We start from the raw sequence: 72,089 nt of genomic DNA, 5'->3' as shown, positions 1-72,089 counted from the left end.
TAAAACTATTGGACAAAAACCGTATATTTGAACAAACCAAAAAAAACGAAAACCAGAGTTCACACTAATTTTAAAGACATTTAGCTGTTTCATTTCTCATTTTACCACAAAAGTTTGTTTTTTTTACAATCTATTACTACACTACTTTAAAATCTCAAGTAAATACATGATTTAGTGGTTATTAAAAACATAGTCGATATGAAAATTTTGTCCTTTCTTCACCTCTTATACTAAAAATAATAAGGATGTTGGATTTTAATAATGTAAAATTTAACCTATCGACCGACGCTACCCAATTTTAAAAATGTATCACAACGTACACTGTAAATTTTCAACATATTCTTCCGATAAGCTTTTTACTAACGAAGTATAATCCCGTTAGTTTTCGCTGACATGATTGTTAAGCTTATGTGCACAAAATAGCAATGTGGACTGCTTGCGTGACAAATACATTAGTATAGATATGTAAACCGCCTCCATCGTCACAACATCATCATTCTCGCTCTCACTAAATATTTCTTTTTATTATTATAAATACATACACATATACATATACATATAACATATCGAACCCTCATAGCCCAATACTATTCTCACCGAGAACACTAGCAACCGCCACCATCACTGATCGTTTTCTCAGCCGTCGTTAGGGATTCAAAACGCTGAGCCTTCCCCACCAATTTCATATCATCGCTACCACCACCATCCAATACTTTAACCCCTTCTCTCCGTTCTTCGCCCAAATTAATTTCATCTTTTTCTCAGTCAATCTGCAATAAAAGGAATCAACCTGGAACAAAGGTTTCAAAGAATTTCAAGGGAAACTAGTGTTAATTTGTTAACAAAAGGAATCAATCTGGAAGAGGTTTAAATTGTGTTATTTTTTTTAGCAAAAAATTTGGAACCAACGGTGATGGAGGCCGGCGGTGGTGGTGTAATGCATATATGGTTGTGTGCGCGCGCGTGTGTGTATACATATATGGGATGGTTATCCTAAAAATAAGTAGTTTCATAGGAAGACTAGGAATAAATCATAGTCATTGGATCATGTTAATAAATGATTGAGATTTAAAACTACCAATAACTGACATAGTTTCCTAGAATTACTCTTTTATCATTATAACCGACATAGTTTCCTAAAACTGTTCTTTCACCATACTTTGTAATGCCACTTATCAAAAATTTGTTGGTTTTTACCATTCTTAGGAAACTTCTTATTCTTATTTAAACCTTTATATATATATATATATATATATATATATATATATATATATATATATATATATATATATATATATTACGGGGGCTGTTTTACATTACTCGTTTTTAATATTTATATACTTTTTTGGGTTTAATTTTATTTATTCTAATGAAATTTATAATATACTTAGAGTTTAATGATAAAAAGGTTCCACAAATAACTAAGATGTTATAACCTGGTTTAAAAATTATATGGGTTTGGTAAGATCCAAGACCCGCTTATTCTTTATATTATAAAATTGTTTCTTAATTATAAATAATATTTAAAAAAAGCATATAATATTTTTTAATATATCTTATTTTATAGGATTTTCACATCAATAATTTGGTGAGAATAATTTTTAATTTAATGAGATGTTATAACCCATTTAGAAAATATCTGGGTTTGGTAAGACCCATACCCGTGAATTCGGGTCAAATGCACAAGAAGCCTCAATTTAAAAATCAAGCAAATCTAATGACTCCAAAAAAGGGGAAGCGACCACATCGCGACAGATTGCATTTTTATGTTTTCGTTTATATATATTATAGATTTATTTTTAATTATAAATATATGTATGTATATATACATATATAAGAAAACATTTCTTTTTTCACATAATCGTTCACGTTAGCAGCCACGCCAACATAAACTAACGGTGTTAGTTTGTTGGAAGAAAATATGTTAAAAGTTAGAACTGCAATGATAAATTAGTTTGAATCATTTAAATACAATATCTCAACATGATATATGGCTATTCACACATATCTATCATTCAATATGTTTTTTATTTAATAAATCTCGTTTGTTAAACTTTTTTTTTAAAATCTATATAGAGAAATCTGCAATTTGCCTCCCTGGTTTATATCGTCGATGGATGGAATAGCCACTGAAAACGAAATTGCGAAGTTTCTGCCACTGTTTTTTTTTGGCGGAGCAGTCTATGCCCTTGTCGTCAGTTGACCGTGAGTTGACTGACCTAAAAAGGTTGAAATGACCATTTTACCCCTGAGCCTATAACTAAATCTAAAACTTATCTTTCAAAATCGTGTAGAGGTCGGGGTTCGAACCCCTGACCTTTGGTTCAACAACAAACAAATATACCGTTTGAACTAAACTAATGTTTTGTTATACCTGTACAATATGAAATATATATTCATCACTTCATTAAAGACTTCCTCATCATCATCTCCCTATCTCCATCACCTCCATACAGCACCAAAAACTCCAATTACTAACACACCAAAAACCAAAAACTCCAATTACAAACACACCAAAAACCCTGACCTTTGATGTTGTTGATAATTATTATGATACCCTAACAAATTATTATATACCCTAACAAATTCGAACCAATTACTGACCAATTATAATGTACCCCAACTGAGATCAAAGCTCCGGCGGGTACGGTACCGGAGGCCGCCATGGCAGACGCCGGAACCGGTGGCGGAAAACACGGCGGCCGCGGCCGTCGCTTTGGTGTGGAGAACAGGAAAAAGAAGAGCATGAAGGTGAGTTTGTTGGGGTTTCCGGCGGCGGTCGTCGAATTTGTGGGTTTTCGGCGGCGGAGGAGAACAGGAAGAAGAAGAAGAAGAGCAGAAGGAGAAGAATGTGTTTGTAGATGCAATTTCAATTTCAATTAGGTCAAAATAAAAAAAAGTCAAATCACAGTTCCAGTTAGATGCAATTTCAATTTCAATTTCAAACATCAATTAACCCTAATCATGTAATACTATCAATTAACTCCACCTAATTCAAATCTAATCTCATAGCCTCACAATCAGATTCAATTCATCAAGCACATGCACATAACAATAACAATTAAACATTAGCATACGATTCTGCACGCGAAGAACCAAACGGCCGTTTGATTTGCGAGTTACTCATCGCATCATCTCGTAATCGCTTCATATCTGCAAAATATCAAACCCTAATTCGTTAAAAACAATCAAATTGGAATGTGATATTAACGAATCGTGATGGAATTAGAAGAATTAGATGAGTAACCTGTGAAGTAAGCCCTAATTGGATTGAATTAGGGCAGATCTGAGCATATAACGAGATATGATAATAATATATTGATATTATTATTAATAATAATAAGTTGAATAATCGCCTTGGCTTCAACAATTAGCAGCAGAGGATATAGGAATTAGGAAGAGGTGAAGACGACATTTATATATTATTATTATTATTATTATATTTATTATTTATTAAAAAGAAGATTACTAAAATGCCCTTAATATGTTGGTATTATTACTAAAATACCAACAGTCGACTGACGGTTAACTGATGGCAGAAGTCAGAAGAACCCGCCGGAGAAACATAGTGGCGCAAAGTTCGTAAATTTGTTTTCAGTGGTTATTCCGTCCAGCGACAACATAAATCAGGGAGGCAAATTGCAGATTTCTCATCTATATAAGCAGTTGTGTTAAAAAATTTTCCAACATTCCGGTATATTTTTTAAACCAAATTGTACTCAAACTAGTGTTTTTTCGGTATTGTAAGTTATATGTGTGTCGGTGCCGTATCGATGTCGTGACGAACCGTACCGATTCTAACCGAACAACATTGGTGCCTGCATTAGTACCATCGAACCGAAACTGGTATTTAGTTTTATGGTATATAAAACTTTGTTTAAGTTCTTTTCTTGAAATTCCGACATAAATTTACAAAAACTGAATTTTATTTAAATAAATAATTCGTTTATATCATAAAATATACGAGTGTTAGCCGCGTATCTGTACCGTCACAAATGGAACCAATTTTGAACTATATCGAAATCACAACATAGTTTAATTATTATTGTTATTATCTTCTAGTTTACATATCTTGAGAATTTCGTTCGGCACCTCCGGCTCTATTTTGGTTGGGTTTCCTTGGGCTGTGTAGGCCATTTGCAATTATTGTGGGCTCTATTTTTGTTGGGTTTTCTTGGGCTCTATTATGGGTTCATCTCGGTTTTTTTGGGCTCTTTGGGTCCACGGCTTTGCTGGAAGATTTCTTTAAAATTTGAGAAGAATTAATTGATTGTCGAAAATATTAATAACTAGTTTGATCATCCCGTGTTACAGAAGTTTATTTAAATTTTTGCTTTTAATATGTATATATATATACACACACTAGTTTTTATATTACGGGGGTTGTTTTATATTATTTGTTATAATATTTATTTATTTTTTGTATTTATATTTTTTTATTGTATAAAAGTTATTAATATACTTATGGTTTGATATAAATTGTTTGACAAATAAATGAGATGTTATAACTCGGTTTAAAAATTATATGGTTTTGATGAGACCCAAGACCCGTTTATTTCTTTTACTATAAAATTGGTTTTTTAATTATAAATATTATTTATGAAAGTTAATAATATACTTATGGTTTGATGAGACCCAATTTAAATAATATATATATATATATATCTTTTTTAAAATAAATAAGATATTAATTTTTAGTATATCCTATTTTATAAGAGTTTTACATAAATAATTTGGTGAGAAAATTTTTTTATTTATGGAGATATTATAACCCGTTTAAGGAATATCTGGGTTTGGTAAGACCCATACCCATGAATTCGGGTCACATGAATGAGAAGCCTCCATTTAAAAATCAAGCAAATCTGGTGACTCCAAAAAAAGGGGGAGCGACCACATAGTGACACGTATGATTTTTATGTCTTCGTTATAAACGTATGTGATCTACATCCATTTTTTATCGTATGTATTTGTTACCTGACTTTCCATTTTTTATCCTATGTGATCTACATCCCAAAAACTAAACAAAGTTACCATATACAAAGAAACTCATGAACTTCAATTTGAGTAATTTGATTTCGATAAAAAATTAAACAATATACCAAAAAACAAAATATTAAAAAAAACGGGAAACTTCATGTTCTTTGACGAACTTCGCCTGTTTAAATTAGTAATAAAAATATTATAAGGTCAACCTGATAGCCCGTTTATGACTCGTTTAACCCGTTTACAAATTGATAATACATTGCCAACCCATTTGACTTATTAGATAAATGGATTACATGTTGGCCCGTTTAACTTATTTAACTACACAAGTCAACCTAGAGACCTGTTTAAATTACAAATAAAAACTTTATTTAGTCAAGCTACCCGCCCAATATGACTTGTTTAACCGTTTACATAGACGAAATTAATGTGAGGATATCATAGAGTAAAGTTTAAAATATAAAAATGAAATTGTGGTATATGTAACTGCAATTCCTCAATCATACTTTTAGTTAATTTTTTCAAGACATAAAAATGAAAGACATCGACTTGAAATCATCTCACCTCACACTAATGGTTGAGCGATCTCTGCAGATAATTAGTTATTGCGTCCCTTTTATTTCAGCAACAATAGTTGAATGGAAATCTAAAATATATTATCTGGTAACACATGTCAAATAACAATTTTTACACATATAAGTTTAAACAAAGAACCAATCATCTCATGTCAAACAACTTGCACATTTTAAATTGATATGAAAGAAAATATCATTTGTTGAATATGAATACAAAAACATTATCTAAAACGAAAATTAAGGTAAAAAAAAACCTTAAATCAAAATCCAGATATCTAAATGAAAACAAATAAAAAATTATAAAATTTTACCTAATATCAAAGATGAAAGTCATCTTCGGCAATTGGTAAGTGATGAATGAAATTGATATCAAGAAAACAACTGATGACGTCGCTGTGAATATTATTCTAGAGAGAGAGTGTGGCAATGCTCCCAACCCTATTGATCTAACTTTTAAGAATATAGAAGGTCAGATGTGTTGAAAGAGAACGACGATGTTGTGCTGCTATCTAGGGTTTGAGAATAAGTTGAGATGAACATTTTATTAGTTGAAGCTTGTAATAACCCATTTACGATATCCGGGTTTGGGGAGATTCGGGACCCGCGAATTTTAAAGCTAAAACGGGTCAAAACCGGGTTAAATCAATGAGAAATCACCATTTATAAATAAAGCAATCTGGTGAGTTTAAAAGGGTGGGTGAGCGATGTGAGAGCGACACATAGGATTTAATGGTAGACAAGTATATAGATAGTTATATGTGTATATATATATATATATATTAGTTTGTTATTATATTTTTTTGCATTTGGGTATTTTCAATTGAGATGTGTAGGTTTTTCATATTTTTAACGAACAAAAATACATGAACACGAACATGTTGATTCTTTTAAATGAACAAACATAAACACAAATATTTGTCTAATGAAAAGGGGACGTTGACGATGGCGGGTAGTATCGGAAGTTAACCAGCGATGGAGATGATAGACCAGCAATGGAGAACATGTAAAGAAGATAAATTAAATTAGGGTTTGAGGATGAAAGTATTTACCAATAAATAAGATCTTATAACCCATTTGAGATCTATTAGGGTTTGGTAAGACCCATAACTCGTGGAAATTATTCTTTGATGATTAAGGGGTTATTTTACAAATAAATGAGATATTATAACCTGTTTAAGGGTTATCCGGGTTTGGTGAGGCCCATGACCCGCGAAAGTTGTTGTTTGATTATGAAAGAGTTTCACAAATAAAGGATATGTTATAACCCATTTAAAGACTTTCTGGGTTTGGTAAGATCCATACCCGCAAGTTAGGGTCAAATGCATGAGAAACCTCCATTTAGAAATCAAGCAATCTGGTGGCTCTAGAGAATGGGGGGACAACCTGTGAGCAACACGTAGGATTTCATGGTAGCCAATTATATAGATAGTTAGATAAGATATTGTTTTGTGGTATTCTACTCAACGGCTGCTTGTGGAGTTGTGACGTCCCGAGTTGTGACGTCCCCAACTAATCCTCGTATCTTGACTATAATCATATTGTTGACACCCAACATGTTTGGTAATAAGGTGATTGGTGGTAGAGGATGATGGTGATTTATCGATGGTTGATTTTAACTATTAATACTGTGTAAATAAACATAGGTATGGCATGTTGATGATGAGAAAATTGAAAATTCCCAGGGCTAGAGGTATAGTAAAATGCTATAAATTATTGTTTTTGAAAAAAAAATAAATGTAATATTTATTTAATTATTAGATGTATATTTTGAAAATATTAATTTATTTTTCTTATTATAAAATGTCTTTACAGTTAACCTAAACCTTTTAAAGTTTTTTATGACATGTATTTGTATTCTTATTTATATAACTAAGTAATAAGTAAATCAAATAAAATTATTAATTAAAAAACAATAATTAGACAATCATAAGCGAAGCCCCTCCACTACGAGCCTTTGGTGGTTTTACAGGTGAAATAAAGTGTGTTTACGTGGCGTCACATTCAACATTTTTTTTCTTAACGAAGCCCTCAACAAAGTCTCATAACACATACCCTTAGTGTTTATGAAATATTTAAAATAATTTTAAATCATATTTATCACATCATAATTTATTTCTTTGGAACAACTAGTATTTACTTCTAAATCCACTCGTCTACTAAAAGTTTTGAGCCCTCTGCTTAAAACTACAAGAAGCACCTCTTTCACAATCTGATATCATTATGGCCAGCCCAGATGCCCATTGATGACACCATAGTTTATAATTGATATATGAACTATGAGCCTTAAATATCCAAATAATATAAAGATAGCTTTTCTATATTTGACAATGGCCTTCGAAGAGCGATTGAGTACATCGTGGTTTGTGGAGGTCCGTTCTTTGGGGATCTCCAATGGAGGTTGGCATCACTTCCGACCCGTTACGGGGGGTTGGGTCTCTGTTCGGCCGAAGATGTATCTACATATGCTTTTGTGGCTTCGAGAGCATAATCGTAGTGTTTGCAAGACCATATTATTCGGTGTTGTGATATTTATGGGTTGGACTCTGATTATGGGTGTACGATGGATCGTTTACGTACTTCACTTCCAGATTTTGATCTTAGCGGGTTCTCAGATAAGGACACCGCCCCCCCCCCCCTAAAGCCCAACATGTTGTGGCGAGTGCCTTATTTAATGGAATCGTCAAGAGTTTAGAAGTGAAGTTTGATCTATCCCCTCGCCAAAAGGCGGTGTTTGAATGCCTTCGGGCTCCTCGGGCTCAGGATTTTCTAACGACCATCCCAATTAAAGGATTAGGCCAATGTATGTCGTGTTTGGAGTACCGGGCTATCCTTAAGTACCGGTTAATGATCCATATGTTCCCGACTGATGAGCCTTGCCCAATTTGTCGCAAGGTCTGTTTGGATTCTTTTGGTGACCATGCGGTGCATTGCAAAGAATTGCCTGGCTTTAAATACAGACATGATTTGGTTAGGGATGTTCTATGTGATGTTCTTAAACGGGTAGGGATTTCTGCTAAAAATGAGACCCCTGTTAACTTTCTCACAGATCCTCTTGAAGGGAGGTCTACTTTACGACCAGCTGATATTTTTGTGTTCGGGTGGGCAGGGGGGAAACACGCATGTGTGGATCTTACAGGAGTGTCTCCTCTTGTTGGGCTCAAGGACCGTGGGTTTGTTGTGGGTCAGGCTGTGTTGAAGGCTGAATCGGGCAAAGTTTTTAAACACGAGAAAAAATGTTTAGATAATCATCTCTTTCTACCATTTGCCTTTGATACATTTGGTTTTCTGGCCCAGAGGCTGTAAAATTTTTTAGTAGGGTTCAGCGTGTCGTACATGGAACTTCTTCAGCTTCTAGGTCCCAAAGCTTCGTTTTTAGCATGATTGGTTTTGCTATTCAAAAGGGGGTTGCGGCGCAGCTTGTTGCCCGTTTGCCTGCCACTTTATTATAATCGTTTTATATTAAATTAAAAAAACGATAGCTTATTTGAAGAGAGGCACTATTTTTATGAAAATATGATAAAATATGTAAACATATTGTATTATATATATTTGTTAAACAACAAATTTCATATTTTAATTGAACCGCAATGATTTAATCCCATAACCTTACATTTATAAAATATGATACCATACGACTAGATTAATAAGCCTTAGATATTGCATTTAAGATGATTAGCATCTTCACAAACATTCTACAAAATATAAGTTTTGTAATTTCTAAAAAAAAATAATTAGATTAAAAGAACTTTTATTGATTAAGAGGCTATTTGATAGCCTCTTAAATCTTAATGAGTAGATAATTAGGCTACTTTTGAATTGGTCAGAAATAAAATGTGTTTATTTCACTTTAAAAAATATCTTTTAATGGTTAATGGATCCTTTTAACGGGTCAAGCCTCTTGATGGCTTAACAAAAACCCACTTTAATAAGACTTTATTTAAATAGACCCGCTAGATGTTTCAGCCATTATAAATGATCATAATAAAGGGCCGTGTGCCCAGACGCAACATAATTCCTAGCAGAGAAACAACCTGCACGATATATATTTAGCAAAATTTATAACTCATTAGAATTCCCTAGAGAAACAATGGGAATTCGATTTTTGTCGGTACTGGTTTAGTTCATTATGGCATAGGTATGGTATTGATCACACTTTGTAAAACAACTAATAAAAAGCGAATGAAATATAGTTGTAATGTCCAAAAGGATATTAACACACATATACATTGATTGAAAGTCATAAAAATAAATAAAGTTATGTTATGCCTAAAATGATATCGACATGTTTTTTATTTTGATTGAAAACAATAAAAACAAATAGCGATACAAATGTCAGTACTGGTTCGTCACAAAATTAATGCCAGAACATTAGCTATAAAACCACACCTCGTATTGTAACATTCATAAATTTTCAAACCCGAAAACCCGACCTTATTTAAAATTCGGTTTTGTTTATATATATATAATATTATTAATTAATCTCAATTTTCGTTTCATGTATTTTATGTTATTATTTCTATGCATTATCCTTTTCACCACCCTTGTAGTATTGCACGCTCATTTAAAATATTCATAATCAAAATAATTTATTCATGAATTTTTCCAATGCAAATCACTAGAATAAATCATGGATTATTATTATTACCATCTTTTTCATATTTGTTTTTTTAACTAATAAAAATAAATCAATGAGTGTTTTAATTAAATAAAATTTATAGAAAAAGTTAAAACACTTTGAAAATATTTTAAACTATCTTTATTTTTGTTTTTAGTTATATTAAATATGATTAATTTTCATAAATACTATAAGACATAACAACTCTATAATTTCACTATAAAATGAGGACTAATCCTTCATTATTTTCGCACCTCAGCACATTCTTTTCTTAAGCTTGAGAACAGTAAGTTTTATAATTCCATGCATTTTATAACGCTTTTGTTTTGATTTTACCTTGAATGTGCTTAATAAGTCGTTCTTCATGATTATGGTATGTAACATCCCGAAATTTCCAAAATGATATTAATTATATTACTTAATAATAGAGGGAAAGTTGACGCGGGTTCGGGAAATAAATAATAGAGTAGGAGTTGGTATGAGTCGGGCTAGTGTTAGATTAATTGAGATGGGTTAAATGAGAATGGGCCTTAGGTCCATGGGCTTTAAGGGATATAAATATCCCCTTAACCACCATAAAACCCTAAACCTCATCTCTTTCCATTCTAATTTCTACACATTCAAAAAACACACACCATAAACGAGCAGGATCCGAGAGAGAGAGTAAACGTTAGTTGGTGCTAGATCGTCGTGACGAACCAAAGCAACAAGACCAGCTCGTGTTCGTAAGTTCGACTCGTTCAAGGTACGTTTATGGTTAGAAATCGTTCGTATAGGTTCGGTTTGATTTGAGAAATGGTAGATCTGAGTTTGTATGGTAAAAACGAATCCAACAAAGCTAAACTTACTGAAAATGGTTATGATTTGATGGGTTAATCGATTGATAAAAAGGACCCGTAACCTATATGCCTAAATCGCACCCTCTAAACATCGATGTTAGGTCGATTTGATAGTTGGGGTTTGTAGGCGCTGGTCAGACGATTCCATGGGTACCTAAATCGAGTTATTTGGTTAAGGAACGAAGGATTTAAGAGCGAACAGAACCTGCAGATGACAACTTCGCCTGCAAGCTAAGTTCGCCTGATGAACTTCGCCTGCAAGCTAAGTTCGCCTGATGAACTTCGCCTAAAGCTAAGTTCGCCTAAAGTTTAACTTCGCCTAAAGCTAAGTTCGCCTAAGGTTTAACTTCGCCTAAAGCTAAGTTCGCCTATGGTTTAACTTCGCCTAAAGCTAAGTTCGCCTATGGTTTAACTTCGCTTAAAGCTAAGTTCGCTTAAGGTTTAACTTCGCCTAAAGTTAAGTTCGCTTAGAAAATAAATTAAAACCTAATGGAAAATGTGTTAAGACAGTTAATGTAAATAAAATTTTTCCAAGCTGACCTGGCAGCTCGACCCCAGCCAGGGGCTCTGCCCCTTGGACCCTGCTAGGGGCTGCCGCCCCTAGACCCTGCTGCCAGGGGCGCTGCCCCCGGACCCCCGTTCGTTGTGGGTAGTAGTTAAGACTGGAAAGATGATATGAGTAGTGATAGTTGTTTGATACGTGTACTTGTTATACAGTCAGCCGTGCACAGCTGAAGAAAGGGATTACGATTAACGATGAACGTAACCGTGTTCAGGTGAGTTTCTAGCCCCATTCCTTGTTATGTTTTCGGGGCTGTGTGCATACTCGATGTGTTGTTAATACATTTATCCTAAGTGATAAGTGTATGTCATATGTGATATGTGTGATAGATATGAATGATTGTTTGTCGGTACGCGAACGATCTTCGGATATTGCGCGTACTGTCAGGTTAAAAATAAAGGTACGAATATTATATATCGAGGATGTATGAATATTTCAAATGAATACTTGTCGGGGCGTGAACGATCTTCGGATATTGCACGTAACGACAAGGGGTATGGTTGTTAAATGAATGAGGTAAAGAATGCCTAGAGTGTTCTTATGTTATAATGTAAGTATGTGTATATAGGTACACGAATGGCATGTGAGTTCTACGTTCGACATAGTAAGTTAGGATGGCAAATCCCTCTAGCTTCTGTCGGACATAGACTCGGCGGGTGATGGCGTAGTTAAGGACTGCGAGCCTTATACGTGAAGTAGATGATATATGTAAACGTAGATAAGGACTGCGAACCTTATACGTAATGTAGATAGGCGTCAGCATAGGAAAGGACTGTGAACCTTATACGTGCTGATTTTGTAGCATAGGGGAGGATTGCGAACCTCGTACGTGCTATGAATTAGGTTGCAACATAGGGAAGGACTGCGAACCTTGTACGTGTTGTGGATGTATTTCAGCATAGGAAAGGACTGTGAACCTTATACGTGCTGATTTTGTAGCATATGGGAGGACTGCGAACCTCGTACGTGCTATGAATTAGGTTGCAACATAGGGAAGGACTGTGAACCTTGTACGTGTTGTGGATGTACTATGGTATAGGGAAGGACCGCGATCCTTGTACGTACCATAAATGGTGAACATAGGTAAGGACTGCAAACCTTGTACGTGTTCACGACCTTGAGTACAGGTATAGACGGTAAACTATAAACGTACTCTCGGTAGACTGAGGTTAGTGATTGTAGATATGTATGTATGTATGGTAGCAAGTATGTATGTAGAACAGAAGGGTAACTAGTGAAGTATGGATATGTATCTACAGATATGTATGTATGTGTATGTATTGTATGGCGTTCGATTAACTAGAACTCACTCAGCGTAGCTGACTTTTAGTATGCACGCAGGTGAGCTGATTATAGAGTTAGCATGAGGATGACACACGGCATGGATTGAATGGCTGGCATCTGAAGAAAGAAGTAAAGATGTTTTAAATATAAAGTTTTGTGTTATGGTATCAAAGAAAAGATTTAATGTTTTGTAACAAATGATTGATGTTTTATATTCCGCGAAAAGTTTTAATAAACTCTGATTTGAAGAACTGTGTTTATGAGTAAATCCGACGCTAAAGTAGGGTCGCCGGGTTCGGGGCCTTACATGGTACTTTTATCGTAAAAATCTTATATTTGGGTTTTAAGAATCATAATGATCATGGATATCCAAGATAAACACTTTTGATTTTCTAAATATTATATCAAATCTAGTTATTTGTAAGAATAAGTATAAATATTATTTAAATGTTATGATCCATTAATCATCATAAACTTATAAAACTTTTCTTTTAAACATGATGATACATACAAAATGGTTTATTTAAAGATTTATTGTAATATAAACTAATATGATTGATTTCTTTAAAATTAATCGAGTAAAATAATTATTGTTTATTTAATTTCAACATAAACTAATATCTATAAATTCTTAAAAATAATTGCAAAACATTATCAATTAGTAAATTAATTAACTATGATACTAGAATAAAAAACGTCTAATCATATATTCTTATTAATCTTTGTAAGGCCCCGTTACCGGTGTCTCACATTTTGACGTTGGATTTACTCATAAACGCAGTTCTAAATATCAGAGTTAATTAAAACATTCACGGAATATTAAAACTTCAACCAGAATATATTACATAGCTTTCAAATCTCATCATAATAAACCTTCAAAGTAGTTTAAACATAAAACATTGTCCTTGAAATAACATAACACTTCCTTGAGATGCCAGTATCTTTAATTCCATGCCATGCGTTCCCCTCAAGCGAGCTGTCTCATCTTGCTCATCTGCGTGCATACTAAAAGTCAGCTACGCTGAGTGAGTTCTAGTTAATCACATAACATACAGTACATTCATAACTACATATTTTCATACGTTCGTTTATGATATACTTACTTACCTTCGTACTTTCTTTCTTTCATTTACTATAATATTTACATGTATCAATTAACTATCGCTACTCATATCGTATTTCTATCTTTATATAACCCACAACGAACGGGGGTCCGGGGGCAGCGCCCCTGGTAGCAGGGTTCTAGGGGCGGCAGCCCCTAGCGGAAAATTTTATTTTCATTAACTGTCTTAAGGCATTTTTCATTAACATTTTAAATTAATTTCTAAGTTGGGCTTGTTTGTTAAGCTTAAGATAATTGACTAGTTTGTCTAAATTGGATATGGGCTCAGCTGATTCAGGTCCAACTGTCCATTATCGTATCTGGGCCCAACTGGACTCAGGCCCAAATCCAAACAAATCAGATTGATCGAGAACGCTTGGCCGAGAACCTGTTCTGGCCGAGAACTATGGTCTGACCGAGAACTCAGGCTTGACCGAGATCTCGTGTTAACCGAAATCTCCTGTTTGGACGATTACCCTCAAACTTGGCCGAGAACACCCAGTTCAACTCATTTTTCTATCTTATGATTCTGCCTTGCCCAGATTACTTGTTTCATGGTTCAAATCATGAACTTTTAACCCTTTATCATCATCATTCATACCCGTTTTACACCCATTACTTATCACAGCTTCAAGATCTATCCCGTTTTAGGTATAAATCTTAGACCTTTATAGATTTAAAACGTTCTAGGCTAAATCTAGGGTTCACTTGGTGAACCGTTCATAACCTTGAGCTTGCTAAGTCCATTTTAGTCATCAAGTTTGTATTTTTATGAAACATCTAGATCCGATCTACTCTAGGATCAAGTTTCATGGAAAAATGTTCATAAAAATGTGACCTTTAATCGTAAAGAACATACCTTTATATGGTTATTAGGTCACGACTATCTTGTTATGATGTATTGATCTTGTATCTAGCTTGTATTTCAAAGATCTATCAATAAAAGGTTTGATTTTAAATCTCGGTTTTCTTGCTCTAGCTTGCGGCCGAAATGGAAGGGTTTGTGTGTGTTATGGAGGTGTAGAGAGAATAAGATGGATAAGTTGGATGAAAATGAAAAGATTTAGGGTTTAAGGGGTATTTATACTCCCTTAAGCCCATGGACCTAAGGCCCATCTTTCCTTTTTAGTCCATGATTAACCCATCTAATTAGTTTACTTATCTTGCCCTCTTTATTATTATTTATGTATTTACTAACTCGAGTAAACTTTTCCGTTATAAGAAATAATATATAAAATATTATTATTCGAAATTTTGGGATGTTACAATCTTGTTATTAAGCTTATAGTAATAAGTTATAATTATTCATTTACAAATCATTTTTTAACTAATAAACATCAAATGAATTATATAAACTTTAATTCATTTTTGTTAAACTCATATTAAATAAAAAATCCCCAAGTCCCAAGTTTTCGTAAGTTTCCTTTTCGTTTAGACTCGTCAAAATCTAGAATACATATTTACCTTTTTAGGATAATCCATTGTGATTCTCCGCCTCATTTGTTCGACTTGTTCAAACTATCATTCTCATTTTCAAGGTGAGCTTTTCACACCCATTTTTAACGCTTTTACATATTTTGAGGGTGACATATATATCCTATCAATACTTTTGTTTACTTATTCATTTACAAAACTACAATTCATATCATGTACTTGTGTGTTTACTTGGTTACTTGCTCAAAACTTACTTGCACGTGATATCCTCAATAAGTATGATCATACGCCCCCTTTACACTCATGACCATTTTGTTTCGAGTGGAAAAGGGACCCCTGATTCGAGTACGTTGGTTGTTACCAACTGGAAATGACTATTACTTGCACAATTATTTCACAAGTTTCATGGAATTATATGGTTTTTACGTATTTATATCAAAACTTGTGTTACCTCACCAGTTATTCATTTGGTTGACTTTATTTTATATATATACTACGTGTACCGTTATTAGAGGATAATACTCGAAAAAGACATTAGAACTTAAGGTATTTTAATAAATTGACAATTTGTTAAATTGTTCTTGTATTTATTGTATTTCTTTATCTTCGAACTTGTGTATTTGACGCTTAGATTAATTAATGATGATATTATCACTTAATAGTGTCACACGTGTTTTGAGCAATCTGTATGTCACACTCAGACATTTTCACTTAAGCCGAGGAGTTACACGTATTTAACTTTTAAGAAATTAAAATAATAAAAACTTTATGGCTAACTTCAAAGTACAAAAATAATGGTAAATTAATAATTATAAAAAGCTATAATATTTTAAAATTTTAAAATATTGTGGTCAAATTTTTTTGATCATTTCATTTAAATAAATAGTTTAAAATATATGTGTAGTTAATAATAATACAAAAAACTAAACAAAATAAATCCAATCTTGTAAACTGTTTTTATCTGGAATTTTGACACACGTATGTTTATACAGTTCAATCAACACGTATTGTTGCCTACAAACACGTATATAGAAAATATCATTTTGTAATGAGTCATGACGAAAATAAGTATAAAACTTTTAAACAAAATTCACACATGAGACTCTTCACCCTTCACAAACTCTTTCCACTCTAGCCTAGAAATTTCAAAATTTCAACGCTTTTCGGTTTTTTTTTTTATAAATACAGACATAACACTACTAGAAAATAGTCCTTTAATGACGCGCTATGCGCGTCATTAAAGGGGTAGATGACACGATATCACATGTTAAGGAAGGCCATGTCATAAAGTAAAATTGACGCAAATTTGTGTGTCATCTTTTTATGACAGACATTTATAACAAGCATTATTGACATCTTCACGCGTTTGCGAGTCATGGTTTTAAGTATTATAAAAAAGAATTTTTTTTGACAGATTTATAATTTCAACATTAAATAATGACAATTAGCATCTCATAATAAAACTAAAATTCATATATAGCAAAATAATCCATTTCAACATACTAACTAGGGCTGTTCAAAAAGCTCACGACTCGAAGCTCGCTCAAAAAAAGCTCAGAGAAAGCTCGCTCGAAATCGGCTCGATTGTAAACGAGCCGAGCCTAACTCGACTCGATTTCTAAACGAGCCGAGCCTGAGCTAGCCCCGGCTCGACTCGAGCTCGCTCGATTGGCTCGAACTATTTTATTTTAATTTATTATATATATACATACATGCATATAATTATCAAGCCCAATTATTTTAACACATGGGCTTTCCTTTAATCCAGCCCAATTTCCTTTCTCACTCCATAGTTCATATTCATAATTCAATATACTGATTAACTAAGAGATGAAACTTCATAGTTCAGACACTCAATAATCAGTATAAGTTCCATTTTCCACCCTAACCCTAGCCGCTCATATTCACCTCCACCATCAGCCGTCGCTCATAGATAGTACTTCTCTGCTTAATTTTGTATTTGGTTTGGTTTAGACTTGTTGAACATATTTTGTTTTCGATGGTGTTATTAGACGTATTTATTTAGTTTGTATTTGGTTGGTGTTGATCTTAGGGTCATATTTATTTAGTTTAGCTTAATGGTTGCATATAATTTTTATTATTACAGGTAAACTAAAGCCAAATCGAGCCGAATTGAGCCAGCTCGCTTTAAAACCGAGCCGAGCTTGAGCTCAAATTTTTAGCTTGATTAAGAGCTCGGGCTCGGCTCAATTTAAAACCTAGCCGAGCTTGAGCTCAAATTTTTAGCTCGATTGATTATCGAGCCGAGCTTGAGCTTGCCTTGGCTCGGGCTCGTGAACAGGCCTAATACTAACAACCATTCAAAAGTCGACCATTCTTCACAATATTTCAAAGTTTAACATTTCATTAACATCGATACGAACATTCACCGGTAAATAAATAAAAGTTATTATACTAATACCTTGGCAAGCATTTACGATGGTAGTATTGTATTAAATATAAATAAAAAAATATCTCAATGTGCATATGGTACTTTAACTTATTCATCTGGGAATGGAAACTACTTCATTTGAGTAGGGTAATCTCTGTTGTGGAGTTAGACTTGATTGTTTCACCTCGCTTTTTATTTCCAACTCGATTGACATTCATAGAAACCTCTTGGCTATCAGAATTCGAGTAACTGAAAGAAACTGCAAGACAATATATATACATATCATAAATTACATTCGATGAGGAAGACTAAAATATTGATCAAAATTTATATCATCTAGTTCATATTGCAATAGTTCATGGATTCATGTAATCTTACAGGAATATTCTTCAATCATAGGCTCTACTACAGACTCCCCACACACAAAACATTAGTGTCCTGAGATATTTCTTCTGCAAAGCATCAAATACACCAACGAAAGACGTGTATTATCACCAAACAGAAGTTAATTACAAGAAGTTATAACAGTGAAGCCCAAAAGCAAATACATTTCATTATGCATATCCTTGTGAAAAGACCCATATCCTTAGATTTAACATATTATCTTGTGTGAAGGTCAGAAATACACTAATATACCCTACAAGCATATAAAAGTGAACTTTTCCTTTTGTGGGTGTCCCATAAAGATTACAACACTGTTGAGAAATATATTCAGTTAAAGTCATCTGCATTAAAATAAATGTTGTTGACCGTGTATAGACCTTTAAAACCCTCAACAATAAGCCGGATCGCATCAGGAGATGAAGCAAATTGATGAGTCTGCATTCTTTGTTTCACAACCTAATTTATCAAATTGAAATCAGAAATATATAAACAGACGCATTTGTATCAAAAGGATTTTGTAGTATATTGGTCACGGGTCAAAGGTCACATGAAAATATCAAGTACCTACATATTTACAGTGTCCTAAACCGTTATATGCAAAATAAACTACATTTTCATTTTAGTAGTGTAGCTTTTGCAATCACAACTAATACATTAGCTAAAGAAAAAATTTCTACCTCTGTTGGAACACGTACAAGAGATGCAACCATTTCTCCAATAACACCAGCAATCTACAAAACATTTCAAAAGAAATGCCCTTGTACTCCTATCTACTTTCAGTCTCTTTGCTTTGCTCGGTCCAAAAAGGATCAGGATCTAATTCTGCCATACGTTTCATTTTCGGGGATACTTGTTCACATGCTTAACAAATCAAGTAGAATCTTCGAACTTAAAGAAAAATGGGACTTAAAGCCCTTCTTTAAAGAAGTCCTCTAACTAGATCAGCTAAGTAGGTAGCTTCGCCTTACTTCACTGTCGAGAAACGAAAGAAGACTTCCATCTCCAAGTTTAACTCAGACGTAGCTCCCTTCTTTTTGGGTGTGAAGCAGTGTCAAACCAAAATACCCAACAAGCATTAGCTCTCCCTGAAAAGGAGGTGATCCAGCCGCACCTTCCAGTACGGCTACCTTGTTACGACTTCACTCCAGTCACTAGCCCTGCCTTCGGCATCCCCCTCCTTGCGGTTAAGGTAACGACTTCGGGCATGGCCAGCTCCCATAGTGTGACGGGCGGTGTGTACAAGAGTATTAAAGAAAAAAAACATTAAAACAAGTGATGAAATGAGATTAGATGAAATCAAACTTACCAAATTTGCAACAGCACTAAGATTTTCTGGAACTATCTTCAGAAATTTCTTTTTTGTGGGTTCATAAACACCTATATATAAGGCAGAAGCTCTACATACAAAATTGACAAACGAATTAATATATAACAGAATAATATATACAATCTTTACTTTTAAAAGTCAATTATCCTTACGGTAATACACCAACAAGATATTCTGCTAACCCTGAATATAGACCCTAGAGGACAATCTTTCATCCGCCATGTGCAGCCTGCAGAATATATAATGCTGATAAAATTAGTTATTAATTACATAATTTAAGCTAAATTGTAATTAACTGATATAGTAATACAAAGAATATGTATATAAAGTTGTTTCAACAACAACTCCGGCTGTACCTCCTGCTATGAGACCCTCTGCACTATCACAATAACAGTTTACTTATCCACCTCTAAAGTCTGTTTAGTGCTTCATCTCAACATGGGTTTGGTGATCATGTGCATCATGTGGCAGCTCACAAAGCTATATTTAAATAAATTAACTTCCAGAAATACTATTTCATCAATTTTTTAATTAAAAGTTAGTGAAAGGTTTCAAAATCAATAATTATATGAAACTGTTGGGATCTATATATTCTCAAGTTTTACTTGTTTAAATTAGGGTCAAGATCTATACAAGTCCAAAACCGAAACTTATTACACGGATCTGATCTCGGTTATGGATTTTAACTATTTTTCGATTTCGGGTCGGGTTATCAGTTTGCTCACCCCTATTAGTATATTACTCAACAGCCATGAGTGATTTCCATTCCATAAGTAAGAATGTTTCTCCATTCCATAAACAACACAGTTAACAACAAATTCAATACCAAAAACCACACCTTAACTATTTACAAATTAATTATTAAGTACATAGGAAATAAGCATGAGTATTGTGAAGGTAAAATAGGTTCACTATCAGATTATTATAATACAGAGGATGTACACCTAACACTTATATACTAACACAACAAGAGATTAAGCAGCTTAAACCTAACCAATTAATGCACCAGCTTAGCCACTTTATGCCCTAATTTAACACAAAATGTAAGAGATTATACCGTAAACAATGAGTAATTAGAGCCGTAATCGTGAATTAGATGCAGCAAATCCTAAAATCCAGAGTCGTAATTGTAAATCCAGAGCCGTAATTGAGCGATCGATGATGAGAGATATGGAATTAGGTTAATCTCGCTTACATTCATCATCCCATACTCGCATACAATCCAGCCACAATCGTTTACATCAACCTTGGTCGCATACATCAGCCGCTTACACCTTCCCCACTCGCCATGAGAGATCGATGATGAGAGATATGGTAACCTATCGGAGATAGATGATGAAAAATTGTAAAGTGAGATTGAGCCCTAGAAATGAGAGGTCGAAAGAGGGTTTTTCTACTTTGTTTTTTTAACAAAAATAAAAAAGTGACAATTAAAAATGACCCATACTCACGCTGTGAAAGAGAGGGTGACTTTATTTTGTGTTTTTGAGTTTAATGAAAATGGAAGGAAAGTGAAAGAAAATGTAGGAGTTAATAGGCAATTAATGATACAAACACATTTTCTCTCCTAATCTCTCCAACTTGGAAAGATGATTATACACTTAAATTTTATAATCTTTTCTCTCCCTTCCCCTCCCCTCTCATTCTTAAAAAATCTCTGGAACATGATTCCTTCACATTTTCTTTTCATTTCCTTCCCCTCCCTCTTTAAATGAGACTCGGGAACACAGCGTCAAAGTGTAGCCCGTGTTTAAAAAAAAAAAACTTTTGACACTAAAACATTGACAAACAAATGCGTGTCTTCGTTTCTTCAAATATTTATAAAATATGACAATATTTAGCGACACACGGTTTTTATATGTCATAAAATTACTGTGTGTCATGATTGGCGTGTCATTAAATGTGTATTTTCTACTAGTGTAAGTGTGTGTATTTATATTGTCTACATATATTTATATTTTGTAGTAGAATGAGTTGTGTGTAATTATTACATTAAAAAGTGTGTGATACCACATAGAGATTGTGTTATGTGAGATTAATTTTTTATGTGGTCATATAGGTAACGGTTTAGTCACTTGTAGGTATTTCTTGGGTTTGTTTCATAAAAGGGGTTATTGTCAATTTAATTGGCGATATAATAGATTTAAAAAATTGTAGGCAGGTCATAAGCGTGTAAGGAGTTGTATGTATGAGGTACAACCTATCGCCAAAGCATTTGTTAATTGAGAAGTATGTACAAACAAGAGTCACAAGCACACATATGGACCAAGTGGATCTCGTTAAAGGTCGCTTGCTTCGGTTGGAGAATGAAACTTAACAAAATACCGTCGGAAGTGGGCCCTAACCAGTTAAAATTACACATCACGACGCCAATCGCATTTGGCATTCCCCACTAAAAATACATGTTATTCGATGCATACCTTTAGCTGCTCTTTGGTTTATACAAAAGAAATGTAACGACAAAGCGACAACAAACAACCGTCCAAGTCAAAATTCATTAAAGATGTTAAGAATAAATGTGTTTTTAATGATAAAGAAAAATAGCGGTAAGCCCCTCTCCAAAAAGGTCGACATGTGTAATATTAACTTCGTGAACTTCCCTTTATAAGTTCCCTTTGACTCGGGTCTAGTTCCTTCATAGAAGTAAGTCGTTATCAATATAATTGTTGTCGTCGAAAGAAAAGACAAAAAAAGAAATTGAGAATTTGGTGGAAACCTTAAAAGAATCTCAATATATTCTTTAAAAAAGCGATTAAAAATTTAAAATCGTACCTATGAGATTCCCTCTTATGTCTAAAGCATGCGGTGCCCATGTGTAAAGTGTCACATGATTTTTGGTCATATTCAATATTTATATTTATATTTATAATTATACAAGAGTGGAAAAAGGGATTTCAATTTACAAATATATGGCATTCGATTCACGATTCATAAACTAAATTCTTGATCTACACAAACACCACCATCATCTTCAAAATAATTTTATTTTTTAAACATGACAACATCTAAGGATTACATGGACTAACTAAGTAGCAATGAACATATCCAAGCAGTTCTCCTTTGCAAGTCCTCTGCTCCAAAACTTCTCATAATATTCCCCGTACGTAAATTGTCTATACACAGCAGGCTCATCATCGGTCACGAGTTCTGGAGCTGGACCGATCACCGCATTAGGTGACGGGCAGTAAAAAGTAGGTATAGATATTCGCTCTTTGTCACAGTTCACCACAGCTCGATGCAAAACACTCTTGTACTTGTCGTTACTCATCACCTATATTAATATTATAAGAGTTATTAGCATTAATTGTGTAATCAATTAAACATAAATAAACATGCATACCTGAATTTGATCACCAATGTTGATGATGAAGGTGTTTGGAACCGGATCGATTGCAATCCACTTACCGTTTTTCAATACCTAAAGATGGGGTGAGCATTAAACCAAAAAAGCGTCTCAAAACCTAACTAAAATTATTAAACCAAAACTAACACCGATGGTTTCATTTTATGTCTTTAAAAGGTCGAACTTTTGGTTCAGTTTTGGTTTGTCTAGCTAAAATCGAATCAAATTTAAGAAATTCCATTTTTATTTTACACTGTAAGCAATTTATAAGAATTTAATAAATAGTTCAAATGTGTACTAATCAATTAACAATTAATAATTAGCAAAACTAGTTATATCCTAATTCATTATATTGAAACATTTTCCCCTAAAAGTTTCACGTCCAAATGGCAAAACCGAAAAAACAATTAAATCGAAAAATAAAAACCAAATAGTTTTCAAATTTCAAAAACCGACTCACGCGCGTATCATACCTGAAGACCAGGGACCTCATCTTGAAGAAGGATGGTGATGAGATTAAGATCAGTGTGTCCGGGCAACCCGTAGGTCAAATCTGGTTGAGGACATGGCGGATAATAATTCAAGGCCATATGTTGAGCGTGCTTCCCCAATTGTGTGTTAATGTAGTCTTTGTCAAGCCCTAGGCTCTCTGAAATGGCCTCAATTAGTTGGAGTGCTAACCCTCTTGTACTCATGCAATACTCGGCCACATGATCACGAAACGACGTCGGGTTGGTGGGCCATTCGTGGATGTAATCCTGAAGCGGGTAGCAATGGAGTCTTAGGTAATCTCTCCAATTCGCAACCTTCTCGGTACGTATGTTGAAGCTAGTGGATAATCTTGTGGTCTTGGTGGGGTCATCAGAGTAACATTTGAGCCTTTCTTGTTCGGGTAGTTTAAAGAATTCTCTAGCGATTTGCATCATGTTGGATATGGTGGATTCGGGTACTCTATGGTTCTTCACTTGGAAAAACCCGTACTCGCGACAGGCTAGACGGATTTGGTCGATAACTAGAGATCGATCGGGGCCGTGGAGATTGTGTAGGTCAATAAGTGGGATGGACTCATGAACAACGTGTTGGAGATTGGGGCGTTGGGAGACAGGGCGGATGTAGTTTGAAGGGACTTGATCGATTTTATCAGATGACACGAGGTCGCTAAGGAGTAATCTCTTAGAGATAACAGCCATTGTTGGATTGGAGATTGAGATGTGAGGTTCGAATGAGAACAAAGAGGTTTATATAATTGATTTGGATTGTATACGGTGATGGTGAGTCTGATGAATTTGATTACTAAAAGGATAACGTTGTCCATGGTGACGAAACTATCATGACGTGTGTAATTTGGAACTTAGGTACGTCAACTTCTATTTAATATACAAGAAAATCATCGACATCTATTATTTATGTATATGTTTATAGAAGATATGGCTTTTTTTATATATATATATATATAATAAGTGAATAGATTCATCGGTAGATTAATTCATAACCAATTATTTGATCCAGGTCATGGATGTGAAAATTTTTTTCTTTTAGTATTTTATAGTATAAAAATTGTGGCCAATCCTATGAGTATACAGCGATAACCAACTAAAAAAATTTTCAACCTATATGAGAAAATTTTATAGGTCACCATTGATTTAATTATACCTTTCATAGTGTATTTTTACTATTTTTTCAAATAACCTTTTGAAATTTGTTTTTTAATAACTTTGAACTTAAAAATGGGCCGTCGAGCTACGACTCATGACTAATTGGCTAAGTCGTCCATGAAATCTTAAATTTCAATTTAATAGAAAGATTTTGACTCAAGACGAGTTATCTCACAAGATTTAAAGCTCCGGTTCACACTGAAGTTGTCAATGAAATCTTAAATTTCAATTTAATAGAAAGATTTGACTCAAGACGAGGCATATCGTATGATTAAAAGCCTTGGTTCACATTAAATCTGGTTTATGTCAAATTTGACCCGCAAGTCATCCAAATTTAGATAAATAAGTAAATTAATGAAAGAAACATGTAAACACAATCAAAGAACTAATTAAAGTACCTTTATATAAATAGTTTCCAACGCATAACTATTTTAAGGTATAATTCTCAACAGTAATTAAAATATACAAATGCAGCCCTTTAAAAAAAATACAATAAATAAAAAATATAGTTTGTCGACTGCTTCTTATATTATATTTTAGTATTTATTATGCAACTGGTTGAGTGATCCTTGAAAAGTGTTATAGGACGTGGTAGGTCCCTATGTACTCTAGCAGGCATGTGTCATTCGCGTTGTCATCTTATTATTATTTTTTAAGGCTCTTCTCTATAGTGGGGGTATCGGAGCTCTTTACAGTGTCACGTCATCGCCACATAAGAAACAGGTTTCGAAGCCCTTCTCCATAACGCTCCACCGTGGTTTAAAGTCCCTTGAGCGCCAATATATATATACATATGCATATATGTGTATGTGTGTGAGAGATGGAGAGAGAGAATGACACCGGTCGTTCCAAGGCCCCCCCTTTCCGCGCCACACTGTGGTCTTCTGCGCCCTCGACACCCCAAAGATGTCCCCATACACGCCCATAGCGTGGAGCCTTACGGCCAACTCGGATCACTGATAGGGGCCACTTACTCACTTGATTATCATCATTCAATCTTGAGGTAGAAACACACTTATATACGAGTAGCCTTAAGGTCATGCATATAACACCAACTGATCATCTCATACACAGGGTCGTCTCCAAGAATTTATATACCTCGGTCGAGCCGAAATAAAAATCCCTGTAGACTCTAACAATTAACGAAATATTACAAGACAAAAAAAATAAAATTAGGCCTTATGTAAATGAGTTTTTTTGTTTGATTTAAACAATTAAATTTTTAAAGATCTTACTTGGTTATGATTTAGGTTGTGTAAAAAATTTTATGTATAAAAATAAGCTTAAAAGTGTCTCAAGTGAGACTAAAACCTGCAACCTTTTAATTGAAAGTCATACTCCTTTGCCACTAAACCAGGCTAGTTATTGTATAATTAGAGTAAAACATTAAATATACATATTTTTTATCATATAAATATATATAATTTTGTGCCCCCGAAAATTAAGTGCCCTGGTCGGTCGCTCACATTGCCCTATGCCCGAGCCGGCCCTGCTCATACACACATTCTCTATCAAGAAAAAGACATCTAAAGGGAAGTAAGAAAGATTAGTAAAATGGATTCATCATCATCAAAAATAACCATCCCTACAAGTAAGTATGGTTAATAATACATTTATCTAATGTTTATGATTGAGTTTACTTGTTAGTGGTTCTTAATATTGCTTATATTCTAACGATATAATTAACATGATGTATCAGAGCGTGTGTTGATTATATCGAATCAATCATAAATTTCATATTCTTAACAATAGAATGGATCGATTGACAATTAATTGTGTGTTGTTTAAAATTGGTATTGAGGAACTCATTAGATTCGTTAGTTTTAATCATGATGGGATGCTATTTTCTAATTATTGTATGCCTCGTGAACTATATGCATTCTAACACATGAGTTTAATCTTAACCTATACAAGCCCATTACCTATTTTTTCTATATCTAATTATCTATATAATTGTCTACCAAAAAATCTTACGTGTCGCTCTCACGTTGCTCCCCACCCTTTTTGAAATCACCAGATTGCTTCATTTGTAAATGGCGAGCACTTTAAAATTCGCGGGTATGGGCACTGGGTTCGGGTCATAAACTAATATTTTATGTTCGTCTTCTACAATTCTATGAAACCCTAAATTTGTTTAACCAAAACTTCATACTGTCAGCCAATTCTCCATGCCTCTCATCGCTCTCTCATCATCTCCATCTTCAATTACAAACCCTACATCCCAAGGTTTTTATTGTTGCGGCAGATTACTATCAGCCACCAAAATCGCTAAATCTTATTGTACGGATAGATCTAATGAAGAAACACTAACCGGACCCCGGGCAGATTACGGGTAACCTGGGGGTTAGATAGATGTTTCCCACGAGGGGTTAGACCCGGAAAAGATGGTTCTTCTGATAACCTGCAAAACAGACACCGTGAGCTCGTCACTGAGAAGGGGGGGGTTCCTCCTTGTGACCACCCTCCGGCGTGAGAATCAGACTAGATTGCTCTTGAATATAAATGTATATTAAGAGATTGCTAGAGCAGATATCAGGTATAATATGTAATACGAGATAGTATATGATGATAATATGATAATGTGAGACGATCATACCATTTGGGGTATTTATAGCCGAAGGTAGGTTTCCAAGAAGGTGTAGCCGGCTGAATAGTATTCCTGTTCTATCAACTGTGGCCTACGCACGTGCCGTGCTGGTAGTTGGTGGGTAGGCAGCGGCTGACAGTGACCAGGCCTGCTGTGTACTATTCCTTTTCCACCAACTGCCGGCTATGCACGTGGTATGACAGGAGTTGGTGAGTAGGCAGCGGCTAATAGTGACATACAGTACAAGAGCATGCTGCTCGCCATACTGTTGTCAATAAGATGTCGTATCTTTGGTCAGATCTTTTGCCCATACCTCGTCAGGTACAGTACAGAAGATCTTCCCGTATCGTACGGACTGGCTTATTTGGGAGGGAGTATTCCCCCTCCCGCCTTTGTGCGGGATTGCTCCCGGCTTTGCTCATTCCTTCAGGTGACAACTGAGTTATTTGAGAGCTAAGTGCCTTGTGCGTGTAGCCTTGCTGCGCGGGTGGCCTTCCCTGATGGCTTGTATCCGCAGCTGCGGGAACAGGCAGAGTACTTCACCATTGGGAGGCATTTCCTGCGGGAACAGCTTGCGTACTGCGCGTAAGGACGTCACGTCTCTGAGCATGGTGGGTCCTGTGGATCCAGTTGGTTTCTGCGCAGACGTCTCTCTTCTAGGTGAGTCTTGCGGGTCCAACTGGGCTCTGCTGGGACCTACCTCTTCAAGTCCCCCCAGTCCAATGTTCTTCTCATGAATGTTTAATAAAGTGAGGTGAACTTTTGGACTTAAGCAAAGGGTTTTGAAAAGGGTTTAGTTTTAAGGTTTTCCATGGGAATTCTTCTCGCGGAAGTCCTTATGTCACTTGCAGAAATTCCCGACTTTCCTGCTTGATCTTTGGGTATGATGCGGGTAGGTCTGTAACCTCCTCGCAAGTCAGGAGCGTTGAGTCCCACTTGTGTGGATTCTCCATGAGGTTTTGGTAGTTTTGAACATAGTGATCAATTATGTTAAAACCACTGATTCCATCCTGGAGCTTCAAACAATGTAGTTCTCGACGTTCCCGCTATGTGGGGATGTCATTTCCGTTTCCGCAAGCATTGCCCAGAAGATCCTTCTTGGTTTCAATTCCCTGCGGAGCGCTAGGTATGTGAAGGGTTTTGCCTTGACACTGTACCCGCGCTCGTCTTACGGTTACTTTACTTCCAAGGTATTCCTGGCGTCAATTCCCTGCGGGTGCTAGGTATGTGAAGGGTTTTGCCTTAACACTGTACCCGCACCCGTCTTATGGTTACTTGGTTGCCAAGGTATTCTTGGCTTCAATTCCCTGCAGGTGCTAAGTATGTGAAGGGTTTTGCCTTAACACTGTACCCGCACCCGTCTTATGGTTACTTGGTTGCCAAGGTAAGGGGTATTTTCCCGCTTACTTTTGAATCTTTTTGAATTTTTGAAATTCGAAGGGTTGGTGAAAGGATAAGAACAGTCCAAACCTCTGAAACGTCGTACGACGGTTTCTTCTGACTGTGTCAGGACGTGCAGGAAGTTATGGTGACGTGACAGTACATGGTCATTCCAGACGCTTTTTCAGGCGCGTGGGCGCGATTTTTCGGGCGCGTGGCCGCGAAATTAATGGTACGCGTCCTTTCAACAGCTGTTGCCAGCTTGCTTTTTGCCACGTGTCATAGTTTCATTGCACCTACGATTTCTCTCTCTTCCTCATTAAATTCATCGCATTAATTGCGATTAGTATATAAAGGGGGAGAGGGTCCTTTGTAATTCACACCTTCACTATTCTCTTCATCTTCAAGACGATTTCCGACGAATACTCACGTTTTCAGTCGAGCATTCTCTTGAAATCGTTTTCTTTCATACCTGCACGATGTCTTCTCACGATCTTGATTCTACAGCCGAGGAGGCTGTGGTGTATGCCGAGAACCCGTCGTCCACTTCCGACAAGGACGACAAGAGCACTGCTGGCGAGTGCCAGTGTGCTCTTCCTGCCGATCTTTACCGGTACGTGGTCCGGAAGTTCATGCTCGAGCCGTTCGAGCCTGAGTTTCCGGAGCCACACCAGACGGTGTATGATGCCCCGAAGGGCAAGATCGGGGTATATGCTGCATTCTTTGTCTATGGGAATCTTAGGTTCCCCTTGACAAAGTTTTTGTACCGTGTCCTGGAGAGGCACGGTGTGCACCTGACAGAGGTACACCCGATGGCGATCGCCAAGATCCGCCACTTCGAGTGGGTGTGCCTCATTCAGGGTGTGGAGCCCCACGTTGACCGGTTGATGACATTCTATTCTTGAAGGTGCATCCAGGGATGGTACACCTTGGTCAACCGGATCAAGGGGCTGAAGATCTGCGCAACCGAGCGCAGTCTTCGGTCGTGGAAGAGGGAGTTTTTCTACATCTCCGCACGCGTCATCCCGATAGCGATGACGTTCAAGAATGGGATAGCGCTCCCAACCCTTCACGCCCCAAACTACCAGGAGGCGGAGTGGTTCGCCAAGATCTCCCGGACGGTGTACCGCTTTGCGGAGTCTGGGATGGTGATGCTTGGTATGAGCCGGGTGTGGAAGGAGGCGTCACAGGTTCCCAACTCCTTGAATACGGTTTGAACTCTGTTCCTTACGGTATGCTCTGTTTCTTTTTGTTGATTTAGAATCTCTTCTAACTTCTTTCCTGTTTATTTCAGAGGGGAACGACTTGCAGTCGCTTTTGTATCCGCGGGAGGCTGACAGTCCCGCTCGGATGGGTACTCGTGCTCTAGATGAGAACGAGTTGCCCATCCTAGAACAAACGGCGGATCGGTTCGTGGAGGTCTACCCGCTAGGCCACGAGATCCTGAGCGCCAGGCGGCCAGGTAAGGCGCTATTCAACCCTCGACCCCTCAATGTTGAAACCTCTGCTGGAATTCCTCTAATCTTATGTTCTGATGAGGAATCCGCAGATGGTCCTCCGTTGGTGCGGAAGAAGAAGGCTGCCGGCGGGAAGGGGAAAGAGAAGGTGGCCTCCACTGCCGATCCGGTGCCTCGGTCTGATTCAGAGGCCGAGAGCGAGGAGGTGGCGGGGAACCCGGGTGGTGATAGGACCACTGCTCCGGAGGCTGCGACTGTCACCTCCGGAGAGCCCCGGATGACGACGGTGAGCGGCGCAAAAAGGCCGGCTCCATCGGGTTCGTCCCCGCCTGTCCGCACTTTCAGGCTCAAGAAAACCCGTAAGTACAAACTTTATTTTTAACTTCATAGCTTAATATCATTAACACTTATCTTCTTTGTGCAGGCGTGGATGTTGACGCATTCCAGGGTGGAGCGTAGAGGAGTACCCCTCCGCCCATGACGGTAGGCTTGGTCAGCCTAGCTGAGGTGACGACCCAGGCGGCTGCGCCTGCGCCTGCCTCCGCTGGTTCAGTTGCTCACTCCGTTGAGCCGACTGTTCCAGCTGTGATGACATCACCGCCGGCTGTCAGTGCCATTTTTACCGCATCTTTCACTGAGCCGGCGGTTACTTTTGCTGCGGATTCCGCAGCGGCGACCGCGGCGGCTTTTACCATGCCTCCTCCGTCATCGGCAACGACGGCCGATCCTTCAGGTATGCATGGGGCTTCTCGCCAACCTCTGCCTCATTCCCATCTATCTGACCTCTTAGATGGATTTCCCTTGGGTTCAGGTGATGGGTTTGGCGGCTATCGGCCTGTTATTGACCCTACAGGTGCGTAGGGTTCTTTTGGCCTTTTTTTTTTTTTTTTTATATATATCATCTTTTCCTAACTGCTTTTTGTTTTTTGCAGTGTCGGATTCCAATGAAGTGTATGTTCCAAGATGGAACATCCGCCGAGGAACAACCCTTCGCACGCCTGTGGAGTGCGTGGACTGGGCTCGTTACGCAGCTCCCAGTGGTGCGTTGGGGGAAGCCATGGCTAGCTACCAGGAGGGTAGGCTAACCAATGAGCTTCGGGTTCTCCTGGCCCTGATGCAGCCGCGTGTCGAGCTGCTTTGTCGTGAAAACGACAAGTTAAAAGCAGCTCGCATCCAAGAAGTAGCTCAGGCGCGGGCTGTCCGGGAGGAGAACTTAAGGCTTACCGCAGTGGCTGCGGAAAAGGAGAAGGCCTTCAAGGCCCTCGAGGTTGAAGTTCAGGCCCGGCTCGAGGCCCGTTCCAAGGCTGCCCAAGCTGTTAATGAACAGCTTCGGCTGGCTAAGGAAACTGCACGGAACGCAACCGGGAGGGCCACCAAGGCTGAAGCTGTTGCTGAGCCTCTACGCGTGGAGAATGAGGAGCTTAAGGCCAAATTAGAGGCTCTCCAGCAGGCTCATGATGCCTTGGCGATAGAAGACGCCAAAAAGCTCCAGGAGATCTTGGACCAGAGGGGGGTGCTTGACCATACTGAGCGGAAGCTAAAGGGCGTCGAAGAGGCTGCGGCTAAAGAAGTGTTGCTTGCCAACCTCAATAAAAGTGAAGCCGAACGCGCCCGTAACGAAGCTCAAGCTGCCTTCCAGGAGGCTCTGGTTGCCAAGGAATGGCTTCTTCGAGAAGCGTTGTCTCAGGTATGTTTAGCTTTATAAAGTCTTCGCGCTTTTCTTTGTAAATAGAAAAGGTTTTGATACTTGTATTTTTTCTTGTAGGTTGTGCATCGGGTCTTTGCTGATACGTCTTATGACGATGCTATGTGCGCAGCCCTCAACGCTTCTCACGAGGATGGGGAAAAGGCCGGCTTTCTGCTTGGTCTAGGGTTCGTTGAGAAAGGCATCCCGCCTTCCAACTTCCCTTTGTTTAATGTTGATACTGAAGCTGTTTATGACCAAGCAGTGAATCAGTATGCCGCCTTCCCGCATCCGGTGGTGGAGAAGGTGAACCAAGTTGCTACTGCTGATGATGGGCTAGCTATCCTTAAAGCTTTCCTTGAACTGCCACGCTCTACTGATGGTGCTGGTCCAAGTGGAAGTGGCCCTGAAGCTTGATCCTGAAGATCCCTTCCCACTGCTATGATAGATTTAGCTTGTATAGATTTATATTCTTGTAGGCGGGTAGTTACCCGGCCATTCTTGTAATGAATATTATGAAATATAAATCTTTGTGCGGGTAAGACCGCTATTTTCACTGGATTCCTTGCTTTATAAACGTTATATGACTTGCATACTTTAGTTTAAATTAGCAATTTTCCAAGTGTTTAGAATAAGTTAACCTTTGCACGTGGTAGATAATAGGTTGAAGTTTTGCTTCCTCTTTCGTGATTGTGCGGGTAGGACCGTCACTTGCACTTAGTAGGATGGCTAAACTTTACCTACATCTGACCTGCGTGGAGGTTTCCCTCATCTTTATAGAAATTTCTAAGTGTTTAGGATAAGTTAACCTTTGAACGTGACAGATAATAGGTTGAAGTTTTCCTTCCTCTTTCGTGATTGTGCGGGTAGGACCGTCACTTGCACTTAGTAGGATGGCTAAACTTTACCTACATCTGACCTGCGTGTAGGTTTTCCTCATCCTTTTGTTAGAAATTCTCTGTTTTTAATAAGTTATTCGTTCGACGCGCGGTTGTCAATAGGTTCGGTTTCCTCTCATGATTTGTGCGGTTAGGACCGGCACTTTCATTCAGTTGACCAAAGTTTACCTATGACTGACATGCGTGAAGGTTTGCCGTTTTTTGGGTTTATGCGGGTTTTGCCGCCTTCCCCACGCAACGACTTTTCACGTAATTATGCGGTGAAAACCGGTATATCAGTGTTGAATAAATTAACCGTTCGACGCGCGGTTGTTAATAGGTTAGTGTTCAGTTTCCTCTATCATGATTCATGCGGATAGACCGGCACTTTCATTTAGTGGGATGACTGAACTTTACCTTTAACTGACCTGCGTGAAGGTTTGCCGTTTTTTGGGTTTATGCGGGTTTTGCCGCCTTCCCCACGCAACGACTTTCCACGTAATTATGCGGTGAAAACCGACATATTAGTGTTGAAAGCTCATAAAAGTATAAATGTAAAATCAGCGTCGATGTTCTAAGGAGAGTCATTTCCATTAGAAGTGGCTCTGGGCCTTTTCTTTACAAATTTGGAATTGATCTACATGCAAACTGTGTAATTGAGCTCCCTTCTATGTTGTTGGGATGGGAGTGCCATCGAGCCGATATGCACCTGGTTCGGGATCTCGTTGTTTGCGCAGTATGTAGTCTCCAACATTGAAGCTGCAATTTTATTCGTGTTTTCCCCAACTGGGGTTCTACACGCATCAGCCTGCTCAGCGTTCATTGCGCCACGAGGTGCGCGAGCGTCCCATCTCTGACAAATGCTTCGACCATGTCCTTTACGTCTATGCATTCTTCAGTGTTGTGGCCTTTTGTCCTGTGAAAGTCACAGTATTTGCTCCGATCAGCATTGTGACGATGTCGGATTATTGGAGCCTTTGGCCATGGGAGCTCCTCAGTGGCGAATATCTCGGTAACGCTTTTGGTGAGTGGCGTCCATATGGAGTTCTTGTTTGACTGTACGTTATCCCTTCCGCCTAACCGATGTTGCAAGCCGGATGAGGTGTCAAAGTTTACCCTTGACTGCCAAATGCCTAGCTTCCGCTTTTTGTTTAGTCGGGCGGTAAGGACGTTGTATTCTCTTGTTTTCTGTGTGTAGAGGTTTGTGCTCTGTGGGAGATCTCTACCCAGTTGCCTCTCAGTTTCCGCCAAGCGTTTAGCTGCTGTCATGATGGCATCCCATGTGGATGGCATGCCATCTTTACCCGTTAAGGTGCGGATGAGCTCTGGGTCGTTCGCGCCCTGAATAAAAGCAGCGCGAACAAGATCTTCGCTAATGTTACCCAGACTTAGCTTCTTTGAGTTGAAGCGAGTGATGAAGTCTGGCAAAGATTCATCTTCCTCTCGAATGCATTTGAGGATTGTCCATTGCTCTTCGGTATACTTTCGTTGTTGGCTGAAGTGTTGGCTAAACTTCTGTTGGAAGTCTGCCCAGTCGTAGATGTGGTGGACCGGTAGACGATCGAACCACGCTCTAGCTGCCCCAACAAGCGTCATTTGGAACATGTAACACCACGTAGGTTCCGTCCAACTACTTACGGTTGCCCCCGCTATGAACCTGTTCAAATGATCGTCCGGATCAGATATACCATCGTAAGTGCCGATGTTGGACATCTGTTTGGCACTTTTCGGGACGATTGCTTCCGCAATGTCCCTTGCAAATTTGGACGTTCCCGCCTTTGCAGCAGTTGGTGTAAATGTTTTCGAGAAGTCACGTGGATTTCCACCTGTGTTTTTTGGTTTGAAGGCTTCTTCAAAATGCCTTCTCGGTTGGGAGTCCGTTTCCTTACGCTTCCCTTTCGCCCTATGACGCGGGTTTGCGTCACTATCGGATTCCTCCGAATCATTGTCCCAGTACTCCCCGAATTCGTCAGCCTGTTGGACGGAACGCAAGCGTTCGTCCAACTCAGCTTGGAATTCTTTCTGAAGTGCCTCCGCCCACGCTTTAACTTCATCGAGTGTTTGGCGGGGGAGCCTCGTTCGTTCTCTCTCTAACCGGGTATCGGTGAATCCCAGTGAGCGATTATTTACTGCACTTGCCCCAGCTTGGGTAACTGGGGTAGTGTTCGTAAAATTTACTGCACTTGCCCCGGCTTGAGTAACCGGGGTAGTGTTCGTAAAAACTGTGTAGTCGCCGGTATTCCTCCCAGTAGGTGGGGTTGTGGTTACCGGAGTTTCTTTAACCATCTTTCCAGAAGTTTGAAAAAACTGAAAAGAAATGAAGTTCTAGCTTTTATGCACGGATGGCGCCAATGAAGAAACACTAACCGGACCTCGGGCAGATTACGGGTAACCTGGGGGTTAGATAGATGTTTCCCACGAGGGGTTAGACCCGGCAAAGATGGTTCTTCTGATAACCTGCAAAACAGACACCGTGAGCTCGTCACTGAGAAGGGGGGGTTCCTCCTTGTGACCAGCCTCCGGCGTGAGAATCAGACTAGATTGCTCTTGAATATAAATGTATATTAAGAGATTGCTAGAGCAGATATCAGGTATAATATGTAATACGAGATAGTATATGATGATAATATGATAATGTGAGACGATCATACCATTTGGGGTATTTATAGCCGAAGGTAGGTTTCCAAGAAGGTGTAGCCGGCTGAATAGTATTCCTGTTCTATCAACTGTGGCCTACGCACGTGCCGTGCTGGTAGTTGGTGGGTAGGCAGCGGCTGACAGTGACCAGGCCTGCTGTGTACTATTCCTTTTCCACCAACTGCCGGCTATGCACGTGGTATGACAGGAGTTGGTGAGTAGGCAGCGGCTAATAGTGACATACAGTACAAGAGCATGCTGCTCGCCATACTGTTGTCAATAAGCTGTCGTATCTTTGGTCAGATCTTTTGCCCATACCTCGTCAGGTACAGTACAGAAGATCTTCCCGTATCGTACGGACTGGCTTATTTGGGCGGGAGTATTCCCCCTCCCGCCTTTGTGCGGGATTGCTCCCGGCTTTGCTCATTCCTTCGAGTGACAACTGAGTTATTTGAGAGCTAAGTGCCTTGTGCGTGTAGCCTTGCTGCGCGGGTGGCCTTCCCTGATGACTTGTATCCGCAGCTGCGGGAACAGGCAGAGTACTTCACCATTGGGAGGCATTTCCTGCGGGAACAGCTTGCGTACTGTGCGTAAGGACGTCACGTCTCTGAGCATGGTGGGTCCTGCGGATCCAGTTGGTTTCTGCGCAGACGTCTCTCTTCTAGGTGAGTCTTGCGGGTCCAACTGGGCTCTGCTGGGACCTACCTCTTCATCTAACGACCAGCAAATTAATGTCGACCTCAATCAATAGGTTCGTGTTTCATTCTTCCTGTTAATTTTGGCTGTCTTAATCTCTAAATCGTTCAGGGTTTATGATACTAGGTTATAACTGATACCGATTAATGCATTGGTATAACATATGCCCCTAATAAAATTCGTGATTAGCCATTAATTGTTTATTATCTTCTGCAATGCTGAATATATGTGTATCAGAATATAGTTTTCAGACTTCGAATCAGTTTGGGTTGGATCAATAGAGTCAAGATGTTAGAATCTGTGATAACGAAAAGGAATTGTGCATTGATCCCAAATTAAGATCTGGTTATCGTGTGTGAATATCATGGAAGTGTTATGCATCCGTCAAGTTTGCTATCCAAACTTTTATAATGCAAGGTTCTCACATATGTTTCTATTCCTTAACATGTTATGAATTTACGCGTCGAACTCTTTGGTCTCTTTAATATCATTTGACATAATTAAGCCCCAGGTTCAAATAGTTACTTTTATATATAAATTTAAAGCCTGAGTTTGTTGTTGATGTTAAGACTTACAATTACTGAATTTCAATTATTTTGTTTCATGTAGATCTTTATGTTAATGTGTTTGTTAGTCATTATAAACACTTTGGCTTAGATTTTCAGTGTAATTAATTCTTTTCCAAAAACTTGATATAGAGCATACAATGTCATTGTTTTTTCCTTTTTTTTATTTTGACTCGATGTTGTTTTCAACCGTAATCGGTTACCAAAACAACCCAGCCTTAAAAATTTGCATTATACTCGGCTGGTATACATTTGTTTATTTAGGAATGAGCTGTAACATTTCTAATATAAACTTTCAGTGAGTATTTATGAAAACCAATAGAATTATCAAAACCATATTTTACATATTTATGTTCTTTCATTTAACGTAAAACGAACATGAACACTTAATTGGACGAATAATTGTGTTTGTGTTTGTTCTCTGTTAGCTTAATTATTTTTCAGGATATTGAAAAAAATAATGGCTTTTATAATTGCATTTTTGTGTCCGACAAATCGAAACGGGTTGCAAACTCACCCCTTTCTATTTATTTTAGTTGGAAAACTGATTTCTATGATCGATTAGCTTTAACCGTACTCGGTGGAATACAACAACAATGTCATGAGCTTATAACATTTCTAATATAAGGTTGTTAAATGTTAGACAATATCACAAATTTTTTAATAAATTATTAGTACATGTTTATGATATAGAAGTTAATAATAGTAGACATCTAGGAGTTTGTTGAATTTTCGGTAGCTAATGGTGAGTTGTTTGATAGGAATATATAGAGAGGGCATTATATTGAAAAGAAGGTTTCTGAGCTTGCTAGAGTGATAGTTAGGGTGGTTGAAGTGTGTCACTCTTGGGGGGTTATGCATAGAGACTTGAAGCGTTAAGACAATTGACTTTGGGCTTTCTGTACTGTTTAAGCCATGAATGATTATAATTTATAACTGTTTGTGCTTACAATCATTTGAATGGTTTTAAAAAGCATGTGAAATGATATAACAATGTTGATTAGTTACGTCGAGAATGGGAGAATTAGCATATAAGAAGCTAACTGGAAGTCGGACATTTGAAAATTTGAAATGATATAACATTGTTTTGAATACTTTTAAGGAACATGTGAAATGATGGGACAACGCTCATTATAGATGTTTGTAACAAATTCCCTAGAAAGAGAAGAACTATGTATAGTTGGTATTTATATGCCTAGATGTTTGTAACTAAGACCTCAGAGGCGGCGATGTAGGAGAACTAAGGCAAAATCAGATTTTGGGCCGCAATATGTGCAAGATCTGAAAATGAAATTGTTGGCTACAATTTGTTATTGCAGAATTTGTCATAAAGGCTAAGAATGTCAAAACTAAAGGCCAAATTTGGGATTCGATCACAGTTGGTTATTGTTTTGTTTGTGATTCAATTTGAGATGCCCATAGTACACTTTCTCATGCATAATTCATTTCACAGTTAGATTGAGTTGGTATTGAGGGATCAACGTATTATTATCTGAGCATATGTGACTAAAGGCAATATGTAATTAACAGCTTGCCGTAGATTCAATGTTCATTTTGAAAATGGTCACATGTTTCTTAAATGTGTGAACAAATGGCAATTTGAAACTAATATTTTGCCAACAAATTTTGGATATTATTCATAAATAAATAAATAGAGCACTCAATGTTGTTCGATGTGTTTGTTCTCTATGTAGGATAAAGCTCCTTAAGTGGCTATGGCAACAACGAAGAAGGCAGAGTATGTATCGCTGTGAAACAGCAAAATGCAGGAAATGCACATGGATTTTTTTAACAATAATATTGGAAATTTAATTTATCAAAATGGTTTCCTGGTAGGGCTGTAAACGAACTAAATATTCAGCGAACCGTTCGATGGGAGGTATGCTTACGTACGTTTGTTTATCACATGAACGTTAAATTCCATTCTATTAATTAAATGAACGGACATGTTAGTTCACTTATTTTGTGAACGTTTGATTACGTGTTCATTAATGCTTAACAAACGAACACCAACAAGGCTTCCTTCAGGTTGGTTTGTTTACATCCCTATAATGCCAGGTTTTTATATAGTCAACATACAAGGTTTATCAAAATATAAAAATATCATTTAAGAATAAACATTGAGGGTCAAGTTATTTTACAAAGGGTCACAAAAATGAGAAGTGTGAGAAGCCATAAATAATTGACATGTGTCAAGTGTTGACCAAAAGGAAAAGGGTATAGAGGTAATTGTATACATTTTCTCTCTCCACATGCAATGCACATGTTAATACCCTCATCATTTTAGAACGTCTATAATTTTTTCGTATGATATTTTTTTTTAAAAAAAATTCATCATATTAACAAGCGTTTTTTTTTATCTTTAATATGAGTATGATTTTGTTATATAAAATTCAAAACAAATATTACTCATTGTGTCTTTTCGCACACCATTGTGTCTTTTCGCTTATCATTGTATCTTTTTTCGTCATTGTGTCTTTTCGCACACCATTGTGTCTTTTTTCGTCATTGTGTCTTTTCGCACACCATTGTGTTTTTTCGCTTATCATTGTGTATTTTCGCATACTATTGTGTCCTTTCGCTTATCATTGTGTTTTTTTTCGTCATTGTGTCTTTTCGCACACAATTGTGTGTTTTTCGCTTATCATTGTGTTTTTTTTGCTTATCATTGTGTCTTTTCGCACACCATTGTGTGTTTTCGCTTATCATTGTGTCTTTTTTCTTCATTGTGTCTTTTCGCACACCATTGTGTCTTTTTTCGTCGTTGTGTCTTTTCGCACACCATTGTGTCTTTTCGCTTATCATTGTGTCTTTTCGCACACTATTGTGTCTTTTTTCTTCATTGTGTTTTTTCGCACACCATTGTGTCTTTTCGCACACCATTGTGTCCTTTCGTTTATCATTGTGTCTTTTTTCGTCATTGTGTCTTTTCGCACACCATTGTGTCTTTTTTCGTCATTGTTACTTTTCGCACACCATTGTATCTTTTTATCTAATACATAAAACACAATTCTTAATACATGTTACACAATAACTTGAAACGTAAAACACAATGGTGAATACGTATAACACAATGACCTAAAACGTAAGACACAATGGTGAATATGTATAACACAATGACACAAAACATAAGACACATTGGTGAATACGTATAACACAATGACTTGAAATGTAAAACACAATGGAAACAACATATTACACAATGACACAATGAACAACAAAAAAACACAATTAAAAGAAACCCATTAATTTTTTTTTATTTTTATATAACAATATGATACTCATATTAAAGATAAAAAAACGCTTATTATTATGGTGAATTTTTTTAAAAAAAAATAATGTCGTATGAAAAAGTTATGAAAATTTTAAAATGATGGGGGGAATTGACATGTACCTTGCATGTGGAGAGAGAAGGTCAACAAAGGTGAGTTATTCCCTTCATTCCCTTTTCATCAATTTTTGTTTACTAAATTAATCTCAGCCATTCAAATCTAAGATTAATGGACTAAATTCCTTCTCACCCTTCTCATTTATGTTGTCCTTTGTAATTTAACTTTACCGTAAACATTGAAACGATATAATTACTTCATACATGTCATTCAATATATGTATATTCAAAAAAGTGATTAAATCCATTTGTTATGTCATTCAATATATGTATATTCATAAAAGTGATTAACTCCATTTGTTATCTTTTGTGGGACAACTAGAAAGCGATAGTGGTTTAAAAGTTTTTAAATGTTAAAAATGTTTTCTTATTTTGTTCATGAATTAGGTATGTATCTGTTCATATGAATTTTGTTAAAAAGAAATTTTATGCTTATCATGATTTTGGTGAAGAAGATGAAGAGAACAAGATGCTATGTGTATAATACATGAGGACATCCTACGTCCAACCAAGCTCTTAGAATGTACTAATTTTATATTAAAAAAAAGAAGTTTATGTATATTTTGTAAAACATTTTTTGTCTTCCAAATAAGGATTGAAAAGTTTATAAGAGCATTCACATCTTAACCATCAAATTTCACGAGTTGGGTTTTATAATTTAGGGAGTGTTTTAGGATGTTATTAATAGATGAAAAAGAAAATGCAGTGATTTTTCTGTATATTTGAAAAGTTCCTATAGCATTCTATAAATTTATTTAATATTTGGTTGTGAGTGAAAAAGGAAGAAAGAGTAATTATAAAAGTATAAAAAAATATTATTTAATTGAAGAAAAGAGATAAATATAGTGTTTTTATTGTATTTTTGGATTTAAAGATAGAGGGGATATGAATGCTCATAGAAATGGAATTTGATTCATAGTCTTTCTAATTCCTAGCAATCCTAGATTTATAATTATTTATAGAGTTATGAGTTAATATTGGTTTAATGTAGCCTTAATTTCATAACAAAAACAACACAGTTATAATTTAAAAACACACGTAATACATAGATTCCTATTTCCCAACAATGAAAATGTGGAACAGTTATAATTTAAAAACACACGTAATACATAGATTCCTATTTCCCAACAATGAAAATGTGGAGGATGTGGTGTAATACTTCAAGGTTTTTAGAATAAAACTGACTGTTTATATATTTATTTATTTATTTATTTTTAATGACATGGCATGTGTGTGAAAAGATTGGAGTTGTTGCATAATGGATAGATTATCATAACCTGTTTAAAAGCAAACATTTAAAAAAAAACAATCAAAAATCACTAATTTAAATTAAAGTATTAAATCTCAAACAAAACTTCATTGAAAAATTAAAAAATATCATTAGCAAAAATAAAATAACAAAATATTCAAAAAAAACATAACAAAACCCGTATAACACGCAGGCTAAAAACTAATGCTCAATAAAATGGATTTTGCATATATTAATGTTTTGAATTGTATGATGCCATCAGATTTCTCTATCATAATTTTGTTATCCTAAAGATATATCAATGCAAATCTAGTTTTTATTATTATTATTATTATGGATAAGATTCGTGATGTTAAAATTTTTCATATATCTTAAAATGATTAATTAAATCACTGAATTCTCAAAGTTTTATTTGGATGATAAATATCTAAATCCTAGTTTATATACTTTATTTATTTTATCTGAATAGTTACTTGTTAGTAGGAAAATTAAAAGTCAGATGGATTATTGTCTAGTAGCTTATGAAAAGTTACAGCATATCATATATTACTAGAGACATTTTTATTTTTTTTGGTGGTGGTGTTGTTCATATGGCTGTTGTATGATTTTGAATAAATAAACAACAATAAACTAGTTTGTGAATATAAGACTATTGTGTACCTATGTGTTATAAACTCACATAAACCTATTCAGAATGTAACATGTGTGGCCCAAATTGAATTAAATGTTTACTGTGTCATATCCGTGGATAAATAATCTTCGCGCAATTACCTTATGGGCTTAAGTAAGGTTGATTAATTCACATGAACATGCTATATATATTTCTTTTGTGTACAATATTAATCTTAATTTGATAATTCGTTTATGGTTAAGTTAATTGGTTATCTCATTGATTAATATTGCCCACTATATGATAAATAAGTTTATAGCCATTAGCTTTAATGATATGAATGACCAAACCAACGGGAAGTCATTCATGTAAGTTAAACAAAAAATTTATATTGTCAAATAATGAACTCAACGGCTAGTTGTTTGATGATATATAGGCGTAACATGCATGAATATACACTTCTGTCCAACGGTGATGTGTGTATTTATGTGTCGAATTTCTTGTTTTATGTATGTTCATAATACTTGAATGGTGGTCAAAGCCAACATGAATCCAACATTCAAGTAGAACCAGACAATTATTTGTTCATAATACTTGAACGTCAGTCATAGCCAACGCGAAACCAACTTTCAATTAGAACATTATTTTTCATTCATAATATTTGGATAGTGGTCAAAGCCAACGTGAAGCCAATGTTCAAATAATATTTTAATTTTAACCTATTAATTTGGTGTTATGATGGATTTTTATCTTCAACGTATTAATTATGTCTGTTTTATGTTGATTACCCCATTATTTAGCTCACTTCAACTCTGCCACTTCCGCATGTATTAATCTAGCATCCACTATCACTCCAAATTTTGGAGTTGAAGTTCTGACCGGGGTAAACTTTGCCTTATGGAGGGACTCAGTTAGACTTATTCTTGGCATGTTGGATCTTGATTATGCATTAAGGCTTGATGCTCCCACTACTCTTACTATGGTATTTGATTCCTTTAAAATTAATGTTCCAATTAACACATGGTGGGTTGATTCTGGTTCTATGGTTCATGTTACTAACTCTATACAGGGATTCCTTACAATCCGGAGGCTGGAAAGAAACCAAAGGACAATTAGAGTGGGAGATGGTGACGAATTAATAGTTGATGCTGTTGGTACCATGCAACTAATAATGAAAACTGGTCATTGTATTAAACTTTTTGATACTTTGTATGTACCGAGAATAACTCAGAATTTAGTATCGGTACCAAAGTTGGATTAGACGGTTATAATGTTTTGCATGGAAATGGAAAAGTCACTATTACTTTAAACTCTCATGTCATTGGTTGTAGTACTCTAGAAGGAAGTCTCTATAAGTTAGAACTAGATGATCAATTTCCAAAATCATTGTTATCATATAATGTGAATGAAAACACTAATAAACGAAAACGAGATTTGGAAACATCCTCCATGTTGTGGCTTCAACGTTTAGGCCACATTTCACGAGATCGAATGTTAAGACTTGTAAAGGATGAAGTATTACCAAACCTTGACTTCTCTAGAAATATGAAGCACTTGACATGTTTAATATCTTTAAGGCTGAGGTTGAAAATCAACTTAACCTTAACATAAAGGTAGCAGGTCAGATAGAGGAGACGAGTATTATGGCCGACATATTGGCGTTGGTCAAGCTCCCTGTCCTTTCTTTTACTTTTGTAAAGAAAATGGCACCGCGAACCAATTTACTATGTCGGGTACTGCTCAGCAGAACGATGTTGCTGAGAGAAGAAATAAAACCCTTGAGGATATGGTAAGAAGTATGTTAGCAAACTCAGATCTTCCTGATTTTTTATGGACCGAGGCTTTAAAAACGACAGCTCATATATTGAATAGGTTTCCTTCTAAGTCTGTCCCTAGAACTCCTTATGAGATTTGGACAAGAAGGAAACCAAGCTTAAACTATCTGAAAGTATGGGGTTATCCTGCTGAAGCTAAGCTTTATAATTCTCATTAAAAGAAACTTGACATGAGGACCGTCAGTTGCTTCTTTATTGGATATCCCGAACATTCAAAGGGATTTAAATTCTATTGCCCTTCCCACGTTACTCGCATCATAGAAACTCGTAATGTAGAATTTCTAGAGAACTATAAAGTCAGTGGGAGCAGTATAAGACGAGTCTTTGATTTCCAAGAAGTGCAAGAGGAGGGGGATCTCTTCTGCGAATTTACCTCCTATTACACATCTTGTACATGACACTGCACAATTTAATACTCCACACATCATTGTAAATGAAGGCACATCAAACACACAAGAGCAAGTCCCTGAGATAACTACTGAAACTGTTGAACCCGATAATCAGCTAAGGAGGTCATCACGGTCTAAACAACCGACTAATTATGACGATTATGTAACCTACCTTAATGAAGCTGATATGGATATAGGAAAATGTAACGATCCATCCTCCTATAAAGAATCCATTAGCAGCAATCGTTCTTCAGAATGGAATAAAGCTATGATTGATGAGCATGATTCCATGAAACAGAATGATGTTTGGGAATTGGTTGAATTGCCCAATGGTGTAAAACCCGTAGGTTGTAAATGGGTTTACAAAACCAAATTAGATCCAAATGGAAATGTCGAACGCTATAAAGCAAGATTGGTTGCTAAAGATTATACTTAAAAGGAGGGAATTGATTATCAAGAAACGTTCTCACATGTATCACGGAATTGTTATGGTATTAGTAGCTCATATTGACTTAGAGCTACTTCAAATGGTTTTCAAAACCGCTTTCCTGAATGGAGACTTACATGAGGATGTGTTCATTATTCAACCTGAAGGCTTTAACCCTAAAGGTAAAGAGCACTTAGTCTGTAAGTTAAAGAAATCCATATATGGGTTAAAACAAGCATCGCGTCAATAGTACTTAAAATTTGACAAGGTTATGAAGAAACAAGGTTTCATAAAAAATTAGGCCGAACATAACATTCTAACGAGCTTGTATTAGCTTTATTATCTTGTAATGAGAATAGACCTGCTCGTTGTGGCAGTCATAAAGTTTGTTTGGTTTCATGCACTCACTATAAAAAACGGAAGAGAAAATTTAAAATATAGTTGTAGCAAAGCAAAAGAGTATCAAAATGTTTTCCTTTCATTGTTTTTTTGTGGCATCCATAATTATGCTACCAAATCCGCACATTGCGCATGTACCAAATGAGTGATATCAAAAAATATAACGTGTTCGGTTAATTTATTAATTAAAAATGTGAGTTACCAAAGGCCACTTGATCTAGTGGTGGCCCAATACTTTTCTTATGGGAGGTCGTGGCATAGAGTATCACATTGAGCAATTTATTCCGTGTTGAGCGAGGAGCCTAGGGGGTACCGAACATAATATCATATCGACCAAGTTCCCGTTTGCAACACTCATAAAAATTTCACTAGCTATAATGAAAATGCACTAAATCTGGACAAGCAATTAACACTACCATGTTATGTTATGCTATATTATATTAAACTCTCTAGATAGAAAATAACAATACATAAACTTTTAATTCTTTATAGATGGAAACATGTATTACTTATAGTAACGATTTTGAAAACAACAAAAATTTGTAAAGGTTAAAATATAGTTGAGTTTTGAAAATAAACTTTAATACAATATAATATAACTTGCATTTAATATTTAATTAAAACAAAAATTACTTAACTAGATTTCAAAATTAAAAAAAATATGTTTTATTAATATATTTAGTGTAATAGTTTTAAAATTATATTAGTATAATAGTTGACTTGTTAGTGGTTCTTTATATTGCTTATGTTCTAATTATATAATGAACATTATTATCTTGTAATGAGAATAAAACTGCTCGTTGTGGCAGTTGTAAAGTTTTTTTTTTGTTTCATGCACTCAATATAACAAACGAAAGAATAAATATAAAATTAGTTCGAGTGTTAATATTATATATATGGGAATATTTTTATACACTTGCAAATACAAAAAAGGTGAAAATTAAAATTTTGTTGAATTCATCAATTAATACGAGTTGGTGACTGACTCCATGCTCCTCCAGAACTAGAAACGGTAGGAGTCATAATGTCCCAAAAAAATTATGAAAATATTTATGGGTAGAAAAGATAATGTGAATGCTATAACATGGCTATATATATATACGCTTCTCCATTTTCATTTCTAACACATCTACCTCTAACAATGGCCGCTCTCTCTAAAAAAAATACTGCTTAAAGACATTGTTGCATCTGAAAAACCTGCAGATCAAGTCCCTTCAAACTACGTTCGCCCCGTCTCCGAACGTCCAAATCTCCAAGAAGTTAATGTACTCATGATTCCATCTCTCTCATTGACCTCCACCATCTTAATGGTCCCAACCGCCCTCATGTAGTCGAACAAATTGGCAGAGATTGTCGCGATTATGGTTTCTTTGAGATTGTAAACCATGGGGTACCGGAATCCACCATAGCCAACATGATGCAGGTCGCGAAAGAATTCTTCAACTTGCCGGATCAAGAAGGATGAAAACTCGGACAACCTCTACATTAAGGCCAACGGACTATATATATTCGAACTACAACAAAGAAGTTAGAAAGCATGCTGATTGGAGAGACTTCATGGGACTCTTGTGCTACCCGATCGAGGATTACATCCATGACTCGCCAACCAACCCTACGTCTTTTCGTGCCGATGTATAAGAGAGTTAGCACTCCAACTGACTGAAGCCGTATCAGAGAGCTTAGGACTCGATAAAGACTACATCAATAGACAAATGGGAAAGTACGCTCAACATTTGGTCTTGAATTACTATCTGCCATGCCCTCAACCAGATTTCACTTAAGGGTTGCCTGGAAACACCGATTTTTATATCATCGGCATCCTTCTTCAAGGTGAGGTCCCTGGTCTTCAGGTGTTCAAAGATGGTCACTGGGTTCCAATCGATCCAGCTCCGAACACGTTCATTGTTAACATTTGTGATCAGATTCAGGTTCGTCGTCCACCTCTCCATCCACTTTTTATATGTCGATTGTTTCACTACTAATGACACACAATGCGTGCCATTAAAAGGTACAGTAGATGACACACAAATATGTATCAATGATAACCCAGTCATAAATGGAAAATGCCACGTGGCATGTTTTATGACACACGTTAATATATGACATATATTTATGACTCACATTTACGACCCCAACATACGACTTACATTTGTGATTTATTTCAGTTTCGATTTATGTAATATATATGTAGGTGATAACCAACGGCAAATACAAGAGTATGTTGCATCGAGCTATAGTGAACATTGATAAAGAACGAATATCTATACCTAGCTTTTTATTTCTGTCAGATGAGGCAGTTATGGGACCTGCTCCAGAACTAGTAACAGATCGATGATGAGCCTGCTGTGTACAAACAGTTTACTTATGGGGAATACTTTGAGGAGTATAAGAAGAAAGATCCTACAAAGAATAACTGCCTGGATTTGTTCATGGCTACTCAATTACTCAAACATCACATATAATGAGATTAATCAAACAATTAGTAGCCGTTGGAAGTTTGGAATATTATCAATTAGTAGTTCTATAACGTTTTTAGAATAAAACGGTGTCAGTTGGCATATCTGATTCACCAACATGTGCGATTTTATTTACTAGATTTCAGGATCGTTTGTTATTTTCATAGTTGTCCTTTGTAATCGTTTATGGTAATGAATAAAGTAACTTGTTTTGTTGCCGGTAGTTTCTAATTTTCTATTTATCTACTTACGATTGTAACATCTCGAAAATTCCGTACTAAATCTGCCAACTTTAAAAGTTGAAGAGCCTAACAGTAACCAAAGTTAAAGTCCAGGTCTAGTCTGTAATTTTGGAAATTTTGAATTAGTCGGATAGTCTGAAGGGTTAGACGGGCCGTCTAATAGGTTGCTTCAGTATAAAGATATTACAAGCCTTATACGGGCCGTTTCATCTGCCTGCAATTTTGAGAAAGCCCGTCTAAAGGAATCTTTGCTGCCAAGATTAGGTTTAAAGTTTAAACGGACCGTCTAATCCATATATTATTTTCAGTCGGTCGGTTTAACCGTCCTTGTTATCAAAATCTTGCCAAACAAGACTATAACGTGTCACACGGATTTCGATCATAATCCATGCGACTTGGGCTATGAAAAGAGCCTTCATGCACGCCCATAAACTTCACAAACCATCTGAAAATCGTTCCATTCCTTTAGATCAAGTTATGGCCTTTAACCTTTGTTTATTTTGGTGTGCTTAGGCAAGTGCAACCCAAATAAGGTGTTCAGACCGTAAGGAGATTCTGATTAAGTATTCAAAGGTGTTAGGATCGTTACCAAGTCGATACTAAGTAAATAACTAGCTTGGAGGAAAGGTAATAGCGTTTAAAACACTATTAAAGTTCGTTTGTTAGGTTTAAACCACGATCTAAGTTGTATCGATCAAACCTTGGTAAAAAAAAGTTGTGGAAACCCTACAAGTGCTTCTGAGCAAGTTTGGACGCTTAGAATGCATAAATAGATGTTGTTTTGATGTTTAAAATGGTTTTTAGCAAAATCAGTTAGGTGCAAACTATTAAACGGATCGTCTAGCATTTCAAACGCTTTGTCTAAAAACCAATCACAAATGGGCTGCTTGTCGAAGAGTTGGATATCCCATCCAACCATTAACGCCCATTGTAAACATGAGACGGCCTGCCTAAACTTGCGACGACCCATCTAAACATATATATGGTCAAAAGGTTAAACCAAAGGTTTGGTGGACTGAATAACTGATTAGGTCCATCTAAAACCAATTTATATTATTTTATTCAATATAGAGTTTTACACCCAAAAACCGAACTTAAAACGGTAAACAAGATTTGAAACGATAAAACCAGACTAGTGTGGTTTGCAACTAGATGCATTAAGATCTAAAAATTTATGTAGACGAATTATCACCGTTTCGAGCTAAGTTTTACATCATCGACTCGTATTCTCCTTTCGATATAAAACCCTAAATCAGTAGCTTGAAATTTGGTAAAAAAATTATATATAACGTTAAGTTCTTTATAACATGGGACCAATAAGTGCCAACTTTTTAAATTTGAAACCACCAAAGGGAATAAACCCAGTTGAGATTATTATTGCCAATAGCATTTAGGTGAAACAAATAAAATCCAATTAATTTGCATAAAAAACAAGAAAAAAGAAAATTTAATTGGACAGTGTTGCGGTGCCACGTGAACCAATCGGGCCAACACCAACCCGTCGTTTTCAGTTAGTATATAATTTTTTTTCATATGTTATACTGAACACTAGTTTGAGACCCGTGTATTACACGAGAATTGACGCGGATTTTAATCTTTAAACATCAAACAAAATACAATAAAAAACAAAATTATTATATATTGTTAACACATTTACAATAAAATTATAGGAATTACAAAGCAAACATTACACAAATATTTTACAAATAACAAAAAATTTCCTTGTACACCACATTTGTGGTTGTATTGATAAATAACCTTGTTTATTAAGAATAAATATTTTTATTCCACGACTGCTTGTATAGGCAAGTTATAGTTGTCCGTGTGAGAACACATGTTTTTTCTAATACAAACCAACCCTAGATAATGATTGACATTGACATTTGTTCAACAAAAGAATTGGTCTAAGACAACCTTTATTTCACAAAAAACAAGCTGTATTAGGTGAAGTTGCATTAGTTCTAGTGCAACCTTTTTGTTAGATAACGCAACTGTTTTTTTCAAATGCAACACTTTTAAAGGGTTGCATTTGAAAGAAACAGTCGCATCATCTAACTAAAAGATTGCATTAGGTCTAATGCAACTTCAGCTAATGCAGTTTTTTTGTGAAATAAATGTTGCTTTATGCCAATTTTTTTGTAGTAATCAGAGAATTCGGATTTTCATGTAAGCATGATAAATGATTTGACCGGATTAAACAAAAAATTGTGATTGTAGCTTTCCCATATTACACCCTTGATTTCTTTCCTAAAAATATTTACCTAAAATAATCAATTAATTTATATTAAGGAAGTTTGAGAAATTAAAAATAATCTTCTATTGTTTAACTTGTCAAACGGGTAGAAAATTGACCAACGTGAGTTTTTAATGCGTACACAAAAGTGATTTATTTTATTGCTTGGGTGATAATTGTATACATATAGCTCTGTCATCATATTAAACACATTATAATTCCTTTTGAAAAATTTGACAAAAAAGTGTTCCAAGGTCAGCCTAACATCTGCAACAAAATTTCAAACATACTGATGCAATGAACCAATGAAGAAACTCCTGCTATTTATAATAGTCAACCTATTGATGCGATGAGCCAATGACGCAACACATGAAATCAAATCCTTCCATTTTTTTAACTTCAAAGGTTAATGCACAACTAATTAACTGGAATTATAGGTGAGCATATCTGCAATTGATTTATAGAAACCGAATTCTAAAAATTGATTATGAGATTTAAAACTAATAATGATAGGTTTACAGGTTTTAATTTTAAGCTTAAAACTTAAAACCATATTTACAAGTTATATTAGGTAAAAGTAATAATGATTTTAGTATTTAAAAATTTAAGAAGATTTGTACTATATTTATAAATATACGTAGAAGTTACGTTTAATTAAACCAAATTCACCATGAATGCAACATATGACATATTGGGGGGGAGGGGGAGGGGGGGTTAACCACTAATATTGTCAATTATATGGACCAACATCATAGCAACATTTCCTTTAACACCATGAGTTAGCTTAATTACCTAAATTTGCATGTGACCGAACAAAAGGTATTAAAAAAAACTGAAAATAAAGTTAACAACATTGATAATCAAGTTGTTGAACTAACTACCTACGGTATAAAATCAAATAATCCTCCTCATAATCAAGATGTTGAAGTAATTTTTCTTTCAAAAGTTATGTTCTTCTGAAATGATTCAGTATTAAAGTTCAATTAGGTGTATATTAAAGATGGCTATACAGTGATAATGCATTACAACCTGTAAGCATAAAACAACTAATCGGTGGCTACTTCATAAGGTAACATCCAATTTAGGTCAAATTATAATACATGACACTGAGAGGAAGTTGCTTGTTAATAATACCACACTTTAGTTTATTTTTACAGAATACCCATTTGGGATGTTTATTAAAAAAATAGAAAAGAGCCGAGCGAATCTGTCACACCCTCAAAATCCACTAACGGAGTTTTACCGTCAGAGGGTGTGAACTGGCAGGATCGGAATCATTAGTTATAATCAAACCAAAGAAAAACGTTTAAATGTAAATAAGTGCGGAAGCGTAAAACCTTAAGTCAAAAGTTGCGTCACGCAGGACGACTTAAAACCAAATGTAACTGTTAAAATTAAGTTTGCAGAATAAAGATGTTTTCAATTAATGCATGCTCCTAAACCGCGCGCCCGCCTCGGCTACCTGAGAATAACATACTAAAAGTGTCAACACAAGGTTGGTGAGTTCACAAGTTAAATAAGATAAATCGTTTAGCGTTTTGCGTAACCTCGTTACGGCGTTTCAGTGTTGCGTAACCCCGTTACGACGTTTAAGTGTTGCGTAACCACGTTACGACGTTTAAGTGTTGCGTAACCCCGTTACGACGTTTAAGTGTTGCGTAACCCCGTTACGACGTTTAAGTGTTGCGTAACCCCGTTACGACGTTTAAGTGTTTTGCATTACCAGATAGTGTTATGTCAAATATATATCTATAGGTAGCTAGCCTATAAAACAAGTATTACTAAGTGTTCGACACCGAAGCTGACTCGTTTATTAAGTGCCTTGTCACCAGGTCATCCAGACCATGGTACGTGTTAGCCAAAATTACACCCGCTCGACCTCCAGTCGAGTTTAGCGTTGGGTGGGGTTTGTCAAACCCAGTAGTACTACTCAACAGTGACTCGCTATTCCAAATATTAACCGGTTCGATGTGTAGGACTTCAATTGTTTCGTTTGCCACTTAGCCTTTACAAGTGATATATAATTTACTAACAAAATCTTAAATGCTTTTATCAGAGTATGTTATCTCCCCCAAGTGAAAAGCGTTTAAAACAGTTTAAAAGAGGGGAAAGTGAAACTCACTGTTTGCGAAGAATATCCCGATCTAGATCACCAAGTGATGTGCGTCGTAGAAACTCTCTAGCGTTCTAAATAACAAAGAGATTTTCTAAGTATCGGTACGTTTAACGAGTCTCTAGACTCGGCACATAATACCTATGCACGTAACAGATTTCGTGTTTCGTTTGTGAATTGTGTGTGACTTAAACAAGTACAATTGTGATACGATACATGAGTGAGCAATTACTTTCGTGTCACGTACTAATAACATACTTTACTAGCAATTATTCCCGTAAGGGCATTTTGGTCAACAAACAAAGATTAACTAACCATTATTCCCCATAAGGGCAATTTGGTCAATTCATGGCAATCAACTAACAACTATTCCCCGCAAGGGTATTTTGGTCAAAATACAACAATTATATAAAAACTATCATATTTCATGCATTCCTATACAACTCAGCAGCTAGTTTCGTTATGACAGAATTTCTACTTGAAAGATTGCACTAGTTCACCGATCATAACGTCTCAATTAATTCACCAAAAATTACCACAGAAGCATACATATCTTAGGTTTCCGGAACATATTTTATCTTATTTTTATTCCACATATTTTTCTTATAATGACCAAAACATTACAGCAAACTCATATCAGTCAGATTCATGTGCAACAGAATGTTATTTGCAATTCCCATTAAACGAAAAATCCAATAAATGCAAGACTACTTGGGTTTGGTTCCTAACTCAATGAGTCAACTTCCAGAAGTGGAACCAACCCAATTGGTCTCGTAGTTCATGAGATATAACATTTACAACATAACCTAACAGCAGGTCTAACAGCTCAGCTTTGCATCACGTTTTTGTAAAATCATAAAAGTATACTTCCACTTATCCAAAAATTACGAATTTATACTTTATGAAAACTAGACTCAACCTAGTTTACTGCAGTACCCACAATCTCAACCAATTTTCACGTTTACACTTCGTTACAGTCACTTGAACATCGTACATACATTCTGTCCAGATTCTGTTCACATCAAAACTCAACAATTTCACTAGCCATGGATCACAAATAAATCATATAACATGCTAGACACTAATACTACTATCCATGCAACTCAATTACACCATACATACAAGATTAGGGTTTGTGTTTTAACTCAAATCAAAGACAACAATCAATCAAGCAACAACATCAATACCAGTTATCAATCATCATGAATTCAACAACCACCATGTTAACTCATACATACATAAGAAAATCGGCTGCCTAGGGTTTTTGATTAACCCATTAAACATCAAAATCAAACAACAAGAAGATAAAGGATGATCAATTATACCTTCCTAGCACCTAGTTCTTGGATTAAACACTTGATTAAGGCTTGAATGTGTGTATGGAAGTGACGGCAGCCAAGGGTGGGGTGGGAGCTTGTTCCGATCGGGTTTTTGAAGAAAGAATAATAATAGGTTAGGGTTTAGTTAAGGATATATTTATAATAATACAAGTTACACTCTAGTCCCTAATCTTTCAAGTGTTACATCTCTAGCCTAAACTAGTTGGTTCTTGTTTCTTGTTTAACATTCCACATAACAATCAAGTAACACACATATATCTAACACATAATACTCACATAATTAGTGTTTTGACGTTTGTCGTTTATTTATCAATCGTTCGCGTCAACTCGTTTGCGTTTCGGTGCAAATCCCGAAAGACTACACATGTAGTAAGTGTTAAGCGTCATTTAAACCCTAGTTTAAATGTAATGAAGTGTGCGTTATAGATTCAACGATCTTAAAGTTTGAATTGACGGAGTTGAGTTAACGGGGTTAACCTGAAATTGACGATTGTCACATCATTCCCATGTTAAAGAATTTTCGTCCCGAAAATTTGAGTCAAGTCATGATGAGTGTCTGAAAAAAAAAATAAGAAAATTTTCAGTTTGTCATATCATCCCCTAGTAGAAAGAAATTTCGTCCCGAAATTTAGTTCATACCTCCGGTGATGTTTGACGGTTTGCCGGGCTTCGCGGTTTTCGGTGTTTGGTTAGCCCTTCAAAAAGGTGAGGATACTTTTTCATCATGTGATCCTCGCGTTCCCATGTGAACTCCGGTCCACGTCTCGAGTTCCAACGAACCTTAACGATTGGAATTTTGCTGTGCTTGAGCGTTTTGGTTTCCCAATCCAAAACGTCGACTGGTTCCTCAATGAACCGTAACTGTTCATCAACTTGTAGTTCCTCCAAAGGGACTACTTGGGTTTCATCAGATAGGCATTTCTTCAAATTTGATACGTGGAATACATCGTGTACGCCACTGAGTTCTGTTGGTAGGTCCTGTCGGTACGCCACCGGACCAATGCGCTCAGTTATCCGGTACGGACCAACATATCGTGGGTTGAGTTTGTTTCGCTTACCAAAGCGAACCACACCTTTCCAAGGTGAGACTTTGAGTAACACCCGATCGTTCACTTGAAATTCGAGAGGTTTTCGGCGCTTGTCGGCGTAACTCTTTTAGCGATCTCGTGCTGCTGCCATGCGATTTCGGATTTGAACAATCTTTTCCGAGGTTTCGAGTACCAGTTCCGGACCAGTGATTTGGCTATCCCCACCTCTGCCCAGCAGAGTGGTGATCGACACTTCCGTCCGTACAGCGCTTCAAACGGCGCTGCCTTAATACTTGCGTGGTAGCTGTTATTATACGAAAACTCTACCAAGGGTAAGTGGGGTTCCCAACTTTTTCCGAAATCTAAGACGCATGCACGCAACATATCCTCCAGGGTCTGAATAGTCCGTTCACTTTGCCCATCCGTCTGAGGATGGTATGCTGTACTCATATCGAGACGGGTGCCCAGTGCGCTTTGCAGCGACTTCCAAAAGTGCGAGGTGAAACGAGAATCTCGATCGGAAATGATCGAGACAGGCACTCCGTGTCTAGACACCACTTCTTTCATGTATACTCGAGTCAGTCTTTCCATTTTGTCTGTTTCTTTAATCGCTAGGAAGTGTGCCGATTTAGTCAACCGGTCAACGATCACCCAGATGGTATCGCATCCCGTCGGTGTCTTAGGCAAACCCGTAATAAAGTCCATAGAGATGTGTTCCCATTTCCACATTGGGAGTTCCGGTTGTTGCAGTATACCAGATGGTTTCTGGTATTCTATCTTGACTCTGGCACAAGTCAAACATTTGCTCACGTAGGTGGCAATGTCGGCTTTCATGTTCGGCCACCAGTAAAGTGCATTTAAATCATGGTACATTTTATCTGAGCCAGGGTGGATAGAATATCGGGACTTGTGAGCTTCGTCCATCACTAGAGTTCTCAACTCTCCGTATCGTGGAACCCAAATCCGGTTCTCAAAATATCGGACCCCGTCCGATCTGGTTTCAAGTTGCTTGTTCATGCCCCGCATGAGTTTCGACGGAAGATTATCATCTTTCAAAGCTTCCAGTTGCGCATCGCGAATCTGATCGGGTAAGCTGGCATGAATCGTGAGTTGCAATGCTCTCACCCGTCTGGGTTTATCCGTTTCTTTTCTGCTGAGGGCGTCGGCCACCACATTGGCCTTGCCAGGGTGGTACTTGATGGCACAATCATAATCTTTAAGCAGCTCGACCCAACGACGCTGTCGCATGTTCAGCTCCTTCTGATCGTAGATATGTTGGAGACTCTTGTGGTCGGTGTAAATGGTAAACTTGGTACCGTACAAGTAATGCCTCCATATCTTAAGAGCAAACACCACAGCTCCGAGTTCCAAATCATGGGTCGTGTAGTTCTTCTCGTGAACCCGTAGTTGTCGAGAGGCGTAGGCTATAACCTTCTCGAGTTGCATCAGCACACAACCGATACCTTGTATAGATGCGTCACAGTGTACCTCAAAATTTTCCGTTCCCTCGGGGAGGGCTAAAATAGGGGCGCTACAAAGCTTGGTTTTCAACAGTTGAAAAGCGGATTCTTGCGCGTCACCCCAGTTGTACTTAGTGCCCTTGTGAGTCAAAGCGGTGAGGGGTTGAGCAATCTTTGAAAATCCCTCGATGAAACGCCGGTAGTAGCCGGCCAGTCCTAGGAATTGCCGCACCTCAGTCGGAGTCTTAGGTGCTTCCCAGTTTTTGATGGCCTCTACCTTACCGGGATCGACATGGATACCATTCTCGTTGATCACATGTCCTAAAAAGTGAACCTCGCGAAGCTAAAATTCACATTTCGAGAGTTTAGCATACAGTTGTTCCTTCTTCAGTAGTTCCAGAATTATCCTTAAGTGCTTTTCGTGGTCAGTCTCGTTCTTGGAGTAGACGAGAATATCATCAATGAAAACAATCACAAACTTGTCGAGGTACGCCTTGCATACTCGATTCATGAGATCCATAAATACGGCTGGTGCGTTGGTTAGGCCAAAAGGCATAACCGAAAACTCGTAGTGACCATACCGTGTTCTGAAAGCCGTCTTTGAAATATCTTCTTCGCGCACTCTCAGCTGGTGGTAACCGGATCGTAGATCGATCTTCGAGTAGTAACTCGATCCCTGAAGCTGGTCAAACAAATCATCAATTCGGGGTAAAGGATAACGGTTCTTGACCGTCACCTTGTTCACTCCCGGTAGTCGATGCACATTCGGAAAGTCCCGTCTTTCTTTCGGACAAACAAGACAGGGGCTCCCCATGGCGATGAGCTAGGTCGGATAAAACCTTTATCCAACGAATCTTGCAACTGAGTGGACAACTCCTGAAGTTCCGCCGGTGCGAGTCGATACGGGGCTCGTGCTATGGGTGCTGCACCGGGTGTCAACTCGATTTGAAATTCTACTTGACGAATAGGAGGGAGTCCGGGCAAATCCTCCGGGAAAACTTCCGGAAAGTCTCGCACAACCGGTATGTCCTCAATTCGTTTCTCCTCCGCGGGTTTCTCAACAATCTGCGCCAAAATTGCCGGATGACCCTTTCGTAAATACTTCTGTGCCTTCAAAAGGGTAATGACGCTGGTGGTCATGCCGCTTCTCTCGCCTCGGACCGAAATGATCTCGCCGGAAGGGGTGGTAATATGGACTATCTTATCATGGCATATAATCTCCGCTCGGTTCTCGGATAACCAGTCCATGCCGACAACGGCATCGAAACTACTAAGCGTAAAAGGAATAAGGTCGATGTCAAAGACATGACCTGACAGTTTCAACTTACATCCCGCAAGTATATGAGTTGTTATTACAGTTTTACCGTTAGCTAATTCAACAGGAAACTTAGCGTCTAACGGGGTTGGAGTAAGGTTTAAAAGTTGGCTAAAAGCTTTTGACACAAAACTCCTATCAGCTCCAGTGTCAAACAAAATAGAAGCAAAACAATCGTTTACAGGGAACTTACCAGACACCACATGCGGATCATTGCGGGCTTGACCCGATCCAATCACAAACGCTCTTCCTTTGCCATTTCCTCCACCATTACTGCCACTTCCATTACCCCCATTATTGTCATTCTGTTTCAGCTTGGGGCAATCCTTCCGGAAATGACCCTCCTGTCCACATTCAAAACATCCCTTAGTCGTCATCGGTGGCTTAGGAGCACCCTTCGCCGCAAGGTCAACTCTACATTCCTTCGCTTGGTGACCTATCTTTCCGCATCTTTGACACTTGACACGGTCACACTGACCAACATGATGAAAGTTGCACCTGTTGCACTTTGGATATTTCCCAGCATATCCGCTCGAAACCTGCCCGCTACCGTTGTTGTTGTTGTTGTGATTCTGAGTATTGAAACTCCGAGTAAATTCGGGCTTATGGTAGTGGTGTTGCGGTGGGAGGTTTGAGGATGAAGATCTGGTGTTGTTAAACTTTCTCTTCCCGCTGTTCGGGTTGCTGTTGTTGTTACTGTTGCTGACGTGGTCATTACTCGGGTTGTCACGGGCTTTAACAGTCGAACCCCTCGGTGGTAACGCACCTTGGGTCACAGCCTGATCCGTCAGTTTGTGAGCTAAACGGATCGCTTGTTGGATCGTGGCTGGTCGGGAAGACGTCACCATGCCCTGAATTTGTGGTGCTAAACCATCAATGTACATTTCTATTCTCTTGCTCGGCGGATCCACCATCCGCGGACACATCACAACCACATATTAGTCTAAATAAAAATTCATGATTAAAACCATTGTATTCGCTACAAAGTATTTCCAATCATTCCTTAAAATCATAGAAAAATAATAGTTAGGATGGAGACAACCCCTCCATCTAAGTGTCATCCTCACTAGATGTCGTCATCTGAGGACACCTCTGAATGTGCCTCCTCCTCAGCCGGTTCTTCCTCCGGTTCTTCTTCGGGTTCCTCCTCGGGATCTTCCTCGGGATCCTCCTCAGGCTCCTCTTCGGGATCTTCTTCAGGTTCTACTTCAGGCTCTGCCTCGGGCTCGGCCTCAGGCTCTGCCTCAGGTTCTGCTGCGTTCTGAGCAAGTTGCATTTGTAGGTCATCGCAACGCTCGAGTGCTATCTCGGTTCGGGTCCTTGCTTCTTGGAGTTGCTCTTGCAAGTCTATCATCTCGGCTTGCATCTTCATCATAACCTTCGTTTGTTGCTCACTAGTCTCTTGCATTCTTTCATTGCCGCTGCCATGCGGGCAATCTCCTCCTGAGTCTCGGTTCCGTCTTTAAACAGTCTGGAAACATTTTCTCTCGTGTAGCGCATGTAACCCACATCACGCTCCAAACAAGAAACGACAGCTGCGAGAACTCGCTCCACAGGTTCGGTTATGGGTGGTAGAGTGTTAGGGTAAGCAGGGTGGTTCGGGTGAGGCAATGGGGGAACTTGTTCACGGTAGACCATACGTCTGATCATGTTGGGGTACCAATCCCAGCTAACGTCGTTTTCATACAGGCCTCCGGATAGGCGGTACCTCTTCGGTGCAGGAGCTTCGAGTTCCGGGACTACACCGGGTGGCGAGGCAGTAGGTAACTGCGGTTCCTTCCCGTGAGCATGCGTCATCGAATCAGATGATGATGAGGGTGGCGTCGACATTTCTACAGGTAAGCCGTGTATATGCGCGCGTATGAGTGAAGGAGGTAAAGAAATAAGATTTCAAGACTACACAAACCTATGCAGTGCGTATCATTATAACTAATGGGTCGTCGCGGTTATAGTCTAGTATGCATGCAGCTTCTAGTTCGCTATAACCAATGGCTCTGATACCAATCTGTCACACCCTCAAAATCCACTAACGGAGTTTTACCGTCAGAGGGTGTGAACTGGCAGGATCGGAATCATTAGTTATAATCAAACCAAAGAAAAACGTTTAAATGTAAATAAGTGCGGAAGCGTAAAACCTTAATTCAAAAGTTGCGTCACGCAGGACGACTTAAAACCAAATGTAACTGTTAAAATTAAGTTTGCAGAATAAAGATGTTTTCAATTAATGCATGCTCCTAAACCGCGCGCCCGCCTCGGCTACCTGAGAATAACATACTAAAAGTGTCAACACAAGGTTGGTGAGTTCACAAGTTAAATAAGATAAATCGTTTAGCGTTTTGCGTAACCTCGTTACGGCGTTTCAGTGTTGCGTAACCCCGTTACGACGTTTAAGTGTTGCGTAACCACGTTACGACGTTTAAGTGTTGCGTGACCCCGTTACGACGTTTAAGTGTTGCGTAACCCCGTTACGACGTTTAAGTGTTTTGCATTACCAGATAGTGTTATGTCAAATATATATCTATAGGTAGCTAGCCTATAAAACAAGTATTACTAAGTGTTCGACACCGAAGCTGACTCGTTTATTAAGTGCCTTGTCACCAGGTCATCCAGACCATGGTACGTGTTAGCCAAAATTACACCCGCTCGACCTCCAGTCGAGTTTAGCGTTGGGTGGGGTTTGTCAAACCCAGTAGTACTACTCAACAGTGACTCGCTATTCCAAATATTAACCGGTTCGATGTGTAGGACTTCAATTGTTTCGTTTGCCACTTAGCCTTTACAAGTGATATATAATTTACTAACAAAATCTTAAATGCGTTTATCGGAGTATGTTATCTCCCCCAAGTGAAAAGCGTTTAAAACAGTTTAAAAGAGGGGAAAGTGAAACTCACTGTTTGCGAAGAATATCCCGATCTAGATCACCAAGTGATGTGCGTCGTAGAAACTCTCTAGCGTTCTAAATAACAAAGAGATTTTCTAAGTATCGGTACGTTTAACGAGTCTCTAGACTCGGCACATAATACCTATGCACGTAACAGATTTCGTGTTTCGTTTGTGAATTGTGTGTGACTTAAACAAGTACAATTGTGATACGATACATGAGTGAGCAATTACTTTCGTGTCACGTACTAATAACATACTTTACTAGCAATTATTCCCGTAAGGGCATTTTGGTCAACAAACAAAGATTAACTAACCATTATTCCCCATAAGGGCAATTTGGTCAATTCATGGCAATCAACTAACAACTATTCCCCGCAAGGGTATTTTGGTCAAAATACAACAATTATATAAAAACTATCATATTTCATGCATTCCTATACAACTCAGCAGCTAGTTTCGTTATGACAGAATTTCTACTTGAAAGATTGCACTAGTTCACCGATCATAACGTCTCAATTAATTCACCAAAAATTACCACAGAAGCATACATATCTTAGGTTTCCGGAACATATTTTATCTTATTTTTATTCCACATATTTTTCTTATAATGACCAAAACATTACAGCAAACTCATATCAGTCAGATTCATGTGCAACAGAATGTTATTTGCAATTCCCATTAAACGAAAAATCCAATAAATGCAAGACCACTTGGGTTTGGTTCCTAACTCAATGAGTCAACTTCCAGAAGTGGAACCAACCCAATTGGTCTCGTAGTTCATGAGATATAACATTTACAACATAACCTAACAGCAGGTCTAACAGCTCAGCTTTGCATCACGTTTTTGTAAAATCATAAAAGTATACTTCCACTTATCCAAAAATTACGAATTTATACTTTATGAAAACTAGACTCAACCTAGTTTACTGCAGTACCCACAATCTTAACCAATTTTCACGTTTACACTTCGTTACAGTCACTTGAACATCGTACATACATTCTGTCCAGATTCTGTTCACATCAAAACTCAACAATTTCACTAGCCATGGATCACAAATAAATCATATAACATGCTAGACACTAATACTACTATCTATGCAACTCAATTACACCATACATACAAGATTAGGGTTTGTGTTTTAACTCAAATCAAAGACAACAATTAATCAAGCAACAACATCAATACCAGTTATCAATCATCATGAATTCAACAACCACCATGTTAACTCATACATACATAAGAAAATCGGCTGCCTAGGGTTTTTGATTAACCCATTAAACATCAAAATCAAACAACAAGAAGATAAAGGATGATCAATTATACCTTCCTAGCACCTAGTTCTTGGATTAAACACTTGATTAAGGCTTGAATGTGTGTATGGAAGTGACGGCAGCCAAGGGTGGGGTGGGAGCTTGTTCCGATCGGGTTTTTGAAGAAAGAATAATAATAGGTTAGGGTTTAGTTAAGGATATATTTATAATAATACAAGTTACACTCTAGTCCCTAATCTTTCAAGTGTTACATCTCTAGCCTAAACTAGTTGGTTCTTGTTTCTTGTTTAACATTCCACATAACAATCAAGTAACACACATATATCTAACACATAATACTCACATAATTAGTGTTTTGACGTTTGTCGTTTATTTATCAATCGTTCGCGTCAACTCGTTTGCGTTTCGGTGCAAATCCCGAAAGACTACACATGTAGTAAGTGTTAAGCGTCATTTAAACCCTAGTTTAAATGTAATGAAGTGTGCGTTATAGATTCAACGATCTTAAAGTTTGAATTGACGGAGTTGAGTTAACGGGGTTAACCTGAAATTGACGATTGTCACAGAAGCCAAAATTTAAAAGGCTAAATTACATATTGACTTGGAATTTAGTTCAAGTTCAATTTGAAACTAAGATATAGTTATGATAAACAAAAAGACAACACTACAGGGGTTGTGATAACAAAAAAGATCTAGACCTGACTTTGGGTGAATGAATATAAACTAACATATTAAATTAGGACATTGAAAGAAAAGCATAAAACCTAATATATTCAATAAAACACCTAGGCTTAAAACTAAACAAACTAGACCCTCATAAAATTGCAAATCAAATCAGCACTTCCAGCTTCGGCTAACGAAACGAAGAACTGATTAGACATTGGTGCCATTGAACTGGATTGGAACAAAAGTATAAAACCTAAAACATACAAAAACTCACCTATGGTTAAAATTAAGCAAATACACCTCCATAATATTGCACATCAGTTCGATACTTTCCAATTTCTTCAAACGAAACAAAGAACTTATTAGACATTTACGCAACTGATTTAGCGCACGGAAGAAGAAATAATAAAAAAAAAAGATGTATGGGGCTTCAAATGAATCCAAGCGAGATGAATTGAATGTTGGATGAATATGGATGAGCACGATGTGGGCCACCTGCGATAAATGGAGTGGTAGGTTGTCGGATTTCTTTGCCTTTGGCGGGTAAACAATCAGAGAGTAACCTGGGTTACCATTCTATTCGAAAAAAAATAAAGTGGGTCAGAGAAAACACATAGATCCGATAAAAACATGTTGGGTCGAGTAATAAGCCAAAAGGGACCCCGGAAAACATATTTTGTAAACGGGTTAGAAAAGAGTGAGGGAGGCTGATAGAGTGACAAGTGACAAAAATGAGGTATTCTTTTATTAGAGTAGTAGATGTGTTGCCATTGCATTTAATTCGGAGAATATGTTTCATAATAACAACCTATTTTTCTTATAGCTAATTTTCATATATGTTCAGTAAGACATATCTCTAAGCAATGTGCTTTAGTTCAATCGGCATAGGATTTGAAGTGAAAATTTGGATCGCAGACTGCAAGACCTCAAGTTAGAATATAATCCCCAACCAAGACTATCACCGTGGGACTTCGGTCGACGGGTGGTGGGCTTGGGTCACCTTTTTTCATTAGGCTAACCCGGGTAGCCGGACTTCGTTGATTGGCAATTATTAAAAAACATATCTTTAAAGCTTATTAATGATTTATTAATTTGATTACTGCTTTTAAAAAAGAGAAAATTCCTAAAATAAGTATTTATGAAAACGTTTTTCAGGTTTTAGGTGTCATTTGCAAGAAATTCCCAAAATAGGTATTATAAACTAGTCGTGACGAGTAGTTTATGATTATAAACGAGTAGTTTGTAGAACCAATTAAAACTTGACACGTGCCCTTAAAATAACCGTAACGAGCAGGTTCACTAGTCATTTACTCGTCACGACTAAACTAGTTTTTGCCTCGTAATAACGCCCACGAGTAATTTATAAGTCATTTACTCGTGACGACTAGTTTACATGGTTTACATTCCCTACATGAGTAGTTTATTAGTAGTTAACTCGTCGCGACTAGTTTAACCTTACAATCTACTCGTCGCGACTAAAGAACTTATGAATTCCTCGTGGACGTTGATTACGAGGCATAAAACTAGTTTAGTCGTGACGAGTAAATAGTTAGTAAATATGCTCATTACGGTTAGTTTAAAGACAAGTGTCAAGTTTTAATTGGTTATACAAACTACTCGTCACGACTAGATTATAGTACCTATTTTGAGAATTTCTTGCAAATGACACCTAAAACTTGAAAAACATTTTCATTAACGCTTATTTTGAGAATATTCCCTTTAAAAAATCATATAAAAACAATTAGTAAACATTCCTAAATATCCACCAGTTGTGGTTTAGTTGTAAGAAGGCTTGAGTTTTTCAATAGAGACCCAAATTCGACCCCAACTTATCTCATTATTGGTAGATTAAGGTAATGAAGGATTTGAGTAGGCCTTGTGAGGTTGTCAGTTATAATACAGAGTCAACTAGGTTTCGTTCCACCGTGTGTTACGCTAGAAAATTTAGCTTTGTGGAGGCACAAAGACTGATAAAAAAATAATGGTTTTCCGGAAAAACGACCAAGGCAAACTTTGAAGCCAGTGCAGACCTGGTTAGACAAAATAGTTTGACAAGATGGGCGACAAAAGTCTCTTTAATTTAAAGAATGTGATATTGTAAGGATAAAAAAAAACTTGGCATTCTAAAATATTATTCTCCGTCCCAATTTAAATGTCCTAGTTTGACATTTTCGGTCTTTCTTGTTTAACTTTGACCGACAATATTTTTGTTTTTGTTATATAATACTTGATGTAAAATATATGAATGGATTGGGTTTTAAATGTATTTTACATTGATACAATTTTCATCAAGAATTATATGACAGAAACAAAAATATTTACGGTAAAAGTTGCAAAAGAAAGACTTGAAAAGTCAAACTAGGACATTTAAATTGAGATGGAGGGAGTATATAAACATTCCTAAGATAAAAAAAAATAATATTACATGAAAAAACACACCCAACCTTATTCTAGGGAAATTATCTTTCAGTAATTAAATAGTTAATATATTTAATATCAGTATATAATAGATTACACTAAAAAATAAAAATAAGTTAACATGTACATAATTTTATGGAAAATTCTCAAAATAAGCATTTATAAAAACGTTTTTCAGGTTTTAGATGCTATTTGCAAGAAATTCCCAAAATAGGTATTATAATATAGTCGTGACGAGTAGTTTGTATAACCAATTAAAACTTGACACGTGTCTTTAAACTAACCATAACGAGCAGATTTACTAACCATTTACTCGTCACGACTAAATAAGTTTTATGCCTCTTAATCAACGCCCACGAGTAATCCATAAGTTATTTAGTCGCGACGAGTAGATTGTAAGGTTAAACTAGTCGCAACGAATTAACTACGAATAAACTACTCGTGTAGGGAATGTAAACCAGGTAAATTAGTCGTCGCGACTAAAGAACTTCTCGTGGACGCTGATTACGAGTATAAACTTATTTAGTCGTCACGAGTAAATGATTAGTGCACATGCTCGTTATGGTTAGTTTAAGAGCACATAGCAAGTTTTAACTGGTTCTACAAACTATTCGTGTGTAATCATAAACTAATCGTCACGACTAGTTTATAATACCAATTTTGGGAATTTTTTACAAATGATACTTAAAACCTGAAAAACGTTTTCATAAACGCTTATTTTGGGAATTTTCCCTAATTTTATTCATGTATAGATTCTACAAAAGGCTGAAATTAAAATTTTAAATGACGTGATCAACCGTTAAAGTTAAAAAAAATATAATTCGGAATTAATTAAACTTCAAAATGTGTCTGGCTCAGATTCCATGGCTATATATATATCGCTACTCTCATTTTTAGCATAGATATCTCCAACAATGGCTTTTTTAAAAGGAAAATTGGTTTTTATTGATCACAACTATTTATTTTTACCGGCACTAGTCCTAACTATTATTTTGGCTGGCAACGGTCCCAACTTTCACATACGTTGAATCCACCAGTCAACGACTAACGGAGTACTAACTTCGTTAGGTAAAAGCTGATGTGTCGTCCTAGTTGTCAAAATCAGATGACATGGACATTCTACGTGGACCGGCTGTGTATTATAACTAACGTTTTATACTTAAACATTATACAAACATAAATTCCCAATTATACACCACCCTAAATCCCCAAATTCTCTCTAACTCAAGAACCCTAATTGCACCTTCCAGTTGATTGAAAGACGAACAAACCCTAATATTTAACAATGGATAATCAAATATGGGTTTCCTTCCACACTAATGGAGCCTTAGATGTTGCACCATCGATATTAAGGTATGTTGGTGGAAAAAAAACTTCATTAATGTTAGATGTTGACAAATTTTCTTACTTTGAGCTATCGAATTATGCAATGGAATATGGTTAATATGAATCAAAAAATGGTCTTTGGTTGTATTGCAAGATTCCTAATGATGGTCGTTTAAAGGAGTTAGTTAGTGATAAAGAGGTCTTTGATTTGTTGCCTTTGATTGGTTCCATTTCCGTGCCTGCACAAGGTATGGTTTTATATGTTTGTATAATGCTTAAGTATAAAACGTTAGTTATAATACACAGCCGGTCCACGTAGGATGCCCATATCATCTGATTTGACAACTAGGACGACACATAGCTTTTACCTATCGGAGTTAGTACTCCATTAGTCGCGGACTGGTGGATTCAACGTATGTGAAAGTTGGGACCGTTGCCAGCCAAAATGATAGTTAGAACTAGCGCCGACAAAAATAAAATAGTTGGAACAATAAAAACCAATTTTACTTTTTAAAATTATAGTGAAATAACAATCAACACGAAGACTAATTAGTCAAACTAAATGACACTATGGCAGCATAAACAAAACATATGGCAAATCACATGAACACACAGAACTAAAGGAACCAAACTGTACTCCTAATAACCCAAGGAACTAAAGATTCAAAACTCACTCTAAAAAACCTAGGGAATAAAGATGCCAAATAAAAACAGCCAAAGGACCTAATATGCCAACAATTTAATTGGGCTGAATACGTACATACAAATCTACCTATACTATTAGGCTATGTATAGTGGAGGAGCTACAAAATGTGGCGATTTGCGCCATGTGACGCCAGTCAGCAAAGGGTAGGTTTTTGTTTTGGGTGTAATGGTGTTGTAGCCCATATACATCACACACACACACACCATATTATTATAATAATAAATCCCAAACACAATCAGGCGACGAAAACCCCGCATCTCCCCCACCCTCCTCCTTATTGCCCCACAAATCCCCCCCGGGGGGGGGGGGGGGTTGTTTGTGACTCGTATCACCCGAAATCGCCCCATTTATTCGCACAGTACGTTTGGCCTTAAAGCAACACAAGTTTTCCACATTTACCCTTCACATAGTCTGCCAAGTGTAAAAGTTTCCATTTTTACAATTCCTCCTTCATGAATGGTAAAATGAAAAATATGTTATTGGTGGAAATCGAACTCACTATCTTGCTTTTAAAATATTTGTGATTTAACAACTCAACTAGGATGAATTGATGTTAGCATTCTTTTTATTCCTAATTGATATAAATTCACAACCTTCCATTTTGATTTCTTTTAAAATACAAATACAAATTATTCTTACTAATTTATGTATTTTAATTTATATCTTATGAATCCATAAAATATATTATTATGTATATCATTAAATTTAACTTTTTTGTTTTATTTTCTTAACCACCCGTGTATCACACGGGCTCTATCATAGTGTCCTACTTTAGCAATACGTTTTCGCATTATATACGGAATTAATATCATTTGATTTGTTTTAAGTTACTTTCATGTAAGGGTGTTCATGGCTTGGTTTCAAACCGTGAAACCGCCCAAACCGGTTATTGGTTTGGTTTCATGATTGGTTTTTTTAACTTAACTTTTGGTCGGTTGGTTTCAATATTTTCAAATCGTATTGAACGGTTTGGTTTACGGTTTATTTTCGGTATAAACCGTATAAAACCGAGCGTCTGGACCGAACCGTAAAAATTTAATATATAAACTTTTGGTTTATAGTTCTTTTGACCAAATTATCATATCAAATAAACATAAAATATAAAATCATAATTTGATCTCAAGAGAGTAAATATTGTTCTAGACACATGATAAGAGTCCAAGAGTAAACATAACTAATGATAAAAAACAATAAAAAATTGAAAACTCAAAGCAACAAAAGCGGGCTATGCCATTTTCACATTCTCAAATCTTAACATGGTAACTCAGTAAGCCCGCGATTCCTTTTATATTTTCTAATTCTAAGTTTTAAACTCTAAAAACCTAATTAGACGTAAAAGATCAAAAGGTGGTAGTCCCCCATTCACCCACTAAAGTATTATCAACTATTCAAAAACAAAAAAGTGTATTTTAAAATTTTATTGAATTTGCTTGTGCTCCTTTAAAATCGCTTAGGTACCTAGATTTCATTAATTGGTTTGTCGAAGTGGCATATTTTGGGCATCTGGTATAAAATCGTAACAAGCTCAAAGCCTCAAACCACGGAATCAAACCGGAACCAAACCGCGACAAACGGTTTGGTTTGGTTCGGTTTAATATTTCTAAGATTCGGTTTTGGTTTATAGAATAAATACCGTTACCAACGATTTGGTTTACGGTTTAACCTGAAAACCGCGAAAACTGAACCGTGAACACACCCCTACTTTCATGTCACTCACAGTTTTTTAATTTCTTAATTCCTTTTTAATATTTTTTTAACTCACATGTTAGCCTAAACAATTAATGAACATGTTATAATTTATTATTTTTCATCTTTTATTTTTTCTTTATGCACGGTAAAGCGTGTAGTTTTGTAGCGTTTACATAACTAAAAAAATGAAAATAGCATGTTTCAACAGTGGTGAAGTTTGGGCTTAAACACGGGGGGGGGGGGGGGGGGGTGCTAAAGTCGCGAAAAAAAATATATAGGTGACCAGACTAAATAACTGTAAAAAAATTTTAACGAAATCATAAAAATTTAAACTACTAGATCAAAAAATGCGACGACCGGGACACCCTGGGCCCCTTTAATAATACACCCTTGTGTTTCGACACCTTTTTAGTTATAGTATGACTCTATCTTTATGTCGTTTTTATCGAGCATATCGAAATCAAAAAGTTGCGCCCACCGAAAAACGCACAAGTCTTGCTTGCTAGTTTACCAACATAAAGCTGAAACAAATGTGATATGTTTGTGTTTTCTTTTTGTGATAAACATATATAAAGTTTTTCACCAATATTTAATAAACACTACAAAAAAATTGGTCTAATGCAACCTTTATTTTACAAAAAAAAAGCTGCGTTAGGTGAAGTTGCATAAAATCTATTGCAACATTTTTGTTAGATAACGCAACTGTTTCTTTCAAATGCAACACTTTTAAAGGGTTGCATTTGAAAGAAACAGTTGTATTATCTAACAAAAAGTTTGCATTAGGTCTAATGCAACTTCAGCTAATGCAGTTTTTTTTGTGAAATAAAAGTTGACTTAGGCCAATTTTTTTAGTGAAATAAATGAATTATCAACAAAATGTATTATTTAAAAATGACACTTTAATTTCCTTTAAATGCTAATTATATATGTTACATTTAGTTTTGTATAAAAAATAAAAATGACATTGTTATTTCACACACATGGAAAATGAAGCCACCCTCTTATATGGTTCATTATGAAAATAGTATGGATATGTTGTGCGTTTGTGTACGTTTTCTACATATCTCATGCTAAATACACAATGCTAATTCCTACACATATTTACTTTGGAATATGTTTTGTAATTACAAGTTGTTTAAAATGTATTTGTTGTAAAGACATACTTAGAAAACTTATTATCATGCAATCAACTAGAGAATATGTAATGACTATAATTGCTAATAATGACATTCTAAATGTGATTATCGTTTTTACAAAACCAGACCAGAACAATTAATACTCATCCATAAGTAATACTATAGAATTATACAAAAATAAGAAAATAATTTAATGTAGAACATATCTGATATTTATGTTAATGGTCAAGTTATTCAACAAAAAGTTACAAAAATGAGAATAATAAAAAGAATTTTTTGCAATAAAAAAAAACCCTTAAAAATATAGTAAAAAAATAATAACTCAAAATTTTATAAAAAAACAAATAAAATAAAACACATAAATGTTTCCAACGTCATTCTTTTTCTAAAAAAAAAAACTCAATGGTGATTGAAAAATTCCATTGTATCTTTTTGTTTATCATTGTGTTTTATATTTATTTTCGTCATTAATTTTATCTTTTTTTCCCTTGACATTTGGTCCCTTTTTTATTAATATTTTGTTAAATTACTTAAGTTGTGTTATATTTTGTTTGTCATTGTGTTAATATCTTGCGATATGTTGTATATTTTTTTTTAATTTATAATTGTGTCTTTTGTTCATTTTCGTCATTGTTCTTTGATCCCGCCATTATGTCTTTTATTCATTTTTTAATGGGAATGAAGGGAGAAACAATTTAGTTTTAACTTTTTTCGTTTTTTAATTATATTTTAAATTATAATTTTTTTTATTATATTTTTTTGAATTTATTTATAAGAGATTTTTATGTATTCATAAATCTTTATCACATTTCTCATTTTTTTCTTCTTTTGTCTTTTAACTTTACCCTTTATATTAAATGCTTAATATTTTCTTTTTCCACATTATTAGTTTCTGTGCAATCAAACTTTATGAATTTCATGTTTACCAACTCTTATAGAAATATATTTATCATTCAAAAGGTAATAATATTATACCTTTCAAAGCAATATTCCAAAAGGTAATGTGAACGCTTTAATACGGGTTGGTGAGGTTTCATGCCTATATATGACCCTCCATTCTCATTTGTAGCACAAATATATTTAGAAATGGCTGATCAAGTCTCTAAAATGTTACTACTTAGTGACATTGTTGCATCTGAAAAACTTGATCAAGTCCCTTCAAACTACATTCGTCCGATCTCTGATCGTCCTAATCTCCAAGGCGTTGTTCATGATTCCATCCCTGTGATTGACCTCCATGATCTTAACTGCCCCAATCGCCCTCATGTAGTCGATAAAATTGGCCGAGCTTGTCGTGACTATGGATTCTTTCAGGTTGTAAACCACAAGGTACCTGAATCTACCATAGCTAACATGATGCAAAGCACTAGAGAATTCTTCAAGTTGCCAGAAGATGAAAAGCTCAAGATGTACTCCGATGACTTCATCAAGAACGCCAGTGGCCTATTCAGCAGCGGTTATTATAAAGATACCGTGAATCCTGATGATTGGAGAGATTTTATGGGACTCAGGTGCTACCCTATCGAGGACTATATCCACGAATGGCCCACCAACCAGACGTTGTTTCGGAATCATGCGGTTGAGTATCTTCAGAGTGTAGGAGAGTTAGCACTCCAACTGATGGAGGCCATTTCAGAGAGCTTAGGGCTCAATAAAGACCACATCAAAGGACAATCAGAAAAGCTCGCTCAACATTTGATCTTAAATTACTACCCACCATGCCCTCAGCCAGATTTGACTTATGGGTTGCCTGGACACACTGATCCTTATCACATCAGCATACTTCTTCAAGATGAGGTCCCTGGTCTTCAGGTGTTGAAAGACGACCGATGGGTTGCTGTCGATCCAGTTCCAAACGCGTTCATAATCAACATTGGTGATATGGTTCAGGTTCGTTCATCACTCCATCCACTTCTGAATTGCTTATCGTTTTAATTTAGTTAATTTGCTTAGTTAGTGTGCGTTAATTAATACTAAATATACAAATAACTAGAGTAATTACAGTTTTGAACTAGAGTAATTATATAATAAAAAATAAAGTAGTGTGATAATAATTACTCTAGTTCAAAAGTTATCGTGTAATAATAATTATTCTAGTTAATAGTTAAATTGTACACTTCTCACAATAAAAATAATTTGTATTTGATCCCAACCCAATATTTTTATATGCAGGTGATAAGCAACGACAAATACAAAAGTGTTTTTATAATAACCCAAACTTTTGTATTAGATAACAAATGAATAAACATATATATGTATAATATATAAGATAATAATAATAATAATAATAATAATGATAATAATTTAAAATTCGAAACCTCAATCCTTATCCATGCATGCCAACAAATTTCAGAGATTGGTGACATGATTTACGTTTCCACCTCAAATCATGGGAGCCTTTAAAACCCCCCTAAATCCCTTATTTACAACTCACGAAACCCACCACCGGTTCTGATTGTGCTTCTGTTTAACCACCGTATCATACCACCACCGCCGCCCTGGGAACCGTCACCGGAAAACGGAGACACTCATCGACCACCTAGCAAATCTGAGTTGTTCCTTTTCGCCGTATTAGTTTCAGATACCGACGACGTACGACACCACCGCCAACCATCACTTCCCTCCAATCTAGTTGTTTCTGTTCGCGACACGGGTAATTAAACGAACCCACTTTTGATTTTGATTTTTATCCTACTTGTACATCTTAATATCGAATATAGTTTTCAAAACTTTCAGTTGAAATTCCGACGATTTCGCCACCACCATCACGCAACGTGTACCGCCACTGTCATCTTAACCTGCGGTTTCGCCCCGACTCCAAACAGAAACCGATACAGTCATCATCGTTTAACGCAACACGCATCACCTCCGTCGTCTCCATCTTCGTTCTTTCGGTCCGACCATTGAGGTAATTTATCTTAGCCTATTTGGTGAACAATTGCTTGATTTCGTTATTTTGTTCCGACGACTAAGAGCTAGAAAATATATGTTGAACATAGTTTCCACATACTCACGTTTACGAAAGTCAAATGACCAACTCATGTTTTTAATAATCATATATGAATTTTGCATGAGAACTGGAGAGTGCATTATTATTTTGTTTATTATCTAAATTATGTAATAACTTAG

General features: G+C 36.7%; 1 protein-coding gene and 3 pseudogenes across 1 annotated transcript; 2 read left to right on the top strand and 2 right to left on the bottom strand.

Annotated features, from left to right (window-relative positions):
- Positions 1–19,272: 19,272 nt before the first annotated feature.
- Positions 19,273–19,405, bottom strand: LOC143604959 (18S ribosomal RNA; annotated as a pseudogene).
- A 2,971-nt stretch (positions 19,406–22,376) lies between these two features.
- On the bottom strand, positions 22,377–24,053 carry LOC143603166 (protein DMR6-LIKE OXYGENASE 2-like). Its single transcript, XM_077080052.1, has 3 exons — positions 23,314–24,053; positions 22,838–22,915; positions 22,377–22,768 (listed from the first exon to the last, which is right to left on the bottom strand). The coding sequence occupies exons 1-3, from the start codon at positions 24,028–24,030 to the stop codon at positions 22,523–22,525; spliced, it is 1,041 nt and encodes a 346-aa protein (XP_076936167.1). The 5' UTR covers positions 24,031–24,053; the 3' UTR covers positions 22,377–22,522.
- A 21,787-nt stretch (positions 24,054–45,840) lies between these two features.
- On the top strand, positions 45,841–47,139 carry LOC143604811 (protein DMR6-LIKE OXYGENASE 2 pseudogene; annotated as a pseudogene).
- A 22,682-nt stretch (positions 47,140–69,821) lies between these two features.
- On the top strand, positions 69,822–71,147 carry LOC143603159 (protein DMR6-LIKE OXYGENASE 1 pseudogene; annotated as a pseudogene).
- The last annotated feature ends 942 nt before the right edge of the window (positions 71,148–72,089 follow it).

This window comes from Bidens hawaiensis, unplaced genomic scaffold, assembly GCF_021521415.1.
Source record: "Bidens hawaiensis isolate Kalapana, Puna unplaced genomic scaffold, B.hawaiensis_p1.1 tig00001961_1, whole genome shotgun sequence".
NCBI classification, from domain to species: domain Eukaryota; kingdom Viridiplantae; phylum Streptophyta; class Magnoliopsida; order Asterales; family Asteraceae; genus Bidens; species Bidens hawaiensis.
Note: the sequence above shows the minus strand (reverse complement) of the source record. Positions and strands in the feature narration are given on the sequence as shown.

Coding starts and splice junctions, on each gene's coding strand:
- LOC143603166 (XM_077080052.1), bottom strand. CDS start 24,030: ATGGCTGTTATCTCTAAGAGATTACTCCTTAGCGACCTCGTGTCATCT. Junction 22,916..23,313: donor ATGAGGTCCCTGGTCTTCAG/GTATGATACGCG, acceptor CCCCATCTTTAG/GTATTGAAAAACGGTAAGTG. Junction 22,769..22,837: donor ACATTGGTGATCAAATTCAG/GTATGCATGTTT, acceptor ATATTAATATAG/GTGATGAGTAACGACAAGTA.